This window comes from Trachinotus anak, unplaced genomic scaffold, assembly GCF_046630095.1.
Source record: "Trachinotus anak isolate AG129_WGS33_773 ecotype Australia unplaced genomic scaffold, CSIRO_AGI_Tana_v1 ptg000021l, whole genome shotgun sequence".
In the NCBI taxonomy this organism is placed as follows: domain Eukaryota; kingdom Metazoa; phylum Chordata; class Actinopteri; order Carangiformes; family Carangidae; genus Trachinotus; species Trachinotus anak.
Window position 1 is genome coordinate 6,697,655 of NW_027273872.1, and position 59,751 is coordinate 6,757,405.

Consider the following 59,751-nt stretch of genomic DNA (forward strand, 5'->3'; position numbering starts at 1 on the left):
CCTGTCTGAGTCATCATATCACCAAAACTGAATGAATGAATAAATAAATAAATAAATAAATAAATAAGTAAACTAGAATATGGCTGTATATCTCTCACAAAGCTAACACAAATTGCATTTTTGCACCATAAAACAATTGATCTATGGATTGGAAAAATAACAGGGATGCTATTCAGGTCTAAATATGATATATCTTACTGTATAACAAAACTGTGCCACTTAGTATTCTGCATGACATCTTTGTGGACTGCCTCATTATGCCTAATTCATCGCACAAACACAGCGCTTCATATTAAGCATTCCAAAAGGGGGGAAAAAAAGTGTAGTGGTTGCCGCTCGCAGAGAGGCAGCATGAACAGACTCTTTATACACCAGATGCACCCTCAGTGAGTAGGGACATAATCAGTGAGATGTCCCTCCCCACACACACACTCTTTCAACTTCACCATCTGGCTGATGCTACAGGTGGTTCAGAGGGAAGTCAAAATATTTCTACCATCGCTTCTCTCCCCAAAGCTGTGGCAGTCCTCATCTGTCACTGTTCATTTCGTATTATCTGTCAGTTCAACAAGAAGGACATCATTACTGTGACATCTAAGGGTTGATTGTGGGTTGCTTTTGGAAGTAAAATAAAAATTATGATTCCGTGACTGATCTATGGAAATGTAAACACTTAAACACACCCTCCAAAAGACACAAGAACATACATCTCTTGTGGAAAAACCATACGCATCTATCAGGGGACACAAGTATCCTGAATTGCTTTGTTCTGGCGTCATGGCAGGCGCTACACAGCATGAAAGATGAATATGTCATTGTTCTCTTAACGGCTGGATTACATATTATACATTATACATTATTACATATGGCTCAAGATAACGTTTGAGACTTAATACAGCCCAAGATACATAAAGTTAAGAGACAGACATTTGTGCGGGACCTAAGCAAAGAACTGGCCATGGCTAAAACAAAGTTTTAAAAAATTATGGGAAATTAGATTACATTACAGTTGTTCCCTGTGTAATGATCCGTTCCACTACTATTGAAAATGAAAATTAAAGTTAAAATATATAAATGTAAATGCAACAATATATGGTGTAATTGCACAGTTTAAAACTGCACTTGTCTAAAAAAAAACAGGAAATGAGGGTGTGAGTGATGTAACAATGGTCTCAAGCCAGATTTGAAACCACAGAAAATGCAGTTTAAAGTAGGCATCATGGAGGTGCCTTAACACACATGTTCTGATCTTACGTCTATTGCACAAATAAAAATGTTTGTCGGGAAAATAATATTCTGATTCCACACCTTGTATGGTCTGTCCCAGTGTTTCGCACCAGTCCAGAAAATAGTGTGTCCTTGAAGTAGAGAGGCTGCAGATGGCCTTGTAGCATGTCCTGCTTTCACATTGAAAGTTCCTGTCCCATCACAAACTTAATCTTTTTTTAAAACCATAATCATAATCAATCGTTTGTACTTGAAAACCCCTCAGGTTTAGCTAGATTATAATAAATATTCATGAATGACAGACCTTAGCCATATGTATCTAACCTTTTCCATACTGCAGTTCTCATGCATACATGTGATAGAAAGAGAGAAATTTTAAAACTTTGGTATTTGATAACATGTCATCACTGAATGCAGTCTGAGCTTTTACAGAACTATCCAATATTAATGTTCTTCTCTGGAAAAAGAATAAGAGACAGACCAATAGATACTTCAAATCTAAAAATCTAAGAAATGGCCTGAATCAGTGGACAGCATGAGCCTATGCATGAGGAAACAAACAAATATGACAAGATGAGGAACAATGCTTTTAAGTCTCCTGTGTGATCTTTTAAAACTACACAGTGTATCTTCTGGAATGTGTTTACAAAAGGTTGGGACAGTGTTACACAACCACACAGTCCCACACACTAGATTAGATTGACTGCGACTGAATAGTGTCCCAGGGATTTTTCTTTACTGAAGTAAAGTCTAAAGGAGAGAGGGACGGAAAGAGAAGAAAGAGAGAGAGGAACAAAGAGTAAGAGCGAGTGAGAGAGAGAAAAGAAGAGGCAATGAGTTTGAGAGTGAGAGATTTGGGATTGCTGCCTACTACGCTGTGAAAGATATATCTCTATTAGCATAAAATTACAATGGTGGAGGGTTGCCTCTGCTTGAGGGATTGTCTAAGATCAGCTTAATCTCCAAGTGCCTGCAAATCTGATGACTCTACCAAAGTTTAATCATGCCGCCAGGGCAAGAGAGGACCTGACAAGTATCAAATGACACACTGGGGTATCCACTCGAGCAAAACCGACTTCTTTATGAGCACCACATGATCTCACAATATCTCACACAACAGGACATAAGAGTTTTAATGTGTCTGCTGGCCACAGACTGCCCCCATAAATGTTATAACTTCCATGACATCAAGTGACACCTATGAAAATTTATCTTTTTTAATCTCATCATTATCATGCCTTACATTGCCCCCGCTGATAGACCTGTGAAAAAAGATGGAGGATAGAATACAATGGATGTGTCTGTCATAGCAGATTTATTTTTGCCAGCTGCAAATCCAGTGACACAACTGAACGTGTTTGTCACATATAAGCAAATGCCACAGGTTGGTATGTGGTGACACGGATTTTTAACTCTGCATGCTGCCTTCAATAGACCACAAAAGAGGAAACAATAAAGTTAAGAAACATTTGTGACATGACAGCCTGAATCCTCACCTTAACTTCCTCCTCCTTAACCTAATATTGCACTGGAGACTATGGAGATCACTGCTCTGTTTCTGCACCATATCTCATGCATGAAACATGAGCACATCAACAAGTCTGTTGTTTCCAACAGGCTGGAAGCCCCCACAAGGGGTCATATGAAAATGTAAATCCTCCTACACAAAATTATTTTTATATTTAAGACTTCTCTCTTCATTTCGAATTTGCACACCTGCACCCATAATGAGTCAGAAGCCTAAAGTAGCCTGTACATTGCTGATATTAGGGTGCCACAAGCAACTTAATTTGCTACTAAAATAATTTTGAAATTAAATAACTGCAGATGAAGTGGCTCAGGCCACTTCAAATTTTAACTCCAGTTGTATTTTTGAGTGCATTGTACATAAATTAATACAAAAGTATGTTTTGGAAAAATGTGTACACCTCTGGGTTATTAGGATCTAATTGTGACACAGGTTGTAACCACAGTAGAAATACTTGGGGGGAAAAGAGCTGAAAACATGTCTTTCTCAGTTTCATTGTGTCTTAAGTATCAGAATGGGTTTATTCGAAGGAACAACAATTAGGCATGTTTCCCCTACTAGCAGTATATTCCTGAAACACATGAAATGGGCAGATAGATGTAAGAAAAGAGGTGAGTAGCTTAGCAGAAGTAAAGTGTTATAGATGAGACTCTATGGATCAGCTGTTTGTGTGTCACAGTATGTTATATGACTTAGATTAAGCATTACTTTATAGAATTTGCTAAAATATGTTGGTTTAATATTAAATTCTATGGTAAAATGAAATATTTAATGAATAGCCGAACAGTTTTTCAATGTAGAAGTATTCTTTTATCTAACAACTCCCTCTTAACTTTGAACAAATATCTGAAAAGGTGTATTTTAAGACAATGTTGGATCCTTTTCGTAATATGTAACAAAAATGTGAAATATTTGCCCCTAGATTTTTTTTAATTTTTAATTTTTTTTTTTTAAATAAATTTATCATTCAACAAACAAACAACAAAAGCACAACAACTTTTCACACATTTGTTGAATGCTGAAAGATCTGGAAACATTTTGCAAATGTGTGAAAAGTTATTTTTTCTCCAAATTCAGTTGATGATGGATCACTTCCAACATTTAACAAATGCATGAAGCTTTTCACCTCACAGAAAGGTTATACTTTCTTATTTCAGCTGCCCTTTAGTTGACCTTTGGAGAGCAGCATGTGCAGTTTTAAAGGGGTGGCAAGTCCCGCCACCGCTACAACCTGATTGGCCACCCCAGTAAGGACAGATGATGCCATGATTGTAGTTATTATGACATCATTCAGGTAAATTGGGGAAAGATAGACAGATAAAAAAAAAGATAGAAGAAGAAAGGTTAACAAACAGGCATGAAGGGAATGAACCCTTAACATAAAAAAAAAAGAGAAAAAGTTTAGGACTAAGTAAAAACACAGAGCTCACTGGTGATTGTCCTATGATGACATGATGATGAATTCCAAATGCTTATCTTATCTTATCTTATCTTATCCAACATTACTATTTTATTTTCAAATGGAGTGAAGTGCTCTTCCATTCCTCCTAATAGCATTGTGAGCCCTTGCAGTCCCTGGCACTCAGTCATTAACCAGGTGACTGTAATTAAGTCTGTCGCAGTACAGGGCTTAGGTCTTCAGAGGGACGGATTGGGCCCAAATTATTTTTTTCGAGTCGGGTTTTGTAATTTCCGACTTTCCGATGTCTCTTGAATGCAGCGTAAGTATCCGCTCAGTTGAACAACTCCGAGCTTCATAAAAGTTCAGAAACAGGAGAGACGAGGTGAAATCAGTGACTGAAGTCCAGTATTTATCAGATGGCAGTGAAACGGTTTATCAGCAGAATCCACCAGACTGCCGGACGTGCCTGCTCTTTTTAATTAGTTGCTCTTCACATGCCAAGGTAATTTAGCTTCTCTCCTCTTGCTAGTTTTGCTGTGTGCTAGCAACAAAGTTACTTTCATATAAAGCTCACTCTAGCATGTTACCGCTTACTGCTTTATCAGGCGTCTAAAGGAAACGTGTTTGATGTGTTACAACGTTTCATAGCAGCATTTTTCATGTGACGAGAAATAATTTCTTCAGATTTGGAGTCATAAATCACTTCCTTAAGCTGCTGGAGATTAATTCATTTGTGAAGCAGTATTTATTTTGATTTTTTTTGACTGTTTGAACAGAATTATTGTGTTTACTCAGTTGGTCAATAATACAATTTTTGCTTTCCCTGAGACTGTGTTGTAGGTTTAATGTTTAATGTGTTTCATTGTTTCCCCAAATACCCAGCTGGAGCAGTGTAATTATAATTTATAATTTATTGTGTTAATATATTCTAAGCATATTCTGTTAGACCAAAATAATTCTAATATCATTGAGAGTTAAGAGGGTGACCTATAGGCTAGCAAATAGTTTATTGGTGCATTCAATTCACACATACTTTGATGATCCCATGTGATGTAATGTGTAAGAGAAACATAAGATGTAATGTAAAGGAAAGCAGAACAGAGACTAGCATAAGGCTGTTTGTACTGTAAATGCAGGACAGGTTTTTCATTGAGTGAGAAGATCCAGTGTAGAAGATCCAACGAGTCGAGTAGATGGCAGCCTCCCAGCTTGAAATCCTGGAACATGGATTGACATTGCTACTGAAACAACCGGATGAACTATCTGCCTTAAGGTAGGACTGTGCCAGTCACCTGGATTGGTACCAGCCTGAACACACATTAAACTAAAAGAGTGGACTTACACCTACATCTGATCTTAACTCAAAGTTGACTTTGACTAATTTTGGACTTGATTTGGAAGTTTCTCGAACTGTGGGAAATCACATATAAGGACAATTTTCTTCTGAGCACAGTTTTTATTTTTCATATTCGTGTCCATTTGATGTATGTTGTGTTGTTTTACTACTCATAAGCAAACTAAAGTTGCAGTAAACTGAATTCACTTATGTTGCATTTATTGTTATTGCAGTCAAAACTTAGCTTCTTCTGAACACAGAGCGAGATTTACTAACCCAGGACTGGGTTACACTGTTTTACTCTCATTATCTGTGGTGAGATGAAATTCGTTTGTATGCTAATGTTGACACTGTAAGATATTACTTGGCTCAGGCTCTGTGGTTCTCAACCGGTGTGCTATGAAGCAAGATCAAGCCTGACTTTTCGTACACCTAATGTGTCCATCATCCACATTTTTACATCAATAATACATCAATAATAATTTTTGTAAAGTGAAAGTTCAGTTTTACTCTAAAGCATTGCTTTAAACATTAGGGCTGTTCTTTTTGCCCAGTCTATTTTGTGTGTTGTGTGACAGGTTCTGGTGATATGAATGTATCACTTGTTTAATCCAGATAAGCCAGATACAAATACTGTACATATTAGTTTATTTAAAGGAGGATAGAACCCAGGGTTTGCAGAACGTGTTTATTTTGGTTTGCTCAAAGCCTTTGACTACTTAATAGCCTTAACTCTACTAAATGAGCCTAGAAAAAGGTCCTATTTATTGTTAACATTGTTAATGTTAAACCACTTGACTATAAAGGTTATGTGTAATAGGGGACTTGTATCCATGTATCCTATTAATATATGTTTTAGCCAATTATTAGTAGAATATTAATGCATGTAAAATATTCCACATGCTGTGCACACACTTTAACAATTCATTGTCCCACCTGTAGACATCCCTTTCACACCCCTGGGTCATCCCACTTAAAAATTCCTAGACTTGCCTCTGGTGTTCTCCTAGCTCTCAGGGAGTAGTGCTCTCCAAAGTAAGTCATGAAAGTTTGATTGACATGGCAAAAAGCAGGAAAAAGAGAGCCTGTTGAAAAATGAAGATGTAGATAAAGTAACATTATGGATGTGAGCCACTATGCTGGACTGGCACCAAAGGTGCAGATGAAATATGTCAAGACAATATAAGACAATAAGGAAAAACCATGAGAACATTAGTGTGCTAGGCTTTTCCACACTGTGTAGATAACTGTAAAGCCTAATGTCCAGGGACCAGGCAATATCAACAGACACCAAACATACTCAATCCGGATCATTCGCTTGGCTTGGTGGGTGTTACATTTAACAGTTTCCAAAACTGTGTTATAAAAGACATTTCTGAGTGAATTAGCTACCATGAACTCCCAGATGTCTGCACACCACTCCCATGATTTTTTTTTCCTTATCATGAGTTTAATGCCTTATTTGTTGCCCATAATTGCCTTTGCTTCCACATGTAGCCATTCATGGAAAGGCAAAACACTAAAGCACTGAGGAGAAACCAACATTTACATTTTAGGTATTAGGCTTCTGTTCTTGCAAAAGAGCAACTTAGAAATTGCTCACAATGTGAATTTATCATAGTGCTAATTGTCTTCCTCTCAGTACTTTGCAATTCCATTGAACAAGAGGAGTTACATCAGAATTATCTACAGACAAGTCTGCATGAATCCGTTTTTTCCGTCTGTTCGGGCCTGGGGGTTCTTACTTTGCATTCAAGGTCCAGTAAGACATGTTTGATCTTTACAATACAAGTGCCAGTAAAAGTTAAGCCTGAAGATTTAAATTCACTCTAAAATTCATCCTCTCTCCCAAAGAACAATACCTCTATAAGCTCCAACACTTTGTGCACTTCAAAGGCCTTAAAACTGGGGCTTCTTTGTGCTTAAAACAAAGAAGGCGCTGCTTTCTTTCAGGTTTTGGAGGGCAATATCAACAGAAAACCTCTAAAGAATTACAACAGGAACTCCACAGAAAAATTCACCTGGAAAAGTTTTCACTTTTTTTTTTTTTTTTCTTTTTTTTTCAGATTCTACTGCAAAGTTGTTGAAACAAACGACTGTACGGCTCCAGCCTAGACAAAGCTTGTTAAAAGTGCAGAGAGTAAGCGAATGTGCCCCGTCTTATCATCTGCTGCCACTGCACAGATTAGTGCTGAACGGAATAGAAAAAGGTTGCGAAGGAGAAAAAAAGAGAATAAAAGCTGCTCTCTAGTATTAGAACAGACAGTTGCATTAGCTTTCTAATAAGAAGAGACAGAGCAATACTGAGCCCTGAAAAGGGAGAGAGAAGCATTTCCTCGGTCCTCGCAGGGTCCTCCACCCCCCCCTGTTCCCACCCACCCACAGTGCTTTGCTCTCCACCCACATTTTCTTCTCTGTCCTTTCTACTTAAATCAGATAGCGGTGGGTAGCAGGAGAAGCATGTCATAGGTTTAACTCATACAGTATTAATTATACTCCTATCCCCTGACCTCGCTTGTACTGATAATCTACTTCCCACAACCCGGCTCTCCGAATGGAGGCTCTTATCGTCACTAAAGTTGAACCCTTTAGCATCTGCTGCGCCCTGGTGCCATGTGATCTCCTTTGTCCTGTAGGCCCCGATGATTTATGAGGCTTCCCGTTGGTATTCACGGTAATATTCTGGATGCGTCAGACAAGGCGAGGGAAAACTCCTCCTCACTTTTCACTTAGCAGACTGACTGTATTATGGTGATGAGTGTGCAGTTCTCAGATGGTGAATTCATCTGACACACAGTCGCGCCACAGTGCAGCACATTCATAGTGGTGTTAGACCGACTTGCTGTTTATGGTACGGAAGAGCTGATATGTCAGGATATAACGTTCGTCGAAGAGTGTGAACTTGCTACAATGTTTTGTTTTTGCTTTAAGGGAGTTAATGTAATATTTATTGTAAATTTAATTTAAAACATTAATATTCCTATATGAATAATACATCAGACTATTAGGCTAAGTGTATGTGAAATTTAAAGGGATGAAACCACACAGATTTTTTTTTTTTTTTTTTTTTTTTTGGTGAAAATTTCCCTGAAAGACAAGTCCTCTTGTACAGGAACACCTTAATAAAACTCACACAGGTGTACACATTCATCCCCTGTGACCTGCTGGCCACTGAGCAACTCCACTGGAGCTCTTTGGCTTAAGGTCCTTGCACAGGGGCACCTCAGTGGTGGTAATGATAGAGAGGCAAGGTTTTTTTTTTTTCCAAACTCACTGCCCAGACGTATCTGACCAGTCCAAGTCTAAATCCATGTCTGCTCTCATCAGCACCCTGTTGATGATGTCTATAATTTTCTTTAAATTTTCTAAGTGTCAGATCCATGGTGGGAGGCAGGCAGTAGTGGTTTGCATGGCTGTAGAAATGTAAAGGAATGCATAGAAAATAGAAAAAATGCATTGGATATTTAAAAAACAAACGTTTTTCAAAATCCAACTTGAACACTGAAGTGAAGTGAGTGGTTTCTGACCTGCAGTTACCCACTGCGTGTTTTCTCTTCAACAGCAGCTGGTTTTACTGCACCACCTTGTTGACAGCCTTGTTGGTGCTTTGGGATCAGTGCTATTAAATTAATGCTAAAATGCAAATTTGTAAACATGGTAAACATTATACCTGTGTAACATCAGCGTGTTAGAACTGTCCTTGTGAGCATATTAGCATGCTGATGCATTTTGGGCCTCACAGAGCTGCTAGCATTGCTGTTGACCCTTTTTTTTTTTTTTTTTTTTTTTTGGTTTTTGTTTTTTAAACATAACCTAAGTTACATGATTGGGGGAAAATGAAACAAAACAAAACCTCTAGTGTGATGTGCTAAAGAGCCACAAAGCCACAAAGAAACGGCCTCCTCAGTAACTCTGGTATATGGTATGTGCCTGTTCCAAGGACAAACTGGGAACCAGATTTAGCAAAAATGACTGCCATGTGACACAAAGGATGTTGTTTGAAATATGTCCTTGTTGTTGTGTGTTGTGTGTCAGCTGTCCTTCTCAGAGTCATACAGCCCCCCAGCTACATTTGCGGAATCACAAAATGAATAACGGGAAAAAAAACTTTTCAAGAAACGCCCTTCATGTCTCGGGCCCCACATCGAAGGACATAAACTCTGAGGCGCACTCATGTAAAACATACAAGGCCATGCAGTATTCCTCAACAGGATGACCAGTAGCTGTAGGACAACAGGGCTGAGTGATCACAAAGATCTGAGAGCCTTCAATTACTGTCACCACAGGTGTCCACTGGGCTCAGGATGAGAGAAAGTGGAGCAAAGCCACTGTCAGGTCTTGGTGTTAGACATCACATACACCCTGCCAAGGAAGGAAAGGGAGGAATAGTGAGCTGAATCCCAACACCTGGCTCTAATGAGATTGGCATGCACACCCCGCAGCCATTAGCTTCAGCCCAGCCATGTGAAATGTACATTCCTAAAGATGGCAAAACCAACAGGATTAGCCTCCAGTGTCTTTTGTCCACCCACTGTATTTCTTATTGCTGCAGTATTATGTCTACCACACACAATCATCACAACACCAGGCACATAACAGATGAAACACTATGTGTGCGTGTGTTTAAAGCAGAGGGCCCATCCCTATCATTTTGTTAAGGAATGTGGAGGAGTTGACTATTCATGGCCAATTATGCAGAAGAGCTGGCGTGAATTATTTTTGATTGTGTTTTCACTGCTCTTTCTGATTTGTGGTGTGCCTAATGGTGAGTCTGCTTTTTCTCAAGATGCTGTGTTACTCGACATCAAGCAATTAAAACTTTAATTAGGCTGAAATGAGAAACTGTCTCTGATGCTTAATTTCTCATTTACTCATGTAAGAGTCGGGCTATGAAGTTTCATTAAGCTCTATCCAGCAGGACGACCAATATAATGTAGATCTGCTACAAGAGCTGGAGCAACTATCTACAAATTCTTTGATTTATTCGAGCTTTGGAATGAGAAAAAAACATGACAAATGTGGGCATTATGCAGTGGACATTTTATGTATCAATTTGCGTGGATGTCACATCATAGATAGCTATTTTACACTCCTGTTATAATAAATTTGACATTCAGTAATTGTGGTAATGTTTAACAATTTTAATTTCTATGAGAGCACACATGATATGCATAGAAGCAGACAGTTGCTGGCAAATTACTGGACTGGCAACACTGTGTTTGTGCAGCAAGAGAATATCTTCAGAGCCTAAATTCCAGTCTTTCTGGGCATCTGGGTCTTAAACCCAAACCTTCCTAAAGCTTGCCTTTTTCATTTATCTGCTGTGGTGCACCACAATTTACAATAATTTCATAGCTCTCCTTGAATTTCTAAAACCATTAGGAACTTCATGGGGATTTTACCCAATGATTTTGATCCTTGAGATGCTCCAGAAACATCCGACCGTGCTCTTGATTGCCTGGCCACCTTAAGATAAGGGATGTTAAAAATTCAGCCGTGCCATAAAAGCAGTTTCTCAGTTCTTTCTCTATTTTTTTGCTTTTAAATACAGTAACTGCAATGCAAACCAATTATCTACATGAATGTGCCTGCTTTTAACAATGCATCGACCTGAATATTGATGCAGTCCTGTGTATTTGAATTTACATTTCCTCTGTAGGATACTTCGACTGAATACAAAGCAGAGTGGATTCTCTCATTTTTAAGGCTGCTTCTTGAGTCTCAGGTTCAAGGACTGTGCCTACTGTTGCATAGCTTCAAAGATTTTGGGGGGGGGGATGAAAGTGATAATCTGCTTTCGAGTCACTCCCCAACTGTGCTTGCTTCTTAGGCCACACAGACACCCTTGGAATCAAAAATGAGGGTTGCCTTCCTGTTGGTGTCTGCCATTTAACATGCTAAAGTGTTTGCCTCTTAAAACTAAGCAACTGTGTTGCGGGCAAACACCCCAACTGCAGTCTAAAGAGTCAGTCAGCATTCCCGTCTCATATTTGAAATACAGAAACTCAGCATCATGCTTGTCTGTTCCCTCTGCCTCATTCATAATCCCATACTGCCTCACAGATTGGTAGTGTTTTTGTGTGCTGAAATCTGGTCTGCGCTGCATGTCACAGGTGTCATGTCTTCGTGTTATGCGTCTGTGCTCACACTGCATCCAAGACAGGATTCAGGAAATGAAGAATGTAATCTAACTGAAGAGATTAGGTTTATTCTTATTTTTGGGTTTTTTGTGTGTGCTCATTTTACCTGGTGGCACACAAGAACTCGACTGCAAAAACCTCAGCATATCAAAACATTTCAGTGTGACAAACACCCTGAGTGGAGCTTGAATCCTTTAGTAAAAATGAACAGCTTGTAATTCAAGCCTCGAGTAAATACAGCCAAGTCGTGCTGAATTTCAAATAATGCTAAGATTGAAAATTCACAGTTTAATTTTTTTTTTTCTTTTAATGAGCAGACAGGGATTCAGTGTGCTACCAAGACACACACTGGTGATAGTGTGACAGTACAGTGACTGTCCAGACGATCAAACCTGTGACATTTGTTTTATTGAAGAATCTATGTAATCAGGGTCTTGCAGTCTCAGTTCAAACTGAAATCCATATTTTGTCACCCTTTGTTGCCGACTGCATCTGGGAAAGATCTGCATCAGTTGTTATTTAGATTAACCCACCGCTGCAAAACTGCGTAATAAACCAGCTAATACAGAGCAATACTGTTTAACTTTTGGACAAAAAAACAAGTATGATATGAAATAAGTCACTTCAAGCGCTTTGGCTTTGTTTTAAATGGATGGATTCATTTTTGATATGCTTTTTGAATGTTCCAGCAGGTTCATTTTTCTTTGTTTTGCTCAATTTCTGGATGTTGAAGTGATCAAGTAGCCAGTCTTCTTCAAGGAAGGGAAATACAGCACCACTCAGGCTAAAATTAAATGTACAGACACAATCCTACTAATTTCAAATATTATATTCAGAAACCAGAAAAGTTTACTGTAACAACAAGTTGGAGATGAATGGTCTCAAAAACCAGTGATGAAGCAAATATTTCAGTAAATCAGACTTTTATTTGTACTCAGTCATAGTTTCAGGTCACTTAAATGGACCAAACATACAGGTGCAATGGAGCGGCAGCAGTGCAGTCTTGCCTCACAGCGAGAAGGTTATAGGTTTGAACCCAGGGCCTTGGGCTGTTCTGTGTGGAGTTTGCATGTTCTCCCTGTGTCTATGTGGGTTCCCTCCGGGTATTCAGGCTTCCTCCCACAGTCCAAAGACATGCACGTTAAGTTAAATGGTGACTCTAAATTACCCATAGGTGTGAATGTGAGCATGAATGGTTGTCACCCCTGTGATAGACTGCCATACTGTCCAGGGTGTACCCCACTGTGGTCCATTCTCAGCTGGGACTGGCTCCAGCCTCCCCACAACCATGCACGGACAAGTGGTATGATAGATAATGGATGGACGGATGGATGTAGATGCAAAGAATGAGTCATTAATTTGATAAAGCAGAAAGAGGAAGAAATTCAAGCATATACACAAGCTGCTGTCAGTGCAAGTTGATAAACCATGTTAAAAGACAAAGAGATTTAAAGTGGTTACAGGTCTAGAGGGCTTTTTGACTGTTCACTTAATGCAACAAGTTGTTCTTTTTTTAACATGAGAAGTTTATGAGAAGTTTGCCAGAGTTTTTGCCTTACTTTGAATGAAGCTGTCATTGATCCCATACACCTCCAGCAACTGAGTTAAACGATGCTCCTCTCACAGTTAAGCATTCAGACTGCACAAAGTGAGTCATAACATTTTCTGCCTTTAGGTGCAGAGGTAAAATATTAAAACAATAAAGTCCTTTCATGTGTTTTTTTTTTTTTTTTTTTTTTTTTTTTTTTTTTCTTCCTTAAGCTGGGTGAAAACACTCTCCCATCAACTTCTCATGCAGTGAATATTCAGCCAGAAGGAGTATTGCCATATATTTAGCCAACCAAGCTGCCTTGGAGCATATTGTTATTGCCAGCCCTGGCCGAAGGCAGAGAGAATAACAGACATACAAACAGTACTGGGAACAGCCCAGTAAAGTTTCAGTAGAGCAGTTGGAGGTTAATTGTCTTGCTCAGGGGCAACACAGTCACGGATGTTGGTCAGTCTGTTCTCCTTTACATTTTTCATATCAGCCATTCACTGAAGTTCCAGCTGGTAACATAATATCAATTTGTGTTGTTTATGTTTCCATCTGGATTATAAAACACAAAAACGGGTTAGGCGAGTTGTTGACTCTGTATTGTGCTGTTGATAAATGTTGATTGATTTTAGTTGATTTAGCACCTGTACGAGTTGACAATTCCAGTCAAGTCTGTTCAAAACATCTGTTGAAGTTTTTACAACCTAAGCCCATAAACGTCACTAGATCACTGGATGGCACATTTTCCAAGTTTCATTTCTTCCACAACAGCCCTAGCATCGGCTTTATTGTGCAAACATCCTCCCACGTCCATTAGGAGGCTTGGTGTTGTATATTATGAATGGAGAGCGTGCAGCTCTGCCTCTCCCAAATGGATTAGGCTTATTGAGGATGGCCCGTGGTGGTTCATTTTAGCCTACACAGGCATTAACATTTTATTGCATTTTAAGATCATTGTCAGTCACTGCATTGCCAACACATTATCACACTTTCACCTGACAGCCAGCAGCACAAACATAAAAAAAAAACCCCACAACAAAAGATGAGCTATTATAGCTAGATCAGGTTGATTAGACTGAGTGGTGTGTTTGTCGACCTCAATCTTGTGGCAGAGACGGTAACACATTAGCTAGGCTAACATCTTAATTAGCAACCTTTTCTTTTCATCAAGTTAGTATCCACAATGTTGTGCTTTGGATAAACATAGAAATCTAATAAGGATATAAAGGGTCATCATCTCCTTCTCAAGAGGAAACCTCACAATCAACATCAGTAAACATGAGGAAAGAAATATTTCATGTATGTGTGGTAGAGAACACTGGGAAACACTTCCCCCTCACTGCTCTTGAATGTAGCCCTTGCCAGTTCACTAGCTCCACCTCAGGGCTGCTGGTGTTGAAGACATCTGTTAGCTTTGTGGCTTCCACTTACTCCTGCCATTTGCCATGGTCCTCCTCATCCTACATCCCTCCTTCATACTGCAGAGGGATGTAGCCTGACACGCAGAAAGAGGCTGCGTTATGAGGCGTTCACTAGCTGCGGGCAGTGTTTTAGCATGTTTGCCAGAGTATTCCAGTGAGGCTTCCTGGTTGTAGCTCTTTTCATACCTTGGTGATAAAGTACAGCCTGAAAAACTGTTAAATTGTTTTCTTGCATAGGCAGATTGAGGATAATTCTAATTATGTTGTGATACATTGTAGGTCCCCACCTGTTGTTGTTTTTGCCTAGTTTTGTTTTTGTTTTATGTGCTCGCCATATTTCAACACTGTTTAGGCACTGCTTCTTGTAACCATTTTAAAATACTGTGTAGCATTTTATCCAGTTGGTATTTTAGTTCATTCTGTTAAGTTTCTTTTTTCTTTTTTTTCTTCAATATTTTTTCAATTTTTTTAAAAAATTTTTTTCAATTTTTATTTTTTTATTTTTTTTGGGCTGAGTGCCACTGTAGTGAGGACCTTAGGCACTCTGAGTGATGTCCCTTCATAGTTTGCTGTGGTTGAAGGCACTGGGACACACAAGTGGTTCAATTGTTTGCTGTGACTGCACTAGTGGTGAGCACATGATAATACCCCTAGTGTAGCCTGCCACCCCACAGGCCTTAGGCTGTTAGGTTTAGTTTTGGTTTGTTTCTTTGTGTGTGTGTGTGTGTGTGTGTGTGTGTGTGTGTGTGTGTGTGAGAGAGAAATATTTATTTTTTTGCTTGGTATTTATTTCCTGGGGTTTAATTCCCTAGGTAGCGTAGTTGGTTTCCTTTCTGATGCACCCATGAAAAGTATAGTTCTCTCCCATCTTACTCCATCTGTCACAAATGTACATGTAAATATACTCACCATATCTATCTTCTTGTGAGAGAAGATTGCAAGACTGAAAAGAGATGTGGGAAAGAGGCGGTACAGCTTCGATAGGTCACCAGTCTATCAAAGAAAAAAAAAACAAAAAAAAAAATTATAGTTGTTCATTGATAGTTGAATCAGCAAATCAACAGTGTGGGTAATTTATACTCGCCAGATAATCTGAACTTCACTAGAAAGTTCATCACAGGTCATTGTATTGCTTTAAGGATTTTTAAGATCACTGTCCATAATTATGGCCTGAGTGTTTCTGTGGGTATGATTATCTTTCTAGACTCTGCTATAAATACTATAATTTAAAGTTTCCATGTTCTAAATCTAAACTTTTGTGTAGAAAGTAACAAACAGCCCCTCAATCCCAAACTTGTCTGTATGCCTCAATCAGTGCTGAAGATGACAGCTGACCCAACAACAACACAATTGTAGAAAATGATTCAGTATGATTCATGTCGAGGATAAGACAGATATGACAACACACATTTCACAACTTTTTTACGGCTTTCATATTAAGTTTCATTCAACAATAGTTCAATTGGTTGTGTTTTCCATCACCATGGACAGCAAATCCTGTCAACTATAACTTTTTTTTATTGCTGTAGCAAGGTTGTTGTGACAATATGTCTGTGCACATTGTGAGGAGAATATGTGAAATTGGGCTGTCAAGATCACTGAGCCAGAATGATAGCTGTGTTTTTAAAGAGCAGACTGTCTAACAACCAATTTGTAACTGACTGTTGGAACCTTGCCTGTGGTTTGTGTAAAGAGGACATTAAGGGTGTATTCTTTCTGATGCAAGATCATAGATATTGAGCTGAAGTCATGCTCTGTAATTACAACAACCATTAAGTTTTAATTCAGAGGCTGGGTCCTCCAAATGATGCAACCCATGAAGACATATCCATCACAGGACCTGAAGGGCTGACTGAACCTGCACCTCCACCTTAATTAAGACGGACTAAACCTCACACAGAGCAAAACTAATGGTGCATTTAGGCACAAGTCAAACTTTAAATGACGCCAGGTCGTCACACTGTTAACTGAGACAGATTTTATTACACCAGAATTTACAGTTTGAGCCAGAAATGTCGCTTCAACTCTTGATGGACTTGCAAATAGTACACCAGGTTAATGAAAACGTCTCCCTCTGTGATTACCATATCCAGGTTAATAAAAAGAACACAAAGTGCAGTGTAATATTTCAATAGAGGCAAATTGGAAACTGAAAATAAAAAATAATGCGGAAAAGCCCATGCGGGCTCAGTGGTTATCACAGCTGTATTGCTTTTAAATGGGTAAATAGGGACGTAATTTAAGCAAAGTCAAAGAACTGGGACAAAATGAGCAGATATGTGAAAGAGTCATGTTTGCCAGTGACAGATGGCTGCTGAATGTAAACACCAGGTGAATATAATGCAGCTATATATTTCTTCTGACTTTACAAGTCAGTTTGCCTTTTTCACTGAAGACATTTTGACATGTGAGTAGGAAAAGCACAGGTGTCTCCAATAACATTCATGGTAACTCTGTTCCACTATGTTTACCAGTAAGTATGTCAGTGAGCCAGAAAGCACAGTAACATGAATTAGTTACGGCCGTCAGAAGGTCTGTAATGTAACACAGTGACAGTGGTTATGTCCGCAATAGTTTTACTATGGAAATGGTGATTTTTGAGGATCTTGACACCAACGTGCAGCACAGAAGATGATTTTTTTTTTTTTTTATCTTGTTGCCATTCAAGCTCAGTTGGTCTACACCCACTGAACCCATATGTTTTGACTCTTACCTGCTTTATGTGCTATAAAATATGTATGGTATTATAGACTTCAGAAGATCACCATGGACATCGCAGTAGCCTTTGTATTAGATGTATCTCTGGTTTTTACCTGAAGGGTTTTATCTGAAGAGAACATTATGCTCCCCATTTTCATCTTTCAAAGAACTCACATTGTGCATTAATGCAAGGACTGCAAATTGCACTATTAAACTCACTAATTATGTCTGATAGGTTTTTGAAGACTGTAGGAGTCTAGTATTTCAGGAATGTAAGGAAAACCCTAAGAGAAGCGGTCATTAGCAGCAGCCTGTGACTGGGATATTAATTTGTGGGTTTAGAGGGATGGAGACAGATGAAAAACAACAACAAAAATTGCACTGATATTATCCTGTTTTATCTAGTAATATATATTCAAAATTATAGTAGCCCATGGCACACTTTTATTTGAAAAGCTGCGATTGGTAAACTCAGAGAGAAACAGATGCACTTAAATCTGATTCATACTATGCTGGCACATTTACCTCTCTTTTGTTACATTTGTGGCACCCTGGTGGGTCAGCAGTATGTGGTAAGATATTTGGAGGTCAGATTCATTTTATAACTGTTGTTATGGGGTGGGGGGTTAGGGGGCATGAATAACAAAGCAATTATAATAGTTTTTTTAAATTATACTGTTGAACCCCCCAGTTTCAAGGGCCATGGAGAGGTGATTAAAACAGAAAATGACCATGTACAGTAAGACCTTAAACCAGGGTTGTATGGAGCTATAGAATTATGCTTTGTCGTCACAATCTATTAACAGATATTTGGATTTACTAAAATACAGGTATGTGCATCAATGAGACATCAATAACATAATGGGTTCCATCTGAAGGCCGGGCATGAGTGGATTACTGCACAGGAGTATCGAGAACAGGTCAGGGGACCTTTAAGCCAGAGCTAAATTATAGGCAGAGATGTCTAAATCACATCCCTTTGCTCTTGATCCTTTTGAGCCCATTAATAATGGGTATGTGCCAATATGGATTCTGATGCAGTATTGATAACATTTCTACATTTGGTCATTTTAACTACCTAATACAGCTGCTGGGTGCATGGCTAGGCTACAGAAAGTCTGTGCAGAAATGTAGTGAAGCAATTTCAAGTTTGACACAGAATAACTATGTACTTTTAAAGATAAGGCTGAAGATATTCTACCACTTGAATCCAACGAAAAGACCAAAACCATCAATGAATTGATCCTAACAAGAATTGCCTGTGTAGCCCAAGCCTGTCATAGCTTATTAGTCTGTGCCTCAGAGCTGCAGTGTAGCCCAAAAACTGTTAAAAACATATCCATGAGTCACGCTGGTGGTTCATTGACGTGGGCCAATATTTTCCTTCATTAGTTAACATGGGCTCTGCAGATGATTGGATCAATCCCTCATATAGCACATTGTCCTGATGCTGTAAATACTCAGCAGAGCATCCAATAGAGTAGATCAGTGGTCTCCAACAAATAGACTCTGGTTGAGTAATATTTGCTAATATCAACAGTGTCCAACTGCTGTAAGAAGTTAGGCTTGTTTTTAAGTGTATATTTGTGACCTGTTTTTTTTTTTTTTTAATTTATGAGTGCCACTGACAGAACAGGGAATTCAGAAATCACTGACAAACACATTGTTAGTTTTGGTGTTTTCCTTTAATATTTTTGCATGGTGGCTTGATAGCGATGTGAATGATATGTCGGTCTACTTTGACAGGAAGCACTGGGGAACGTTTAGACAACTTTTCTTCATTTCCAGCAGAACAAAATACTGTATTTGAGCTGAACAGCAGCTTTTGAACCAACAGCAGCACTTTACAGCTGTGGTTTATCTGCCAAGTGTCAATGAAAAAGACACAAACTGACTGCGAGTGAAGACATATCTGGCTGCAGGGATAGATGGAATGAACATCTTCAAAGCTTCAATGCTGAGAGATGTTCAGTTCAAACAAAAGCAAACAGACGTGGATGGCTTGTCCCACAAATGAGAGCAGCTACACTGGAACATCTGGTTATTTCCCACTGGATTGCATACCCCCTCCAGAGGCTATTGCTGTGAAATGAAGTAATGAGCAGCCGTATTTTATTTCCTATTTTTTTAATGGTTTGCTGTAACATAAAAAACTTATTGTATAGAAGCAAAAATATTGTCACATTAAAAGTGACAGTTCGGATTATTTGATGTGGGCTTGTGTGAGGTAGTTATCTATAGTCCGTGTATTACCTGGAGTAGTTCAGCGTACTGCCAGCTTGGAGAAGCCGCAGGAGCGCCAGCATAGAAGCTGAGCGATGTCCTGCTGTGGACAGGGTCATCCACAAAAACATGTTTTAGCCACTGAAAAACATGCCCCCCGAATAAAGCTTTGAACCGTTGAACTACCGTATAGCTATGCACAAGCGCAACTACACTGAGCTCTGTCTGACTCAAACAGCTGATCTGCAGAGTAACACAGTGGTTGCACTTGTGTGTAGTAATACAGTAGTTCAACGGTTCACTGTTTAACTGTTGTTCTGAGGGAAAGTGCTTTGATGGCAAGCTAACTCTTCAAAATAAAGTGTGAACACTTAAACTGATATTAGTTCATTTCTGTGGGATTTTTTTCAGAACACTTTTTTGTAGACGTCCACAGCAGCACGTTGCCCTGCTTCTGTGCTGGTGCTCCTGCTGCTTCTCGATGTCAAATAACTATGACTTCAATTTACATTATTACTGCTAATATAACATTTTACCTTACCATCTGTTTTAAACTATTAATATTCAATTAATTTAACTCCAGAATATTGCTTCCTTTTCTGCTATTCATCCTCAGAGACTCAGAAAATATGCAGATAAGATGCCAGTCCCCAAAGGCAATCATTACAAGCAGGGGACATGAGATAAGACGGCAAGGTTTTAATCAACTAGTATTGATTAAACGAGGCAACTAAGAACCTTGCATTACAAGATTGACTCCTTGTTGTAATGATATAGTGACAGGAATAAACTCAGCGTTTTAAAAACAAAGACAGTTTAAACAATGGTACTAGTGGTGTTTGTCACACCAGCTAATGCGTCAACCAGGAGCTGAAGAAAGACTGAATAAATCAAACACAACCCTGGCAGGTGCTTGTCACTTTAATCTCATCAAAAAACCCATCTTGTGTATATTTACATACTGGATCAACAGTTGTATTCAGTAAGATGATGTGGAGGCATTTTTCAGATATGTGTGTCACGTTTGCTCATCGATAATAATAATACATTTTCTCCCCTTTGAAATGAACTCATTATGTGCCCTCAGGCTACCTGGAGGTATTACTCTAATCAAGCCAAATACCTTATGTGTAATTGCCTTCAGCTTCATTCTGAACGGTAAAGTGAACCGTTCCCTCACTTAAGTGCATTAACAGTGTGACCAGAGGTCTTCCAAATAACTGCCCAAGGTTGAGGTTGAAGAACATCCCAGGGTATTAACCTCTATCCTAGCCTGCCTTGTCCCCTCACACTCTTTGGGCAGCCACAATACACCCGTCACAGTACCCTCCAATAGACTGTCTGCATGCAGTGTTGATGGTGAGGAATATGAATGTTTGAAGAAACCCTTTGGCTATCTATGAATTAACCTAGCTCATTTATAGTTGATTGATAAACTGCTCTAAGTTGAAATGGTGATTTGTTTTTTTTTTTCCTTTTTTTTTTTTTTTTTGTTTTTTGGAGAGGTTGTGTTTGCTTTGTATTTACTAAAGTGCTCATTAGAGGCTCTCAGGCATCAATGATCCTTATTTATCAAGAAATCACAGTGATATTGCACGTAGTTATGGTTTTAGAGGCTTTTCAAATAAATGCTGAAATAGAAGGCTAGACACATTTATATAGATTTATATCAAAGAAAGATACTTTTAAAATGGAGTGATGATATTCACTTGGGAAAACCCACAAGTTTTCTTCCCAGAAGAATCACTCACTCATAATTTCTTCGAACAGACTCAAAGTGTGGTTCATCCATAGGTCTAATTACCACTGGGAGAAGTTGTGTTTTCTTAGTCTTTGATCACAAAATTTTATTTGGTGTTTTTTTTATCACCCTTTTAAACTTGAATCTAATTCAAGCACTTGGTGACACCACCTTTAATTTTGAATGGATACATTCATACATTAACTATTGTGAGTTGAGTTGAACTGAGTTAACCAGAAGAGCTCCTGTCCCCACATTTTCTCAGTTGTAGGTGGATGTCCTCAGTGGTGATGATATGATGAATCATATAAGAAACATACATGTTATCAACCCATAAAGTGTTCAACACTAGAGACTGACAGCGTCACATTTTATTCTATTACATTTTTTTATTTTTTGAATATATTTCTGGTATGAATAGCCTTTAATTAAAATGATTACATGAGTCTTATAAATTAAAGTACAAATAGTGCAAAGGTTTCTGCAAACTAAGTTTTCCTGCATTAGGTAAGGCTGTTTGCTGTATGTTGACTCACTGTACTGTAGCGTACACCAACAAAGGTTTCTTCTACTTCACCCAAAAGCATTCAGCAGTAACAAAAGACTCTGTCAAGAGGGATTATCCCTAACCTCATCAAATAAGTATTTTTTCATTCATATACTATCTTTTGTTTGAACTACACGACAAACACTGCCCAAGTGGAAAATTTAGACATGCAGATTTTATGGTGTAACCTAGTTAAGTCTGTTTTTTTTCCATTGATCTGGTAGCTGTTTTTTGGTGAGTTACACACCCTTATTCCCATAAATCTTACATTTAGCTGAGCTTCGTACTGCATTGTATTGATTGTTGGAGATGAATATTTTAGTGACATAGAAATGAATCAGCTAAGTAAATCTGAAGGAAATTTGTGTCTGTGTTCCATGTTTTGCAAGCAAACCTCTGGTTCTGCCCTCTGAATTTGCTCTTGTTATATATGTTATTAGATGTCAACCTTCAAACAATGGGCTGCAAATGGATTAAGTGAAGTGAGAGAGAATGAGACAACCTTTACCATGAGGGGGATTGAACTCCACTTTACATACAAAGCAGCAAATGAATCTATTATTTTTTTTTCCTTATCTTCAGAATGCAGGAGGCCTGTTGTCTATACAATGTCCAGTGAACATTATTTCCTCAAGCGTGCAGTATGAATCCAATTACAAAAGAGTGGACATATGTGCCATAAACTTTCCCCACAAAGCCTGATTCATCAGGAGCAACTCACCACATTTAAAGGTTATCTCTCAACAGCCTTCAAAATCAGAAATGTTCAGTCCATTAGCTGAGAGAGGGAGTAAAGCTGCCCTTTAGGCCAGTGCATCCAATAACATCTGATTTTGCTGTTCATTATTTACCAAGCCGCGATGACTTTCCATTCGAGTTATGGGTTTGAAAGAGGAAACTATCAAAAGGCGGCCTTGAGATAAAATCAGTGTTCAAGTATTTAGAGACATGTTCATCTCCTGCATTGACTGGCTAAAATTCCGCTTTTGTTTCACTGGCCTCCACAGGGCGTTACTGGCAGAGCTGCACCCTGGGCTTAATCGTTCGAATAATTTTCCTCTGAAAATGCCATGGATTTGTGGAGAGACCAAGCTAAAACCCTAAAAAATCAATAATGAATTATGGAAAAATCTAATAATAGCAAAGATGGCTAAAATACAGTGTTTAGTTGTATTGTAATGTAAAAACTGTGCAATAGGATGATGGGTCACATCTGGATGGCTGCTTATATGACAAAGGTACCAGTCTTAAAAAACACAATACATTCAGTTCCTTGATTATAAAAACTTTTAAATATTCAAGTGCCTTATAATCTTTGCATAGAAATATAGAAATATACTAATCCATATCTTAATATCTGCTGTGGAAACATTACTGTAGGTTCAGGTAAATTAATCTAATTAAATCACATCAGGTTTTTGAAACAGCCTGGATAGATGTTGACTCACTGAATCCTTGTTGTAATTATGTGGTCAACGGTCCCTTTAGGACCACAACTTATAATTAAACCATACACTTTATCAGAAAATCAACAAAACCAATAACCAGTCTGCATGATATCTGTGTTTAATATGACATCTGAGACTCTCCTGTAATTGAATGGCAGGGTTTAGTGGCCCATGCCTTAGTCACTGACATTCAATGACAACAAATGCAAACCTGGAATTTTCATGCTGCACACAAACCTCAGAGTGATGCAGAGTATGCCTAAAGTGGGTAATTGTTGTGAAGCGGAGGTTGTCACGTGTCCCAACTTAACCTAAGCTAAAACAACTCTATCTCCTAGAAATTACCTTCATATCCAACTAAACTGCTCTCCCAATTATGCTGTGGTGAAAATGGAATGGCTGGCTGGATCATGTGCAGAGGCAAACGACTGTCACACAAGAGATGAGGTTTGGCAGCTGCAGTCCTGTTTGTGGTTAGGTTTAGGCAACACAAGCACTCAGGTTAAGGTTATGAAACAATGGCTTTGGTTAAATGTAAATAAACTTGTTGTGTCTGAAGTCACTGTGAATTTTTTCTGTATTAAACCAGACACGGTCTGTTCCTGAACTTAAGCAAAATATGTATATTTGCATTACATTTACATTTCTGTTTCTGGTAGACAAATAAAACTCTCATGCTTCAACTCAGGGTTTACTTTTTCAAACCAAGATCACAATGTGTTCTGAGCTTAAAAAGAGTTTTATAACCATTGTTGGAGCAACGTACAAGCAACGGTTGAAAATGATTAACTGTAGATTTGTTCATTGTTAAAATTTTGTAAAAGTAGAGGATGGTGAAAATAGGTTCAAATGTCCTAGGAACATGTCTCAGAAAACACATGACTCTGTTTGAGGGCAGGATATTTAAGAAAGTGACATGTCAGCATAGTTTAGTCATCATTGCAGCAGTAAAATCAGTATGATTATACTAATAAAGTAGTAAGTTAAATTTGAAGTACCTGTCATGTAACTTTACAGAAGGAAAACAATGAAATATAATAAATTAATTAATAAAATGTCCATCAGTTGTTGAAGATTAAAAAAGGAAATCATTCCAGAATTTGATTTATACACATTTAATGATATTCAGGCATTATGTAAATCCCACAAAGCTTGTGTCACTGTTACATTTCTTTCACACAGTCTCAGATGTGTAGAGGCTGGACACAGCCATAAGATAAGCACCTCAAATATTATGCAAACCATTTGAGTACTCCTGAAGTAAATACTGTTGCTGTCAATCTGATAATCTCCAAGTTCTTAGTGTCACAAGAGGTTTTTATGCAATTCAGTTGTAATTTTTATGCCTCCATGCCGGCGACAGCCAGGGCCAGAGGCATATTGTTTTTGAGTTGTCTGTCTGTCTTTAAGTACGTCCTATTCTCATGGACACAATATCTCAGTAACACCTTGAAGGAATTTCTTTCTTTCTTTCTTACACAAGGATGAGCAGATTAGATTTTGGTGGTTGAAGGTCAAGGTCGGTGTGACCTCACAAAACACTTTGTCGCCATTACTCAAGACTTCACACAGCAATTATGAAAAAATTTCACACAAATGGTTCATATTTTATGTGACTGATAAACAGGGATGTTATCTGAAACTAGTCTGAGTCATGGAAGCATACAACTGTGTGGTGGTAATTCTAGTTAGAGGCTTTAGTTTGTGTTACATGGCCTTATACTATATGGAGGAACTGTTATTTTTTCCATTTGCTGTAAAAATAACAGAAACACATCTCTGACACCATAAAAAAACCAAGTATCATGACCTTTACAAAAGTAGCTTGTATTGCAAGGCCACTTCATGTTATACTTAGCAGCCATGTTGCTTGGCCATTACAGTCACTCTCCAGACAAACATGAAACATCTACAGTAATTCCCTGAGTTGCTAAAGTAACTACTACAGTGCATACAGTTGATCAGAAGGTTTGAAAAGGTCCCTGTGTAACACTGATCTTCTGATAAAGAAAAGAAAACATTTGGCAAGCCAGTCACTGTTTTGCAAAGCTCAAAGAACCAAAGGGATATGTGAGGTGAAATTGAACTCCTTGGACCATTACACACTGAAGTAGAACACAGGATCCAATCCATGGGCTTGCCAGGAATACACTCTCACGGTAGGCATTATGCAGGAATTAGGCTTCTGACTGCAAATGACTAAATGGGGAAATCTAATTAAATACAGGATTTGTAAAAGTATCTGTGCTGAGGATTACAAAAGCTCAGCCCTTCTAAATCCACAGAGTGATATTTCTCCAAATGGCAGTTACACAAACCAACGGACAAGGCGGACCTCTCTCAGGAGGCCACCTCTGCTTTTCCTCTAACATTCAGAAAAAATTGTAAAGTTATAGCTTGTCTTACTTGGTCTGTGCCCTTTATGTAAAAAAAAAAAAAAAAAAAAAAAAAATCATCTACTCACTAAAGGTTCAATTATTAACCTTTTTTTTGATGGTGTGAAAGCAAAACCACCCTACAGGTCATTACATTGATGACTAACTTGCACTCCAGATGAAAAAGTTTGAGGGGTGGTGTTAAGACGAAGGGCATCGTAAAGGAGAGACAGTGCTCCTGTGATAAATTGGTGCTCAATGTCTTTTGATGCACTAAAAAGTAACTTTCCCTCTTGGTTTATGAGGCATAGCTGATCAAATTGACTGAACATCCTGGATGATATGACACTTTAACCTTAGACTGTAACCTAGCAACCACAGTGCCCACAAATTCTATTCATTTTACTTTAGCAAATGTAATGAGAGGAAATTATTGCATTTTTCTTCAGTGGATCATAAAAATTGTATTTCAAATTGTATTTTTCCAAACCTTTCACTTCCAACATGTTTCAGTTGGTCACTCCCACAGTGTCTGCTAACACCTAAATTAGAGGTAAAATTAGGCAAATAAAACTTAGGGCAGACAAAGGTTGTGTTCATATTTAAATAGTAAAATGTTTTAGTATTGGCTACAAGTATGGGGCAAGTGTGTGATGCCTGTGTTTTATATAAAAGAAAAAATAACTCAACTTCTTGTTTCCAAAAGTTTAAATACTTCTAATTTATAGTATAGTACAAATACAGTATAATGCAAATATTATTGGTTGTTAGATGTTAGATTTTTTTTAAATAGAGGAAGGCCAGATTTTTTTTTTTTTTTTTTGCGCTACATGCAGGGCAGGAATCTGCTCCAACTCTTACATGATCCAACGCACATATTCGATAACAGCGTGCTTTAGCAGCCGGTGCTCTTCTCACTCTTTTACTGCCATGGCTGCTGCCCAGAGATGGGTGCCGAAACCTGGTATTAAACAGGCCCCATTACTAAATAATTAAAGACTGTATTATCAAAAAGCTCAGGCGTTATCGGCTCTGCTCTTGGTACTGGAGAAATTAAGTTAAGAAAAAGTTAAGAAAATAGATTCCCATAAAAGTTACTTGGCACACTTTATCTCACCAACTCTGTTTCTGATTAAGATATCAGTCTATGATGTATTTTCACTGTTCCCAACCCAGAAGAGAGATCTGTCTCGGAGCTTGTGTGTACGATGGGTGGGGGAAACTCTCTCACACACTGCAGCACTGTGCAGCACACACACAAACACACAGGGGACCCTGCTCTTAGTGACAATGGTGGAAGAAACGAAATGTTCAAAAGTGGGGTTCCTTGGTGGCTCACCTGGTAGAGCGTGAACCATTAAGGCTTAGTCCTAATCGCAGTGGCCCGGGGTTCGGATCTGACCCCGCAGCCCTTTGCCACATGTCATTCCCCCTCTCTCCCCAACTTTCCTGTCTCTCTCTCACTGTCCCTATAAGTAAAGGCCTAAAAACGCCAGAAAAAAAAGTGTGGTTGCACTTCACTAGAGTTAATGTTGACACTATTCGTTGCCACAAGCACTCTGTTGAAACATCAGGTGAATGTCCCTGTCATTGCCCCAGCTGTGTTATGTATGCTAACAACAACCTGGAGCACACACACACACACACACACACACACACACACACACACACACACACACACACACACACACACACACACACAGGTACCTAAATTATACAAACATGGGTTTTTTGACTTAGTAGCAAGGCTGTAGCTACTATAAAAATAAAGCAATGGTAATTCTGTTATTAATTTGTTTTTTTCTCTTAAAAAAATGACTGAAGAACAAAAGAACCGATAAGAGAGCCGTTAATGTGCTGGATCAATGAGACTTATTGGGAGGAATAGTAATACTGTTAAACTCTAAACGATACCCACCCCTGCTGCTGCCACACTGCTCACCTGAAAGCCACTCTGCCACTTGCTGCTCCTGCTGCTGCTGTTCATGTAGCATTTTCCAGGCCCCATCTTCGCCCCTGCGGGATTCAGGATCTACTTTAAAGCTGTACATATTCTGTATTCACATTATCATCTATTCCATGTGAGTTGGTAGAATGAACTATAGTGAGTAATCCAACAAAAGTATACATATATTTTGTCTTATTTAATATTTGATGTTATATGTTCGCTGTTATTTCTATCTCATATACTGTTCATAATAAACATTTTCTTAGAAGTTAATTTGAACTAATTACCAGTTTGATTAGCTCAGTATGAAAGATAACATCTTTTAAATATCCCCTCAATATTAAGTAACCTTGACACAGCTGAATCCTTTAGCCCTGGAAATCTAAGTGCATTTCTGCAGCGAAGAAGTTAATCTCATGTAAAATTAACTCATATCAGATAGACATCAAGTAGTCAGCTAAGGCCTGATTCATGTGTATGTGTGTTTTGGGAGGAGAGAGATTTTCTACATTGTGACCCTGACAAGGTGTTCTGTATCCCAACAAATGAGTTCAGAGCTTCAGGGGCTTTGGCCAACCCATGGCACGAATCCATGTCCAATTATCTGCCTTGGAAATTGCTATGGCTTGCCTAATTTATGCCAAACCTCCCCTCTTTCTGCACACACATACACGCACACGCACTCACAGTCCATTACATAATATTACAGCTGTGGTACCCACCCTAATATAGAGGAGCCATTTTATGTGAGGCCACCTTCATTTTCCTCTGCTGAGGGGGGCTGATTGCTTCCCCACTGTAGTCTTTAATGACCGATAAGAGGATGTGATCACAGAGGGGTACTCTCAGTATCATTACAACTCTCTCCTTACACTGACAAAAACACAATATCTCCAAGTGAACAGTTTCCAAAGCGCACAGAAACAGAATAATGTTCGTACACTTTGACAAATGGAATCTTTGTTGAATTATATTCTCTGATACCATATATCAAATGACAAATATAATCACCTAAATCATGTATGAAATAAAAATGCTAAACATTAATTTAATCTAGCTTCTTCACATGTTCTGCCTTTGCTCTGTTTGCAACATAATTGTTGGTTTTGGATTGTTGACTCAGCAAGTAGCCCTTGGAGTTACATCCATCTTCTATCAGTTACCAACGTTCTGTGTCAATGCAGGAAATGTTGTGTAAGGGTGTGGAGGTCGGGGTGGTGGGAATGCCTGTAGTGCATCTGACTTTCAGGCAGTAGGGAGAAGTATAAATATAATTCAAAACATCTGCTTTACAAATTCACTGATCATGTTTTTTTTTTTTTCCTTTTTGACCTCCAGGATACACACAATGTGTCTGGATGAAACACTGAATATCTTTTGTTCCTTACACGGGAATTATTTAGTGCACTTTTTCCCAGTCTGTTGCCTAACCTTAACCGTAATTTTTAATTTTTAGAAAATGAGAATTTGTAAACGTTCAGAGCATCAAACAGAATCATCCAGTATCGACTTTCTTGTGTGCTTTGCTGGCAAGATCAAAACCAAAATTCTACCTAGGACCCTGGGAAATTGTGACAGTCATTGCTCTGTATTTTCTGCCGTATAATGAAACTGTTAATATCCAGACTTACCCGTAATAAAAATAATCATTAGTTGCAGTCATATGTATTTTTCTCTTTATTCATCTTTGTGAGATGCAGAGGGCCCACCAGTCATTTTACCATAAAAGCATGTTGTGTTATCAGGCTTTTGAAATTGTGCACATGTCTTTCAAAAGAGATCTTTCATTTCGCAAGTCCAGTGTTGCGTGCATTTGTTCACACTTTAATATCAAGCGTATTGTTACAGACTCAATATCTCTACACTCTTGTATTTTCCATCAGTATGATTGTTTGGAGATAAAGGGATTGTATACTCAACATGGCAAGTTTAGGAAGAGAGGATCCTACCTAGAATAAACCACCTCCCAGCTCCTGTGGGGGCTTTAAACTTAAAAATAGGCTCCCCTTATCTCTTTGCTTCTCTATCTCAGCCTTTCATGTGCTGTATCTCACAGTAAGGTGTTTGTGAAAGGATAATTCTGTAGGTTATGGAAACACGCTGAGGAAGTGTCTGACCCTGGGGTGTAATACAGAGTGTCGGTACACAATGATGGCATTCAAATGACACTTCAGGGATGTGATCCAGAAAGCAGGATTTGTGAGGCAACCAGATCTTTTAACCTGAAATTCAAGAAAATCTGGAATTCATACAAAGATCAGAGTCTAGTTCAGTTACTGTGGTGACTTGACCTGAAAAAAGCAGGTTTATTTGAATTAAACCCAACCACGCCTGCACTATTTAATTAGCAGAGAATTCAATCAGAAGTTTCATCTGTTGCGATAATGTTGTGCCCTTTCATTGAAGGTTCGATTGACATGGAGGCTTAAATTATTAGCCGAGCGCCTCGCCGAGAATGAGTTATTAGACCTCTTTGTGATATTTTGTCATTTTCAGATGAGCATTATCATTTTTTATCACGGCCCATAATCTACCTCAACAACCTTCAATCAACCCCACATCTCCGACGTCTGTCATCGTAAATTTGTGCTCACATTGTTACAATCTTTGTGGATTGCCCTTTGTTTTTTCGCCAGTGGCAGCTTTCTATATAACATTGGAGATGCTGAACACGTTGGGAAAGCAACAGGGTGCAGATCCATCTGAAAAGTGAAGCATTTTCTCCACATTTTCCTAATTTTCTTGGGACATGAAGCAGTGAGAGTTATCAAAGAGGAATTCTACAGAATGACAGGTTGGTAATCTTATGTTTAAAATCTGCATGAAGGGTTTAGGTAGTGAGCTGTTTGAACAATGAATAAAACATTTCAGGATTTCCAAATGCAATTGGTTGTGTGAACAGAACACAGATTCCTATTCAAATGGTGATTGATGGCTCAATTCTTGCTGAACTTTGGTTCATTACTACTTGTAATTATAGGACAATACGGTGGTGTCCTCCTTGGGGACGGAGGCTAGAGACTACCTGTGCCTGCCCTTTCTCATGCCCCCTGACCCTGAGCCTGGAGCACAGTGCCACTACAACCTGGCCCATAGCAGTACAAGGCCCAGGCTAGAGATGACCATTGACGTCCTCACTCCAGACAGGGAGTGTGACATCATTGTAGCGCTTATGGCCACCCCTGGCCACCCTCCTGACAACTGAGACGGACCGACTGTGAAGGACACGATTTTTGACACCTCAACAAGCATTTTTTTTCTTTCATTCACTTATTATTGTAATGTATGCCCAGTGAATACAGCAGTTTGCCATCAGATTTCTTATTCCCTCTTTATCTCCTGCGAATAAAAATGAAAGGACATGCTATAACACAATGCACACCAATGGAAAAATAAAATCATTTTATAAACCCACCTTTAGCTTGTGCTCCAGTCAAGTTTTTGCTTTTTGATACAAAGTTGTATGCAGCCCATCTGGAGGTCACATTTCTTTATTTGCTTCTCCAGATGGACTTTATATAGCTCTTTTACCGGCATCTGGGAAGAGAGACGACATTTTGTTAGAGGAGGCTGTAGTGTTCTTCTCTTTTTATGATTCCAGTTAGACACATGGGTGATAAAGAGGCATATGAAAAGTTATTCTGCTATTGTGCTAAGGTGGAGCTGAATGGGGTTCCTCTGCTGGGGGATTGGAATAGCCAGCCATGATCTCACAGGGCAATGACAAGCAAGATTTTAATCTTTCACCAATTAATCAGAGGTTACCCCTCCCAAGGCTGGAGAGGTGGTGAAAGGTGGTGGTGATGGACCTCCACCTTCTTCCTGTTGGCTACAAAATGAAACTCAACCATAATGCCATGGCCTATATTTGCAATTAAGGAAACAAATTAGCTGTAAAGCAAATAGAATATTACCTGATTGAATTATGTTTTTGTTATTGAGCTTTACCTGCTCCCAAGTGCGTTTCGCACCACTGGGGTTACATGTGATTCAAAAACATTAAACGCATTCAGTATTACATCCAAGTTCTCAAAGGTCACTTTAAATATCAAATGCTACATAACAAAACAACTTGCTAATCTTACACATTAACAGGCAGCAACTGTTTTCCACACCATCTCACCTTCCTTTGCTTGCTGCTGTTGCTGTGTGACCTCACTTAAAGAATATTTGCCAGTAGCCTTGGTATGTTGCCATTAACACTTTTTGCTCTGCTCCCGTGAAAAACGTTGCCCACAGTTTCTTTGTCAGAATTGCTCATTTATCACATCCGCAGTGTTCAGCTGATGATGGTTTTTAAAGTTTGCTGCAAACACGCACAGTTCAGACACAGCCTATCTGAGGTTGAGCGAACTTAATCTCCAGAATCATCTGTTCTTGTACCAAAAATTCCACAAGCTAACTTTAGCTTTATCTTTAGCTAACTCAAGTCAGAATTTGAATTAGAGTGTAGAACTTTTCAAACCTTCTTTCTGGCACACACCCTGGTTTTTCTTCAGAGGAGATTGATAAAACTCAGCACAATTGCTAATATTGATGTAGTAATTGGTATGGCCTTTTACCTACTGAGAGTATACAATACTGTCCTTATGGCACTAATCAATGACATTATTTCCTATTGTGCCACTCTCTGGAATCACCTGATTGAGCATAAAGTTTGTTCTCTCTTCTCTCTATGGTTAACCCAACATTTGAGACAGTTCTGTCCTGAAAGAATCCCAGATCCCTCTGACAGCTGCTGGTAACAGCAACAGCACCAGTTTCAAATATGTACAGATTTATGACGTTAGTGGGAGCGAAGATTTAGCTGAACAGACAAGTTACAGATTTCCATCTACTTTTGAACAAAACATATTTGATATTCAGAGATCTAAGTGACATTTCAAGCAAGTGCATGTACTTACATGTGCTTTTCATGTGCTTCAGTATTTGCTATGGTTAATGCAGTATGGTTAAGGTTAGAGTAAGATTGTGGGTTATGCTGTGTTAAATAAATAAATAAAAGTAATGGTTATTAATCAACCAAATACAAAGACTGACACTGTGTGTAATTTTTTTTCTAATATTTTGAGTTGAAATATGCTCCAAATCATAATTCACTGTGGAGAGGTGCTGTGTGACCCACACTTATTTAACAGTGTGGCATCAGAATCAGAATCAGAATCAGAATCAGAATCAGAATCAGTTTTAGTTTTATTGCCAAGTATGTTTTCACATACAAGGAATTTTTTCTGGTGATTGGTGCAATTGATCAGCAACAGTGGGGCTCTCTAGCCTTGTTGATGAGGCTAATAGCAGATGGGAAGAAGCTATTTTTGTGGCGAGAGGTTTTGGTCCTGAAGGACCGCAGCCTCCTGCCAGAGGGGAGTGTCTCAAAGAGTTTGTGTCCAGGGTGGGAGGAGTCAGCTACAATCTGTGCAGAGATATTCCCTTCTCAAGCTCTTTTTACCAGCTTCACCATTCTAACCAATCATTGGTGTGAGCCCACAGCTTTCAAACACATAAATGCGCTTCAGGTGTACTTCTCCTCTCACACTGAAATTTCAGGCTAGTATCAACTGCTAGAAAACATTGCTGTGGCTGACTCGCAGGCTAGCAAGCTCACTAATCCTACATCAGCTGAGACAAAGTACACAATGAGGATCTAGGTGAAGGGCTTGGTGGAAGGTAGCAGAACAGGGAGAGGGAGGAGCAAGTAGAGCCGAGGGGCTTTTGAGCGTCATGGCAGCGACGGCGTGATTCCCACAACTTGCATATTGTGGCTTTCAAAAGAGACTATAAAATATTAACACACAAAAAAAAAATTCATGAATTACATTTTTCTTCATTACTCTGGAAACAGATGCCTATTCTCTTTTTGAGGAGCTCTGCTATTTGGGGAGCTTTTATTTTGAAGTATTCCTCTAGTATGCATCAAAGGCACATAAATTATTTTTTCTCCCCAAACAAAAATAGATGTAGATTTTTAATACAGTAGATTTTTCTCCAGCAAGTGGGCATTTGGGTCTTAAAATAAATATGAGAGAAAGGTCTGCTGTTTGAGGGAGGGAAATTAAATTAATAACAAAAACCTGATTTTTATGCATTACAAAGTAGCATGTTGCCTCGAGCAAGACTGGTGAAGAAGAAATATATGTTTTGCTCATGTATGTAATTTGCATACGCCAACATAGGAATGTAGGAATCAAGCAAGACAATTTTTCATGGTGTATTTGGATGATAGACAGGAACCCTCTCAGCAAAGTCTTTTTCACAAAACATTAATACAAAAAAAAAAAAATCTTTATTTTTAACCCAGGTCTGTTTCAATTGACAGTGCTTGGATCATTGCTAATGTGATGTGACCACAAAGTTGTTCATTTGTTTGTTTAGACTGGTGATGACACACAGCACTAACCTCCAGGGGCTTTGCACCACTATCAACACAAACCTGCATCATCCCTGTCATAATTTGTTTAGAAACTAATTAGTCAAGTGGCCTCTGATCCTGAACTGTCAGGCAGTAGCGAGAGTTTAATTGGCTAATCTGACAGTCATGCTATCAGAATTGCAGGTAAATAATCTGACATTTTATTTGGGGCATTTAATAAACAGCAAGGTGCTTAGATGGAGTTTTTTAAGGCACTCATTGATCATGTATCCCTTAAAGATAGTTGGAAGAAAAGAAACGAGTAATAATGATGACCATGAATCAGCTGAGACAGACTGAGCATCTACAGATGATTCAGATGAGCACACAAATGGGAACACGATAAGCAGATGAGTGGTCAAATGAGTGGATGGCCGGAGGGGAAAAGATGGACAGATAAATGGATGAGCAGGCAGATGGAAGTAAGTGATTATTCTCCGACTCGCAGACAGTTTCTGGTCTTTGCCGTGGTGTGATGACAGCCAAACCATAGACAGATCCGCTGAGCATGCCTCCATTTTGAACAAAGCATTCATTGTGGACACAGCAATTTCTATCTGGCAAATTTAGTCGGCCGAACCAATCATGCTTAAATTCTCTCGTGCACTAAAAAGATGGCCTTCCACTTCTCAGAAACGCTGCCACAGGGTGTGAGGCAGACCACTCATTGCATATTTTCAGTTGCACCTCAAATGTCTGTTCAAGGGGTACAACAATGGAGAAGACTCTGCAACAGCTTTGACTTTGTGACTTAAAAAAAAAAAAATCCCTCTGGCCTTTGGCCACAGTGCAACTCAGTGCATCAATACTGTACGTCAGCTATAGCCTGTAACAGCATGTGAGGATTATCACCTGATGGCTCAGCAGGAAGTGCCTCTATACACCCCCCACACCCCCTCCCCTGGAGACTGTCTATGACCCTTGCACATGTGGCACTTGGCAAGAAAAAAAAAAAAAAAAACTCACCTTACAAAGAGTACACAGAGCAGAAAATCATGACTGTGAGGGTGTGAGGGAGTGTGTGTCCATTAGAGAGAGGAGAGGTCACAAGTAGCGAGCACAGTGGCAACTCACCATACTTGAACTAACATGAAGAGAAACAACACACAGTGTTAAGTTGACCGAATTGACACCAACAACCTGAAACACTATTTTCTTTTTTTTTTCATTTCAAAAATCTTCTCCAATAGTGTTGCTGTTTTTAAATCTAGAGACCTCTGCTTCTCAGTGCAGAAACACAGAAAGCACGGAGGCCCAGCATCGACCTTCATGTCTATCCTTGTTTGTGTGTGTGTGTGTGTGTGTGTGTGTGTGTGTGTGTGTGAGTGTGTGGGGACACAGAGAAAGGAAAATGTTGCAAATTGATTCCTGCCACTGGATGCATAATGTCTCTCTATTATCACAAAATGACAGGGGTGACAATCAACATTTGTCATGACTTTTATCACACCAGGAATCATTAGGTGACAATGCATTCACAAAGGTAAGGGTTTGCTCATGTTGCAATCCAGTCATTACAGCTGGATAAAGTAGTGTTCAGTCTCTGAGTGTGATTGTAATTACATTTTTTCTTTAAAGTCTGGATGCAATTCATTTGCAATATGTATGCAAGTGATGCAAGGAGATGGAGAGAAAGAGAGGAAAACGGCAACAGGTTTGAAGAATTACAGCCATTTGGGTTCAAGTGTAGACATCCAGGGTGATGCGATCTCGTAAAATTGCATCTTCAGAAGCAGATTTCAAATAGAAGTATGACTATTTGCAGTATAGCTTCCACATGAGAATGAATGTGTGGCTGATTATGATTGTGGGCATGTGCCTCAGTGAAAAAGACAGATACAGACAAAGAGGCTGAACAAGTATAATACTACTGTATCCTGCAGCAGTGACAAAAAGGAATTCAAAAGTATGTCATAAATCTGAATGTGCTTAATTAGGGACCCTGTCATTAATTCAGTTCCCAGACTGATGATTGCATTTCCCTTTTAACAAACATGGCATCAAAAAAGTACACCTAAGTCAGCACAGCCTCAATGTAGCACATATGTAGCAGAGGGCTCTTGTTTTTCATCCTGACATATTCCTGGGATTGCTGACAGATCTCAGGTGTAACACTGTCAGTGCAAGCTTGTGTTAACTGAAACAGCAGTGGTAGTTAGCAGCCCAGATTCTCTGGTGTAGACACGACGGATGTGGCTGAACAGGATTCATGTACTGAATGTGAGGTACACTGTAAAAATTGAAATTACCAGACCTTACAGAAAACGATTCGGTTCAAACTGCGACTGCTGCGCCTTAAATCCGAAGATGTGGATGTGACAAAGTTTATAACGTGACATAAAGCACTTTTAAGGAACATTTCCTCGAAGGGAGTTCTTTTGTTCTTACAGGTATCATGAGACTGACAGTAAGTGGAGTGTTAAGCAATGCAGTAGCAGAACAAAAATGCTCACTCAAAAATGATAGTAAACTTTGACAAAACCAGAAAAAATTAACACATTGTTAAGGACTATTATCTTTTACCTGCAGTCTCACAGCTGTGGAAGTTTTCATTCTGTGTAAAAATGAGTGGCAGCAAACGTCTTCTTCTGAAGGGAGAGAAACAGGCCTTCACCTATCACTGTGCTTACTGTGCACACATCAGTGATTGTGTCAAAACAAGAGGTAACAAAGGCAAATGGTAATAGTCATAATAATAATGTGCTGTTTTTTTGTTTGTTTTTTATCAATATCTGCTTGCGTAGGTCAACATCTGAAACCAAAATTTCACTTCAGCATACTGGGGAATCTTCAAGGTCCCAATTAGAGAAGAGAGGACTGTCTCTTGTCTGTTGCAGACCCACTTTGCAATTTAAGCAGATAAGAGTGCCTTGTGTTTACTGGCAGATCCCTGTGGTGAATGATTAAAGCACAGCAGTGGACAGTGAAGCAACTCAAAGAAAACACTTGGTTGAAAATGCTTGGACAGATTCGCTGTGCAATACCGGACTGTGGAGCACTTGACAAGAGCTATTTAGGGAACGCAGAAAAGAAGCTGTCTTGAGACTAGCTATGGAAACTTTCCACCCACAAAGGAACAGCACAAATGCATATGTAATTGTTTTGTGTAATTAGTCCTGTATCAGCTATTCCCATGGTTCACTGGTAGTTTGAACAGATATATTTGTGTCCACTGTTTGGGGCTTGTAAAACTGTTTGCTGAAGGTCAATGTGTAAAGATCTAATATCGAGTATAATCTGCATATTTTTCGCTGATGTTCAACGGATCATGAGCGAAGAGGCTTTTAATTGTGACAGTCAACAGTATTGTTATATAAATTGTCTGTTTATTATTGTCAGTTCACTCTGAGCACAGTCTGGAAACTTCATTGTATAGAATAGAAACAAAGCATGCTATTTTAATCCTAACAAGTAAATTTGTCCATTTTTGATGCTCAATTATCAAAAACAGACGTGCAACAAATGTTTCACTTATTTGTTTGTTGACTCTCCACAGACAATGTAGTCTGGCCCCATTCTTTACCCTAAACCTAGTCTCTCTTTGTCGGAGCTGCAGTTCCACACTGCCGTGATACTGTGCCGGTGCAGGGGAAGGTTGTGGCTAAACGTGCTGTCTCTCTAAGCACTGGGCTGAGATTTGGGTGTTTGAGTTGAATTGATGAAAACTGTGCTCAGCTCACCAGCGCTCTTGTTAAATAGAGAGCCGCAGGGGCTGGAAATGTAGTTAAAGCTCAATTTTGCACACGGCTATTTACTTGCCTTGTGCACACCTCAACATTGTGGCAAAGATTTTTTTTTTTTAACAAACACTTGAGAGACACTTTTAATTAACCATGTCAACTGCATGTCGTTTTTGTTGCTTACGGAAAATGGCAATATTCATGCAGTGGGAGGTTGTAATATCATATTTGCTGGGTCAGACTGCCGTAGCCCTGCCTCAAGATTAAGATAATAACCAGTTTTACTCACGTAAAGGACGATATAGTAAAACTTCCCTTGATTCTGTCTGAGCATCGTCAATGGTCTGTATCCAATAGAATGCAACAAACAAAAGGAAAATAAAAAATACTTTGTGATTTATCAAAATATGTCAGGAAAGTGGCAGGTTCAGTGAATTTATGTTGAATAGAAAACAATTGAAAGTTCAGGGTCCCAGCAGAGCAGGACATTTATCTTTGTCTCACCAATAAAAAACAATAGACATTGTGGTTTAGTAAAAAATAATAAACATGAGACAGCACACATCACAAATCATCAGCAACACATCATATCTGTGCAGACGCCATGAAGTACAAAAGGCTGAGCTGTCAAATTTTGATTTTAGTTGCTATTTCTGCATTCAATTCAGGTGGCACATAAGCACAAAGCTATAATATTGTATAACATTATCAGAACATGGTTTTGCGTAACTGCCACTTGCTGCAGTTTTAAGACTTGATGTAACCTGACGAGTGGAGGCCAAACACAAGCAGAGAACAGACTGTGCAGATTCAGACGTGTGGATCTTTTCATTCTTGGACAGTGTGATCTGATAGTGTTATGGAAAAAAAAATCCCTATTTGAACTTACAGCAAGACTAACAAAACATTTTTTTCTTTCTCCCTTCACTTCAGGCCTATTCATTCTAACCCATCACAGGGATTTTTTTTTCTCTCCTTCACCTGCCTGAGGTCGCAGGATAATAGATGGACAACGTGCACCTGTGCTGAATTTTGCAGAAGTGTACATACATTGTTTGTGATGTTGTGCCTGATGAAGGTCACAGACTGACACCTCAAGCCTCTGGTTTTTGAATACATTTTTTCCATTTTTGGCCTTGGGAGAGTGCTGGTGCCTTTTCTATTATCATTGACAGCATCACCCCGGGCAGATTTACAGATTGCATTCTTCAGCTAAGAAAAACAAAAACACTTGCATGTCTCAATCCTCAACAACTGTGGCCAAAAAGAGTCTTAAACATAAAGAACAGAAGCGTATATGCAAACTGACTCTGCACCTACATCAAAACCTGCGTCTGGGATTTGTGATTAAGAGCATTTTTTCTCAGAATAGCAGGTACCAGGGATTCACTTAAAGTCTGCCTTTTATTTGGCACTGTCTTTAACAATCAAATGTTTTAGGTTTTATTTGACATTAGGTATCAGACTTTTTTTTTCAAGCTGACATATTCTCAATAGAGAGTTGGAATTTTTGCATCTAACATTATCTTCTAACACTGACTTTGGTTGGTGATTATAATCTTAAACCTGTAATATATCAGTATGTCTGTGATTCAGCTTCTTTTCAACTATCTATTGGATATTATTGTCACGTAAACTAGTCCATCATTCTTCCTGTTTTTTTTGTTTTTTTTTAATGATTTCCCTGTTTTAACTCCCTGTATTTTTTATATTTGTCAAAGCCCTTTGAGCTGTATTCTGTGTATGCAAAGTGCTACATAAATAAAGTTTATTGTTATTAAACTTGTCTATCTTGTGCTAGTATTAACAGTTGTAGTCAGTTTAGAGTGATGTATTGCAGCAGAAATCAACAGTATAAGGTTGTTGCAGAGATGAATGATGATGATGAATATTACAAGACACATAAAACAACACTAAAAGAAAAAGAATCAGTGATTGCTCTTGGTAGCACAAGAACAGTGCTGGGAGGAATATGCATCATGATCTTTAACAAATGAAACCATTTAACAATTATTACCCACTTCTCTGTTTAAAAAATCTTTAATTGTTTACGTGGCATTTGCCTGAGCTATCACAACCGGAGAATAAAACGTACGTAAAAACAAAAGCCATCAACATCAGAACACCAAATCCAATAGCTAGCTCATTAGGCTGGTCGCTATTGATGTATAAGCCCCCGTCAGCAAACAACATGAAGCCCCCACTCCTCTTGAGAGCCGATGAGTCAGAGCTGCACTAAACATGGGCAGCAGTGCGTACTGCTGTTATACCCGAGCTATCCATCAATATTCTTTTCATGCTCATAATCAAAGGAGAAGATGGGGCATCTGCATGCTTGACATTTATTTGTGGCTCCATACGTCGAACCACAAACTATCTAACAAGATGAAAACCCCACAGCCACAATAGCAGCTCTGTGATGCTGCAACTCTCATTACACACCAGGAAACAAACATGTTGGATGGACAAAAACTGTAGAGACAACTTTGTTACCTGTAGATTTTATTGCTATCTTATTTTATAAGTTGTCAATTGTAAGTGCAGAAGGTATAATGTTGCCGTGGAGACACTGTGTTGGCTGGAGGCCACAAATTGACCCTGAGGTTTCTGTTTTGTTCTGTGTTTTCTTTTAGTCTACATTTGTTTACATGCTGACAAACTGGCACCATTAAAACTTTGCCAAATTAGCTATTAGCAGTTCCTCTTTGCAGTGTACCCATAGAGGTACAGACCACTATCACAGGATCACTGTGATACGAAAGAAAACTTAGGAATGCAGGTTCTGAATTTATAGGGAGACTTATGGACATTTATTGTTAAATAATGGATAGATGGTACATACACCAAGGTCTCCTACTGCACTGAAGCTTCAGTGATGTCCCTCACATGTGAGTCGCTTTGGATAAAAGCTTCTGCCAAATGTGTAAATGTAAATGTAATGTAAATGTAGACTGGAGCTTTAGTGAAGCACAAATCCCACTGAATGTAAAATTATGTGTGTTCGGATATGACTTTGAGTTAAGACTCCTGTTGTTTTAAGAACACTGACTAACATTTAGCATGTTAGAAAGTTAACATTTAAATGGTAGAGCAGCTGAGGCTGACAAGTAATGAACTGAAGAAGCACGTACCAGTAGTTGTGTGGATTTAATTCTGGACCAGGTTTTGAACAGACAGACATGCAGGGCAAGGAAACTGCTTAAATATTATATCTGTTGTTTCTTCTAAAACGAGAGAAGGATGTAATGATCCCAAATATATATTGTTGTTGAAGTCAACATGTACCCACAATGATGTGTGTCTGTAGCTTGCAGCAACAACAAGTAAAAGGAGTAAGATGTTTCTGTGTCACAGTAACTGGAAGGCATCTAAACAGGTAATTTAGAGTTATGGTGTTGACATGTGTCAACCCAAAACACATTTTATTCAGTTACTGGGTGAAGAATAGACTTTTCTGTGCATTTACATCCAGCTGATGTCATCAATAGATCATCATTTGCTGCATATTCCACATCAGTATTTTATGCCTCGTCACTTGCAGCTGAATGATGAAAGGCTCTTCTCGGATGTCTAGACCCCATGACAAGACATGCCACTGTGCCAACACAGAATTGTTTCCACCTTTGTGTAAAATCACTCGTGTCTCTCAAGGACAACATCAAGCCCATGATGCTTGGAAGTATATTAAACATGTTCATGTATTTCAGGGATTTTGCTCTATCTGAACAAATACTCCCTTGTCTGCAGAGTTTATGGATGTAAACATACACACACACACAAAAAAGATTTCAAAAAGAGTGAAGAATCATCCACTTTGTCCACAGTGTGCTGAAGATTAAAGTAACCAGTTATTTTCAGAGAACCTTAATAGCACTCAGCAGGTGGATAGTATTTCCTCAGAGGCAATGACTGTCTCATGAGGCTCTTTTGGTCTGAAAAGACAGCAGAAACAACAACAAGGTGATTTCCATTATAATGTAATGACAAATCATTCACCAACGTCTTCTCCATCACAATATGAAAAAACCCTGGGAAAGAGGAGAGGCTGATTATTTTAGATGAAAGTCGACTTCACAGTCGACTTCCATCAAGCACCAGACAGTAGAGGGAAGAGTGAGACGTGACAGAAAGCACTGTTTGAAGAACAGCATATTCCCAACAAGAGTAAATACCTGCTCTCCTCTGCAACTTTAAAAGATGTTTATTACAGCTTCAATGTGAGAAGATTGAGTGGATTTATATTTGCATTATAGGCATTTATCTGACAAGCTAGTTCAGGGAAAGATGTGACTAAAGTTAAAATCCATTACGTGTTGTCACCTCTAAAGCAGTGAGAGCTCTACAGTAAACATGGTGGCTTATTTGTGTATGGGTTTGAGGACTCCTGCTGTTCGTCAACTGCTGAAAAATGTTAATAATATTCCAGTCAGTGAAGTGGCTGGAAGATTGCAACTGACTGCTGACTTTAATGCATAAAAATACAAATCTGGTGTAAAATGTGCCATGTCCACTGCACCAACTCTGTTTTGACATTCCTCAGCTGCAGCGCGCTTATTAACCATTGTTAATGTGTTAGATTGTGCGTTTGATAGTCCAGAAAATGTTATAAATCCTAGCTGTACAGAAAGGGAAAATGGCTATTGATTTATATCCATTGTACATGAGTCATACTTGTATGCTTTTGTGTGTTGTGCAGTCATCTGAAGGCCACAGAAGAGTTGTCTCAGGGTGAGCAAATTCTTTAAGAGCCACCGCGGAACATGCATTTGATCCATGAAGGTTGAGATTACTGCTCTACCATTTCAGCGGGCTTCATGTTACACCTGAGGAAAGCGTTGCTCGTTCACTTTATTCTGTGATTTCAAACTTACTAAGTATGCTAAGGGCAGGGCTGTCAACTCTCACACTGAATGTGAGACTCACGGAACTGACACAAATCTCTCAGTCTCACACCAAACATGCCTTTAATCAAACTTTTCACATCAGCTTCCTCTGATATAAAATTTGTGATTTTTAAGCAATGAACAGCAGTGCATGCAACAAGTCATTGCAATGGATGTTCCTGTGGAGCAGCCAATCACATTTAATTTTTTGGTTGAGCAATTAACTCGCTGAGCATGAGTGGAGCGAGGTTGCACAGAGCCAGACCCATTTTATCTAATGACTGTAGACTGTAGCTGGTGGTAATGCACCAAATGGTGCATATTCTACCATTAAAGCCAAAGAAGAAGCAAGATTAGAAATACATGAAGACAGTAAGTGTAAAAGTCATCGTTTGTCTAACTTTATGAATTTCGTGAGTGGAGAAGTTACGTACATCATTTTATGTTAAAAACGAACGCAGGAACAAATCTCACTCCAAACTGAACTGAAAAGTCGGCAGGCCTGCCCAAAGTTTAATGACATGATATGCACGTAGAACAATATGCAGACAATGAGGGTACTATTCTGGTGATGGTGGGTGGTGGTTTTTACACCTTTAAAGTGGCACTCTCATCCACCACGCACAAGCATTTGTCCAACATATTGTCACATTTCTTGTGTGCTTGGTATTTTAGTGCTGCAGAAGTCTGAGTTGAAGTATGAGGGCTTGTATGATGTTGACTGTCACCTACACAGAAAGACACACAGGAGAGAGTAATGACAGGGCGTGTCAGTCAGGTTCATGTCAGTGTCTCCATGAGCAATGCTATGTTCATGACATTATCAACCTTTTTGATGCACAGACCTATACAAGATATTTGCAAATGTTATGGTGGAAATGATGACCACTGTCACTTTGGTAGCCTATAAATTCTTCAAATTGAAACACGTATAAGATATATACGTGTAATGTGTCTGTCGCCGAAAGAAAACACTGATATATATGATCTAGAGAGCAGCTGCTTACTTTATCAGGGCATATCTAGCAATAGATACTGTGGGCTACGATCTTTCCCTTTAACTTAACCCCATGCTGTATGTTCCTAAGCAAAACCATAAAAAATGTAAATAATCACTACAAGTGGATATTATATGGAAATATTGGATATTTTATACAATGTCTATGAACAACTTACTGATCCATTCGTTATCAACATATTTGCGATTCGACAAATAGAGAAATGTCCTGTTTCCTTCAAAACCTACAATATTTGCTGTGTAAATTAGTCTCCTAGGAGACACGTCTGTGGACCATGTTTCTTTTATAGTGTACTGTATGTCTGTATGCTTTTAATCATCTTAATGAAAGGGTCCCCTGTCAGCTCCCCTCACTTTGACCCCTGTGTTTGTTATTTTATTCATACGCTTATTTATTCATACAGTTATTTTATTTATTTATAAGCGCTATTGATTTATGGCTGCTCTTTAAAATTAAGTGTCAACATAAACTACAGGGCAAATGGAAAACTTATAGTCACAAACCACAGCTAAACAATCATTGCGGTTGTTGCTCTTGCCTGAGTAAAGGGTACAGTATGAGGCAGATGCTGTTATTTTCAGAGGTTGGTCTTAGTTGCAGGCCGGCAATCATTTGGTGAGAGAAAGAGAAATTTTTCATATGGCAAGACTCTCACCTTGGAATGCAACGCCTCATATTTTCCTACAAAATCGGCTTCGAAGAAAGCCAGCAAAAGCCCATTCAGCATCAGTGCCACAGGAAAGGACAACAGATTCCACTTTTGCTCCCTGGTGTTCATGTCAAGAGTTTTGTCATTCACTGGACTGCCATTCACTCGGGCAGCTTTTCAGTCATTTAATGATCTGTCCTGAATATTCTGTGGCTGTCTCTGCATACTTGGCCATAGAGCAACGATTATCCTCTTCTTCCCTCCATCTGTCCTCCCAGGGGTTTTAAATGATGATAATGCCACCCAGGCCCCCCTCCCATGCTGCCATCAGACTCCCTAATGGCCCTCCTGGAGCACTGCCGTGAACTTATTGCCGTTTTGTCAAGAACATGGAAAAAAAAAATCTTCTTACCATTATTCATTCACTGAAGAACGCCTCTGTATCCATTCATGAGACTTTCTTGGATGTCACTAAAAACACTGTCATCCTAATACAATATATACAATATACAATGAATGACTTTCAAAGTTGTCAGATTGCTGCATACTGTACAACTTGTTGTCTTGTAGTCGGGAATCTTGAAAACGACTCTTTTGACTGCTGCAGCAGTTAAAGCAATTACAAGATGTATCACCAGGATGAATTCCCAACGAGTCTGTCTGGTCTGTAAAATATATTTTGTCATGAAAACACACAAGAAGTGACACAGGAAATGATGTGGCACCATTCACAAGGCAGGATTTTTTTTCTTCAGAAAAGGATGTCTGCAAGACGCGAGTGATCCAGGATGTTTGTACACTGATTGGCAGCGAAATAACATAGAAGAGAAAGAAAATTATAAGGGTGAGAGAATGCATTGGGATATGGGCTTTAGGGATTGATGCTGTTCAATGCCCACCCCTGGTTTCCCCTCTCCCTTGTGGTCTCATTGGCTGTAGCTCATCACAGATATCCAGACATTTAATCTGCTTGCGATGCATCGGTGAGTATCTCAGGTTGCTTCTTCAAACAGTTTACAATAGCAATAGAGTGCCAATTTGCCATTGTCTAATCTCGGGCTTTTGTCAGCAATCTCTAAAACCTGCCGGTTTGCATTTCTGTAAACCAATCACAATCGTCTTGGGTGCCACTGAGCTGAAGCTGTGGTGATGGTGCCCCTGCAAACATACTGTCATTGAAATGGCTCATCTCCAGCAGAGTAAACGCCTCAAAAACTGCAAAGACATATGTCGACTGTGTGATTGAACGATCCAAATCTTGATCAAAGCTTGGCATGGAGGTTGCTAGCTCAGAGGAAGCTAGCTTGGAGGCAGAGGAAGCGGAAATGGAGGAGAATGCTGCCTGAAATAGGTGGCCAGTGGCAGGCTTTATAACCACAGCCTACATCCAGTGACAGACTTCATAAAGATCATCAGTCTCTCTCTCTCTCTCTCTCTCTCTCTGTCTTGCACACACACAAAACCCATATTGTCTCCCTCTGAGGGGCCTCTAAGATATTGTAGATGATTTTCCTGAAGTGACATAACACTGATATTCCCTCTGGGTTAAGCACATGTCTGAATTAACGTGAATTAGCTATCCAACTATTTAGTAATTGAGTTAATGTCCCTCAGCAACTGTTTTTATGAAAGCTGGTTCAGACCCATGTCTTTGTGAAGTGAAATGGCCAAGTTATTAAATGTATAGTCTGGCAGAGCCTCTCTGACTACATACAACCACAACGGACCAAGAAACCAATAGAGGCTGCACCATCTACCAACATCTGCCAGCTTGCAAGAATCATCCCCGGCCTTAACTCCACTCCGTCAACCCTGACCTCTCATTGCTTGGCAACTGATGCGTCTCAGGGAATGTAAACTCACTTTGAGAGCACAAGTGAAACTTTGGGTCCAACTGAGGGGAGTTTAGTTCTGAGATGAGCTGCAAAAGTAGGCAAAGCTTTACTTCTGCTGTCTGTGGTGAGAGCTGACGTTGGGTAGTGCTGTGACTTCTTCATTTTAAGTCCTAGAGTAGATTGTTCCCCTCGCGTTCTGCCATTCTCTGGTAGCTCTGAACCACATGCTTCCTTTTACAGTGGCCATGTGATCAGTGATCAACTTCATTGATCTGTTTGATTCTGACTTCTTTGTCACATGTTCCTTATTTATGCCTCCTGTGCTCAGTTGCTCATACACATTTAGCTAAGAAATTCTTCATATATCGCCAAGTCGTTGAGTCATTCCCTCAATTGAGCATTTACTACTTCTGATTATGAGACTCGTGAATGTGGTTTGTCTCTTTTCCCTCAGCAGAATCAAGTGCAAATTTAAAGTGTTGTAGTAGCCACGATATTGACTGAGTCACATAGAGCACAAAACCTGGCAACAGAAACCAACTTGTGTGTGGTGGCCTCCCTGCACAGAGCCTCACAGTCAGCCTTCTGCTTTCCACATTAATGCAACAACACATTTGCTTTAGTAGTGAGCAGCTCGGGCATCAGAGCAGCGCACTAACACTGCCAGGGTCAGAAGTTTCAGTCCCACAAGGATTACATGTGAAAATGTTGTAAAGTGAGAATCTTCCCGATGCACAGCAGTGGAGAAAAAAATTGCTTAGCTCGGAGCTGTGTCTGCTGTTGCTGGAAGAAAGTGAAGCGAGGTGAGCATTGTCATTGACAGGCTGCCTTTTATAGGAGTTGTTTATGAAGTGTTGATTGCTCCCTAGATAGCTAAGCCATGATGTGAATGTTATTCATTTTTGCCAGATATGTATGATAAATGTGTAATTAGTTGAGGTAGGTTATGATGGTGTAGCATGAGAGAATTGCCTGTAATTACATGTGAGAATGGGGTGCAGTATTTCACCAGGCCTAAGCATTGAACTGCTCCACTCCCATAGCGTTCAGAGTTCTGGCGATCTGCTCTTATTGTCTTATCCTTTATTGCTTCACCACTACGAGTGGATTCCCTGCTGACAAAATATGTGCTTATGTGTCTCTGGATCACAATGTCGTAAATGACCAAATAGAATAAAAGCACAGCAATTATTCCCTGCGGCACAGGACATTTGATTTACTGAGAATTTAAAGGATTAAGTTTTATATGCCAATACCTATGGACTGTTAGTCTTTATTACTCAAATGGGCACAAGCAATGTAAATACTATTCCTCTTAATAAAGTAAACATATATTTAATGATTAACTTGTGGCATACCATTGTACTATATCCCCTTCATTTTTTATATATTTATTTAAAAAAAATCTAGGCTTTCTGTTATTCTCATAAGAAATGTCTTTGTGATCCTTGCACATATACTGTATGTACTGTATGTGCCGTCAAGGTGCTCATTGACAAGATTTTATGATTTTTGACACCCAAAACATACACTCTGCAGCAACACCGCCCACAAAAAAGTTTCTTTCTGACAGAAACCCGCTGCGCCCACAACAATACAGAGGTTGCACTGACGTCATATTCACACATACTGCAGCTCCCCTCACCCCTTACTGAGCAGCCAAACACACTTGCTATGGCTGCCACAAACAGGAAGAGATGTGTTACTCAGAGGACGAAAAACAAACATCTCCAGAAAGTAAATGCCTGACTGAATCAAAAATATCTTCTGTTGACTGTCTTTCTGTATATTAAATTTCAACATCAGGAAAGTCCACCAAACAATGCCAGAACACTGAAAACCACGCCTGAAGGCACCCGAGGGCAGTCAGAAGCCTAAAAGATTCTAAAGTTACAATTTCACCCTTAAATATAACATAACTAAAACAAAATGACAACTTAGTACGGGTTTAAACACAAGAATTCCATTTTCTCACTGTTTTGCAGTGGTCCATTTGCAACACTTCTCTTTAGCCTTCGGCAGTCTGTACAAACTTAAGCTTCACTTCTTTCTGAATCCATTTGTTCAGTCAATTGCACAGCAAGTCTTAAACACTTAAGCAGTGTTTTGTTTTTACTTTTTTTTTGTACATGCCCCCACGGCAGATGTTGAGTGGTTGCATCTTTGTCCCACAGGAAAAAGACACCATGGTGGCACCTGCAGCTTTCCCACCTGCCTGCATATTGTTTCAGTTCATTTTGCTAAGAAATGTGTACATACAGAAGGCCTAACCTAGTTGGTCAACTCTGTGGTCACCGAAAAGAACAAATGTAAGTTTCATTTCTGGTGAACATGTTTGGAAACAAAATGAACAAAAGATAACTCCCAGTAGGAATCTGCATTTTTGTGAACAAGCTAAATTAACCAGCTTCTTCTTTCCAGGAAAAATACAATCTTAGTTTCTGCATAATGTTGAATGTTATAGAGGAAGAGAGGGCCTACGTCCTAGTAGTATTCTGTATGACCAACACTATGTGGGCTTGAGAGAAAGGGAGGGAGAAGCATTTATAGACTAAACAGGTCCATGATGTGCCTGTGCAGGCCGCCAAACGTCAGCAAAACACTGCAGAGTTCAGAGTTTAAAGTCCAAAACACCTTCTTTTGTAAATTGGAAAACTACTCACAATAACTGCAGAATTATTATAGTTTATTTGTTATGAATAAAGTCAGCAGCTTTCAAGTTTCACTTTAACTTTAAATGCACAATAACCTCTTTGGTGGGATGTAAAAACATTTAAGATGCTATACATGACACCACGAACATAATGAATACCCACATGCACACATATTAACATACGCGCAGACATTCGATTGTTATGTATCCACACACAACCTTGAATGCCAAACTGAGCTGATCTCCCTGTGCAAACAAACCCCTGTCTGCTGCATTCAAATGTCACATCGTCTCTGCGGGACACTCTCTTTAACTGACATATGTCACCCTCCAATTTGCCAGTGGCCACTTCTGCTTCTATTTTCTCTTCTGTTAATTGCTTGAGGTCCTTGCTACCATCTTTTTTCTCTGGGATTAGAGGGGCACAGGTCTCCAAAGATGTACAGCCTCCCCTGATGAATAGACACGAGCTGGAATACAAAGCAGACACACCAGGGAGTCCTGTAAGTGACACATTCATAAATGCCATAAAAGGACTGCATCAGCTGTGATCTTAAAATGCACTTTTTGTGCATCAAATGGGGAATTTTGTGTGTTAGACAGAAAGATAAAATTTTTCTTTCTGTGCTCTTCGCTTCTTGTCTGATGCTTGTGGACGACCTTGATTTTTATCCTGTTACTACTCTGTACAGTGACAAAGGACAAAGAACACAGAGGCATGGTTGTCAAGGCAACATGGTTATAGAAGGCAAAAGGCAGATGTGTGCGTTCACACACTCGCACATACGCACTCACTCACTCTTTGTCAATGACAGCTTTGCCTGGCTTTAGGATATTCAATCTATGAGGACTCTGGCAGTGTTACAGTATTGTCATTAGAGAAAATGGCGAGGGCTACGTGCAAGGCTAAAGATACAGCCACAGAGGACTAACAGGCTGAGAGACGTGACGCACGAAAGCACTCACTGTCCCTGTGTGTGTACAGCATGCTGCTGCCACCAACGCAAAGATGCGGTACATGTGCCGTGTGTGCAACATCAAAGGTGAAACTGGTTCTTTTTTTTCTTCTGAAGTGGGACCCCCACTTGTAGAATAATTTGATGTCCTGAAATTAAAGTGTCACTTCACTTAAAATACAAAATTGTTTTTCCTTCTTACCTAAAGTGGCATCAAGCCATGCAGATCATTTGTCCTAATGTTTTGTGGACTAAGTATCTAAAAGTTGTAATTGGAAAAACTCAACAGCATAAGGCCTCATACTTTACTGGCAAATTAGTTGTTTGCAAAAAAGATTGTAGTCAGTCAGTTTCTCTATTGTAAAAAATAACCCTGCCTCCTTGAATTTGGTTTTCATGCTACCAATTTGTTTTGCTAATATGTTTTCAAGGTAAATTGTTCAACTACAGAATGTATTACATTTGTGCACTGCAGACAAGTCAGGGAGGGGGTCAGGGTGGTTGGTGGGCGTCAGAGGCACAGGACTTTGACATTGACAGGGTTCATGTCCTGTGTCCCACATGTGGTTTTGTCTGATTAGGTGAAGTTTGTGGATGTGGTAAAATGTTAATGAAGTAAATACTTAATGTCCTGTGCAGAGCTTAACCGAATGCTAACGTATTAATAATGAACATAATCATAAAAGAATGTAACCCACTGAAAAATGAATAATGCTGTAGTTGCTATGCACCAACCCTGGCCCCAGGAAATTGTGTTTGAAAACACAATATTTTCCAAGTAATACCACATTTTGAAGGAAACATAATGCCGATCGGATTATGTTTTCTGTTGACATAATGAGGAAATGTTCAGTAAAATCTTCACCGACAATGTGTTTTAATTGCTTTCTGCCAAAATATCCAGTGTTGCGGTACAATATCCAGCGTGACGGCAGCATTATTTAACTTTGTTTACAGACATGTTCAGGCAGCATTTGTTGAAGGTTAGGGAAAGATGATTTAATACAGGAAAAAAATCCAGTCTCTGGTGTCGCAGTTGTGTGCTTTGTACGGCTGCCATCCACCCAGATCACCTCCCCTTGACTCTGGTACAGTTCATAAATGAAGCAAAGAAAACATTTCCTCTGAACATAATCCAGCCAGCACTTCTTGTTTTCCACCACACCGTAAATCTGAGAATAATTTAGTCATACATGTAATGTCATGTGTAGGAGACAGGATTGTATGAGCAGATATGGTTGGGACATTGTGGGGGGGAAAAAACTTGATACCATTGAACATTCTGAAACTTGGCAAAGTCATCATCACATTAAGCATTTGATCAAAGGACAGCTGCTCTCCTGTCTCTTATGTGGACAGTTTCCAAAAGCAGCATTTCTTTTGGAAATCATAATGATCCACAGACTTTGCTGTGAATCGTTTTCATAGGGAAGTTCTTTCTACTAAAGATAAAAAGAAATACAGAAAACTGTCCACAGCATGAGTAAGTCACATTATAGGTACACTACTGTACAGCATTGTGTTTTTCTCAGTGATCTTACTAACCTTAGACACCCCCCAAGGCAGAGTTTTCCAACACCCAACTATTTTCTTGCTGCCAGTATGTTTTTACCCTCAGCTACACTTTCTGCACGGTTTCTTTGACCTTTGCACTGTGCAGTGTTGGCCACTGATGATGAATGTTAATGTTTAAGAAACTGATACAGTCAATGGAAGTCCCACTGGTTAAGGTCAGCTAAAATTATTCTGCCCCATTAATGATGACCGTGACTCACACAGAAATACAGATCCCTCTAATTCTTTTTCTTTCGCTCTCTTCTCGATTTTTAGTTGAAGGTTTATAGCCATACAGGACTTTGTGCAAATGTATGCGGGTCCACACAGAGTTGAACTTTTGAAGTGAGTGAACTTTTGAAGAGTTCATCCAATCCAAAGAGTAAAGATGCAAGTAAGCAAGTGGATTGAGCTGTGCTCTCTCATATCGATCTTGTTAATTTGGTTTTCGTTACACCACTGCTGAGGTCCAAAGAGAAACATTCACAAATTAGGGAAGTTAGTTTGTTTGGAACTTTATTGTCCACAATGCGGAAAACTGCCTTTGGCTTCAGCACACAGCAATAAAGCCAACACAACACTTGATGAAGGCAGACATCAAGTGTGGGCACACACACGCTGGGGAAGACAAACAGAGAATGCATTGTCTCAGGCAGGACACAAACACACATTTAATATGTGGCCAACTCAGGTACAATTTCACCTGTGGAGAAAGAATCAGTAAATTGTTATTATTATAAAATAGAAAATATTGCTAAGATGCCAGACCCTAAGATGATCAAGATTATTTAACTGTCTTTTTTTATTATTCTTTTTTTTTTTTTGATAACAAAAAAAAGTCATATTAGACAAAGAAAAGCAGAAAACCCAGCAAATGTTTGTTAAAATGACTGAAATGAATAATAGATTATCAAAATAGTTGTGAGTTAATTTCCTTTTGATATATTGATTATTTGTTTAGACTGTTATGAAGTCTGTTCATGTTTTGTTGGTAGGCAAGTGCTGAGTCATCCACCAGACAGTAAATAAGGTCATCCAAGCAATCACAAGGGCACAACTGTTCCCTGCATTTAAACATCTACTTTACACCGTGGTAACAAGCACATCTGAAAAACAAATGACTGAAACAAATGATTGTAAAGGAATATTACTCGACTTTTTAGCAATGTCTTTATTTCATTTTTCATTATGAAATAAAAAAATTAAAACATAAATATTAAATTTTTTTCCGTACTGCAGGTTAAAGCTGAATGTGACCATTTTTCTGCAAAGAGATGACTGCCATAAGGCTGAAACTATGTTCTGATGTAGCCTATTACTTGACTGTGAATAATTTAGTTACACTCTGTATGACTTGGCTGCTGAATGATTTAGTCTGGCCATTAAAGTGAATTCATGGGTTTGATATAGACATAAATTCATGGTGAAAAGGTTAATTCTCCTGATTAAGGTCTAAGTCGATGATAGTTTTTTTTTGTATTGGTGTTTCTTATACTGTAGGTAATCCTACATTCATTGGCTAACTGCTAATAGTTGCTGCTGCAATGTAAAATGTTTTCATTTGGTGTTTATTCTATGTGAACAATAAATTCTGTGTTTACAAATAAATATCCACTAAAAGTTTTATTTAATTAAAATCTAGTATTTGTTGTTATATCAGTTTAAATAAAGCACTTACTTTACAGACCTTCATGCTCCTTTTTGCTACCCACATCCATGTTTAGAAGTGACCTGTGAACATTCACTACAAACATAATGTGCGTTTCCTCCATCAACAAGTCAGCAAGGTAGTCTGTCAGAGTATTGTTCTAAGTGCTGATCTTAAATGTTTTTTGCCACTGTGGCTGAAAGAAAGTCAGATGCTGAAGAGGTGCAAGAGCCACAGGCAGAGCAGTAGCTGTTCTAGCAGGGAATGCTGGCAGTATTATGCATAGAAATGGTTTTGGGAGAGGGGGCCATGCAGCTCAGTGGAGTGTGATGCAACAAAAACACATTTTGATCTGATAGTTCTCTCTGTGACTTTTTTTGCTTAATACATTGAGTCAAAAGTCATATCTACTTATGTTGCACTCTGGAACCACCTAAGAAATAGGTGATAAATTAAAGGAAAAACCAAAATAAAGAGTCTTAGTGAGGTGTTGGGCCACCATATCATTTTCACTGCATAGATTCTAAAAGTCTCTGCTGGAGGGGGTGATCAGCTTTTATGCTCATTTTGATGACTGTGGTGAAGAGCGCTGTTAAAACACGTCACTCAGAAACAGCTTACGTACGAATTCAGCTGAGTTGACGTCTGGAGACAAAGACGTGAGGATGATTCCCACCAGTTTCATACTCATTAAATCAGTGACCCCTTGTGTGCCCTGCACTGAAACATCCACGTTCACTGTGTTTTTCCGCTCATTTATTCAGGCTCTCCTGCGGTTTTTCATTTGTCTATCCAAAAGACTGATATTTATTTTAAAAACAATGCGAGTGAAGGGCAGACACGCACGCTTGATGCTCATGGTCAGACATACCAGTGAACCCTGCTTCCATTAGATTTACATGATTCTCAGCCATCCAGGTGTTATAACATCCAGAGTCAAAGGCAGCGGGATTTGTCGTTTTAGACTTCAGGACTTTTAACCAAGAGGCTTCATTTGTTTATGCAAGGCCCGGCCATCAGAATATTTCTACATATGTTAGCAACATGACCAGTCTCAGGGCACACTTACGGCGAAGACATATACCTAATAAATGATTCATGTATTTGAATGTCATTTCAGCTTTTCCTGTCTGGCTCCACAGCTGGTCAGTGCAATGTCGCTGAGTTTAAATTATGGTCTAAATTTTAAACATTTATTCATATTATTGGAAAATGTCAAGGCTGTATTGTCTCTCAACAGTAAGGACTTAATAGATATTAGCAAACATTACAATGTGAGAGGTGTGTGCTAAGAACAAGGCACGATGCAGAACATTAAAGCTATTTCTCATTTTGTGTTTGTTAATTACAGTTCAATCAATAACATGTGATGCAGGAAACGATTTTCAAGATTCAGACTTTGAGTTTCACAGCAGTGCAGTGGAGCTAAAGGAGCAGTTCCTCACCCCTGACTGACCGACTTAAATTTGCCTTAAGACTGTAGAGCAGATGTGATAATAAGTCTTTTCATGTGTGTCCTGTGTTAATAAATGCTCCAGTGCTGTCAGAATCGAAACTACAGAGGCTTGGTCAGCAGAGATATGGAAATAAAAAAATGAATCTTTGATTTTGTACGCAGCCACCAAAGCAACAATTTCAAAATGAGGTGTTTTTTTTTTTTTTTTTTACTTTCTGCTTGCAAGGTGATGATCAATTTATCACAGTCAATCTTAAGGCCTTTTTTGTGGTGAGTGAGATTTGTTAGAAATAAGTCAAACAGCATCCATTGCTCTCCTGTGCAGCACATTTCTTATGTTTGTCAAGCTTCATTTATCTCCCCATTCAACTGCATCCAGAGTAGTCCTTGAAAATACTTTCCACTTTGACAAGCGGTCCTTGGAGGCACTCGGAGAAACATAGTGGGAGTGGAGGAGAGTTGGTTGTGGGAGGTGGTGGGAAGTAAAATGCCAGATTGATTTTCCCATCATGACTTGAAATAGCATATTTATTGATTGCTTATAGGCAAAGGGAGGGATGAAGGGTGAAGGGTGAAGGTCGCTGAGTAATGGTGTGATGTCGCTAAAGGCAAAGGCCTTTTCTCAGATTATTCAGTTTAACACAGGTTTAAAGTGAAAAAGGAAGAATGGTGACCTTTCGTCTCCTACTTCTAAAAACACTGCCTTACTTACTTACTTTGTATTAAGCAGATCAGTATTCCTACAGTGTACAACTGTAAGAGCTTCTGCCTTGAAAAGTAAAAAAAAAAAAAACACAAAATATTTAATTGTGAAAACGCACTGTTGAGAAGTGAGATTAATATTGTATAGGTTGACTCAAGTCAACCTCACTTTTAACCTCATTCAGCTTCTATGTCACATTGTGCTGTAAGTGTGATGCCACAGTACATCAGCTTTAGACGAGCAGAAATTTCAGCCTGTTTCATCTGAAGGCTGCTCACACCAGCATAAAACAGCCAAGTCTTGCAGTAAAATGGTTGCAGTTCAGTTGTGAACATTAGTGCATCTGCTTGCAGAGGTTCAGTAAACACACTTTTCTCATGTTGTGTTGAACTTTTGCTGAACTTGTGCAAATTTGTGCCATTTATCAACAGGAAGCATTTGACAGGTGATCTCTGGGAGAATGAGGAGCCGGGGGTCCCTGAACACAGCTATATCTTATTATCTGTGTTACACGCTACACGTTCATGTAATCCTCTTGCGCTGCAACTGATCTGCAAAAGAGGGGAGGTTTGCAGACAGTTATGAGACAGATACGAGCCGATGAACCGTGACAACTTACTGTACGTTGTCTCATGAGCAACCGAGGTAGCCAGCTTGCAAAGTGACAGTTAGCTAGTGAGCAAGCTAGCTCGTTTGGAGAATTGCTGCGACTTACTAGCACTAGCAAGTTCTCAGGTGACTAACATGTAGCTGGCTGTTACTGATAGTACTGCCGTCGTGGTTATAGAGGTCGGCCTATGTGGTCGTTTAGGTCGGAGGACTTGTTGCAGCTACAGCAGCTTGCCAACTAGCCTTGTAAAACTACATCACTTCTTCTAGTAACATCTATTTGTGAGGACTGAGCTGTTTCCCAGTGTGACCAGGCCTTCGAAGTGTATCCCAAAACCATGCTGCAGTGATGACTAATTCTATAAAGAATATATAAGGTTCTTACCTCAGGAGTGAACATTGTACAGAACATGCTCCACAGGTACACTGCCTATGTAACTATGACCACAGAAACTTCCTTGACAACATGATTAATTTATTTCTTTGTCAGCTCTTGACAAATGGATATAATAGACTGACACACTGTACCTCCCTCTTCACACTTCATAATCACAGATGAGACATGATAATCACTACTTCAACTCTAATGACATCCCACATTTAGATAGAAGTCATGTCTTTCTTTTTTCAGTTTCCTTCATTTTCTTTCCACATTTACTCAAAATCTTGCATGTCAGCTGCTTTCCAGTAACTTCATGAGACGGAAGAACAAACCAACTTGCCCCCCACCCCTCCCAGCTGTTGGCTGCTGGTAAAGTTAGCAAGATTTGCTTGGTTTATTTCTTTTTCACCTGTGGGTTTCTTCTGTGTGCACAGTGAATTTAGACTGGCCCTTGGCTCGTGGCCGCTGCAAAAGAAATAAAAAACTCCACTCGTACAGATATTTGCATACTGAAATTACATTATTGGTTGCTGTGATGCAGCCGACTTAATGCTGCTCCTTCAGTCCCAAAGCTCCAAAGGTTTCTGTCAGTGATTGACACTGAGTGAATTGCAAAAAGCCTTTAATGCCAAAAAGGATTTCAGATATCCCAAAGCAACAGAAAACAATATTTATAATCCCCAAATCATTTCGCAGAAGTCAAATTGCCATTTTGAGTACTTTATATACCTCACAATTCCAGCACAAACTAGGACATTCTTCACTTTTTGTGCATTTCTTAGGCATATTTGTACTCAGTCATAATGGCAAAACCTCAAAAGTATAAAATGTCTGGTGAAGACAGTGCATGGGGTTGATCAAATTTCATTAGGCAGCCTCATGCAGTCTCCCTTCCTCAAATAAATCATGACTTCTGTCTTGATGTACGAGCCTTCATGACCAGCCCCTATGAGACGGAGTATTATAGTTTACTTTTCCATTATCTGATACTGGTTGTTGTTCAAATAATTGGTTAAGTCCATGTATAAAGTAAATTGATTGTATTTATGATGTAATCATAACATCAGAAAATGAGGTTTGGTTATATTTTATACTCCTGTGTCGTAACTCACAGGCCAAGCCCCTAGGCCATCACCAGCCTGAGACAACGACTGGCCTAAAGTCACATGACCATAGGCCGTACCCATCTTTATAGAAGCCCCATTGGCAGATATGTATGATTTTACATATGATTGGCTGTTTTTTTTTTTTTTTTTCTGTTTCATACTTTTATGACGAACCTGATGAAGGCCACAAGCATGAAATGTGTCGGTGTAATGAAGTTCTTCTGTTTACTGCAAGAGCAGGTTTAACCTCTCCTCACCCGCAGGCCCCAGAAACTGTCAAGCTTCAATAAACCTACCTCAACATATTTCACAAAGACTACAGACTCCATTAATTTCTTTTATGATTCCATTTGATCACCATCTTTATGCTCTGTGTTCTGTGTTCTGAACTCCCCAAACTTCAACTTGTTTCAAATGCATTCAACCGTTGTCTTTACCTGATCCTCTGATCTTAACCTTCACAGCCAATTACTGTGAAAATAATTTGGAAGCACTTTCAATTTAAGGAAGCTGAGTATGAGTTTCACTGACTCTGATGGCTCGGAAATAGAGATCGATTGTGTTCTAATCTACTTCCTGCTTAAATTTACAATTCAGTACTTCCTTGATGGTGCCATACTGTAGATGGACTCAAATGGAGCTGTGATGCCAAAGGAAGTTAGATTACTTCATGCTGCATGTGATGTAGGTTGGTACAGTGATCCTTTAATATATATATAAGCTGTGGTTCATGGCCCATTACTGCAACAGTCTGATCTGCTGAAGATATTCGATCTATCCCTGCTGCAAAGGGCATTTTTGCTGCTGACCGTGTGCAAGCAAATGACTAAGTTCTCCCATGGGTGATGAGGGAATTAAAAAAGCAGGGACTAATTGGCAGTTGCATGGTCTAGACTGAAGGCAAGAGGCTGGAGGGCCAGAGCTACCTGGCACATCCCATCTGAGGCGTAACGGCTCCTAAAACCCACATAATCCATAAAACCGCTTCTTAAAACAATTTTTGAGGACATGCTTTATGTAATTGTTTTTATTCTTATCATGTTTGTCTGCTTTATTCATTTTTAATCCTCAAAAAACTAATGGCTGAATTAATTACTTTAATTACTTACTTAAAGACTTTGTTTATTTGAGTTGTGTTTTTTTTCCTTTAGTACAAAAGAAGAAAAACATTCATTTAATGAAGATCACAGTATATTTTGATTGTTAATTAACTTTCATACATTAGTTTATTTACAGTACGTCAAACATTTTGTTACCCTTTTTCATTTCAGAAAAGAAAGAAACTACCTATTTGTTTTTTTTACATCTCCATTGTTGTGGAGCTGGTTTGGAGTCGTGAACTAATCCATTCCTCACCTGCGGGAACCATCTGCCCCTCACATAATAAACCAGTGTGTGACTTGTTCAAAGCTGTAGAATTTAATCCTCACCTCACAATCTTTTGCATCAAGGCAGTTCACAGGTCCTCCCCAGAGAGACGTGGACACTAGTTGGTGATGGACACAGGATCTAATACAATCAGGCTGTGGTCATGATTCCCTCAGGGACCTGCTTTATTCACTTGTTTTCCTCTGTTTGGACTCCCTGATATATGTGCATAGCTGAGCCCTGGGGAGCAGGAGGCATTCAAAGAGGCCTTCTTGATATTCCCCTCGTAAAGAGTCCCTAGGTGGAGTGGAGAGGTAGATTGGTGAGGGGGACAGGATAGTTATTTCATAGTATTGGCCACGGATGTTGAAGCTCTAATCTCTCCAAGGTCAAAGGCAGGTATTTCTGATGAGGAGCCTGATTCCCAGGTTGAAGTCTAGGTTTTCATTTGGCGCCCTTCTGTTAAATAGATGGGCCACAGCATGCAACCTAAAGCACATGGAACGGCCTCCTTGACTTCCCTGGAAGATTACCTCACCCAGGAAGAGAGATGTGGTCCTGTGTTTTAGTGTGTCTACACTGATGCCTGTGTGTGCGCGCTCCACTGTACCCGTGACTTCCCCTTAAAAGATGGAAGCCATTACGTTTGGTGGTGAACATGACACATCACAAATGGAAGGAGGTCACCGTGAGCCAAGCAGACTGGTGAAAGTTTTCCACTTTGATGACAATAAAATGTCATTCCGCTCGGGCAGGAGGGACTGTGCTCCATGACGCCAAACACTGCCGTTATTAAATGGGCTTTCCTCTTGCGCATGGCTCCGGCTGCAAAAGGTACTGCAGAGATGAGAAATGCTCAAATCGAACTGATAGTCATCCAGGCCACCTGTGTCTTTTGAGCCCAACGTCTCCAGCTGATCTGATAGGATTACACCTCAGGAATAGGAAAATTCTCCACCCCTTGACTTACATCTTTCATCGCATCAGGCGCCCTTTTCTGACGGGGGCAGGGAGAGAGTGAGAGAGAGAGAGGGAGAGAGAGATCCAGGCAGAGGAAGGAAGAGGGGGTGAGATGGGAGAATGATGGAGTAAGGAGGATGTAGAGGGAGGGAGAGACAGAGTAGAGATGGAAAATGACAATATAATATGATTTGATTTGTGGGGCAGAATGGATTCTCAGTGCCCATTTTCTGAGAGAGGAGAGGGGGAACAGGGAGAGGGAGTGCGAGGAAGACAGAGGTGGGTGGAGGAGGTGGGCGGAGTGTGAA

At 39.3% G+C, this 59,751-nt stretch overlaps 1 long non-coding RNA gene across 2 annotated transcripts; it reads left to right on the forward strand.

Moving 5' to 3' along the window:
* The first annotated feature begins 4,316 nt into the window (after positions 1 to 4,316).
* LOC139606135 (uncharacterized) lies at positions 4,317 to 39,398 on the forward strand. 2 transcript variants are annotated; one of them, XR_011684557.1, is made up of 3 exons: positions 4,317 to 4,659; positions 5,294 to 5,430; positions 7,560 to 24,000. It is a non-coding gene; the product is annotated as an uncharacterized lncRNA (long non-coding RNA). The 2 variants fall into 2 exon arrangements; XR_011684556.1 differs by lacking the exon at positions 7,560 to 24,000 and adding an exon at positions 38,596 to 39,398 and having other exon boundaries at positions 4,320 to 4,659.
* Positions 39,399 to 59,751: the final 20,353 nt, after the last annotated feature.